The sequence below is a fragment of the Coptis chinensis genome, chromosome 7, assembly GCF_015680905.1.
Source record: "Coptis chinensis isolate HL-2020 chromosome 7, ASM1568090v1, whole genome shotgun sequence".
In the NCBI taxonomy this organism is placed as follows: domain Eukaryota; kingdom Viridiplantae; phylum Streptophyta; class Magnoliopsida; order Ranunculales; family Ranunculaceae; genus Coptis; species Coptis chinensis.
Window position 1 is genome coordinate 25,306,927 of NC_141462.1, and position 71,821 is coordinate 25,378,747.

At 39.1% G+C, this 71,821-nt stretch overlaps 4 protein-coding genes, 1 long non-coding RNA gene and 4 pseudogenes across 7 annotated transcripts; 5 read left to right on the top strand and 4 right to left on the bottom strand.

The window, feature by feature from the left end:
• Nucleotides 1-11,890: 11,890 nt before the first annotated feature.
• On the bottom strand, nt 11,891-12,496 carry LOC147486788 (uncharacterized; annotated as a pseudogene).
• A 6,260-nt stretch (nt 12,497-18,756) lies between these two features.
• LOC147486789 (uncharacterized) lies at nt 18,757-24,412 on the bottom strand (annotated as a pseudogene). Its single transcript, XR_015201617.1, has 11 exons — nt 23,982-24,412; nt 23,801-23,880; nt 23,585-23,631; nt 23,357-23,508; nt 23,220-23,264; nt 22,838-23,112; nt 22,674-22,735; nt 22,455-22,555; nt 21,537-21,591; nt 21,402-21,449; nt 18,757-18,976 (listed from the first exon to the last, which is right to left on the bottom strand). The product of XR_015201617.1 is annotated as an uncharacterized LOC147486789 (transcript).
• Nucleotides 24,413-24,495: 83 nt separating this feature from the next.
• LOC147486790 (Chaperone DnaJ-domain superfamily protein) lies at nt 24,496-29,488 on the bottom strand. Of its 2 annotated transcripts, XM_086571804.1 has the most exons (5): nt 29,039-29,488; nt 27,174-27,345; nt 26,347-26,379; nt 26,099-26,193; nt 24,496-24,932 (listed from the first exon to the last, which is right to left on the bottom strand). In XM_086571804.1, the coding sequence occupies exons 1-5, from the start codon at nt 29,216-29,218 to the stop codon at nt 24,696-24,698; spliced, it is 717 nt and encodes a 238-aa protein (XP_086427930.1). In that variant the 5' UTR covers nt 29,219-29,488; the 3' UTR covers nt 24,496-24,695. The 2 variants fall into 2 exon arrangements, with proteins under 2 accessions (XP_086427930.1, XP_086427931.1); XM_086571805.1 differs by lacking the exon at nt 26,347-26,379 and having other exon boundaries at nt 29,039-29,484.
• Nucleotides 25,211-28,632, top strand: LOC147486791 (uncharacterized). The gene is made up of 2 exons (XR_015201618.1): nt 25,211-25,532; nt 27,995-28,632. It is a non-coding gene; the product is annotated as an uncharacterized LOC147486791 (long non-coding RNA).
• A 2,121-nt stretch (nt 29,489-31,609) lies between the features above and the next one.
• On the top strand, nt 31,610-32,689 carry LOC147486792 (Pathogenesis-related thaumatin superfamily protein). Its single transcript, XM_086571377.1, has one exon. It carries the CDS (start codon nt 31,725-31,727, stop codon nt 32,454-32,456), a length of 732 nt encoding a protein of 243 aa, XP_086427503.1. The 5' UTR covers nt 31,610-31,724; the 3' UTR covers nt 32,457-32,689.
• A 6,740-nt stretch (nt 32,690-39,429) lies between these two features.
• Nucleotides 39,430-42,111, top strand: LOC147486793 (pentatricopeptide repeat-containing protein At4g33170-like). The gene has a single exon (XM_086570823.1). It carries the CDS (start codon nt 39,543-39,545, stop codon nt 41,589-41,591), a length of 2,049 nt encoding a protein of 682 aa, XP_086426949.1. The 5' UTR covers nt 39,430-39,542; the 3' UTR covers nt 41,592-42,111.
• Nucleotides 42,112-42,218: 107 nt separating this feature from the next.
• Nucleotides 42,219-46,013, top strand: FES1C (Fes1C). Its single transcript, XM_086570824.1, has 6 exons — nt 42,219-42,448; nt 42,523-42,665; nt 42,770-42,820; nt 44,713-44,934; nt 45,063-45,165; nt 45,350-46,013. The coding sequence occupies exons 1-6, from the start codon at nt 42,360-42,362 to the stop codon at nt 45,885-45,887; spliced, it is 1,146 nt and encodes a 381-aa protein (XP_086426950.1). The 5' UTR covers nt 42,219-42,359; the 3' UTR covers nt 45,888-46,013.
• A 10,307-nt stretch (nt 46,014-56,320) lies between these two features.
• LOC147486795 (cysteine-rich repeat secretory protein 38 pseudogene) lies at nt 56,321-57,758 on the top strand (annotated as a pseudogene).
• Nucleotides 57,759-65,424: 7,666 nt separating this feature from the next.
• Nucleotides 65,425-68,601, bottom strand: LOC147486796 (uncharacterized; annotated as a pseudogene).
• Nucleotides 68,602-71,821: the final 3,220 nt, after the last annotated feature.

A 71,821-nucleotide genomic window follows, 5' to 3' on the forward strand; every position in this document is an offset into this window, starting at 1 on the left:
TAAAGCCTCCTAAGAATTTGATGTCTCTCTAAATCCCTATTCCTAGATGATTCTCGATCTATGTATACTTGACAATCCAATATGATAATAAATCCATGCAACAATACAACAAATCCATGTAATAGCTCGGTAATCGTTTGTCATTTTCCTATATTTCCAGAGTATACATGCAAAATTAAGTAACAAGTTATGAGAAGAACAAAAGAAAAAAAAAATGTAAACACTGACCATATAATGTCATCATCCCAACACCCAATTCTCCATATATCTTAACATTTACGATAAAAGAAAACATATAGATATAACAAAATTATAAACACTTACCATATAATGTCATCATCCCAACACCCAAATTAATCACCTTGTTAATTTGTGCCTCGACTGACAACCCACCATTAGATCTCTCTAAAATTTTAAAGTGTACACCTACTGTGTGTTATAAAGATACAAATCAAATTTGAGGAAAAGCAGTTTTTCTGGTGTAGTTTTTACTGCGACCAGCCACACTATCGAAAGCCTAGACAACAATCCAGCCGTTGGATCTCTCTGTTACTTGAGTATGTCAGACTATATAGTCTTATACAACTTCAGATTAAATTTGAGGAAAATCCAATACAGATTCTTCCTTCATCTACCCCTAAACTTATGACTACGCAATGCAGTTTTTCTGGCGCAGTTTCTACTGCGACCAGCCACACTATCGAAAGCCTAGAAAACAATCCAACTATTGGATCTGTCTGTGTAACTTGCGTATGTCAAACTACATAGTCTTATACAACTTCAGATTAAATTTGAGGAAAATCTAATACTGATTCAGCCTTCATCTACCACTAAACTTATGACTGCGCAGCACAGTTTTCTAGTGCACTTTCTACTGCGGCCAGCCACACTATCGAAAGCCTAGACAATAATGGAGTACAACGTTATGTTACTTGAAATAATGATTTGCTTTGTAAATGATTTGCTACAACTTATGTTTCTACTACTTAGCAAAATTCAGCGTTATGTTTCTATTAGCAAAATGATTGCTTGCTTTTAATATAGGATGAACCCTCACACTTTTGCTAACATTTGATGTAGGCTTACCCCTAAAAATATACATCCAAAAGTAAGCAAAGCATTCAAGTACCAATACCAATCAGCATGTTCCTAGAAATAAACGTAAAGAATAGAAGTTCAAATATTAATGGGAAGAGTCCAATTTGGATACTCAATTGTAAGAGTTCAACTGCCTAATTCTGTTAAGTACTGTACTATACTTCAAAGTTCATACTAAGGTGTAAATATATATATAACAGAAGTAGTAGAAATATAACGCTGAATTTTGCTAAGTAGTAGAAACATAAGTTGTAGCAAATCATTTACAAAGCAAATCATTGTTTCAAGTAACATAATGTTGTACCCCATTGTCTAGGCTTTCGATAGTGTGGCTGGTCGCAGCGCCAGAAAACTGCGATGCGCAGTCATAAGTTTAGGGGTAGATGAAAGATGAATCAATATTGGATTTTCCTCAAATTTAATCTGAAATTTTATAAGACTATGTAGTCTGACATACGCAAGTTACAGACAGATCCAACGGCTGGATTGTTGTCTAGCCTTTCGATAGTGTGGCTAGTCGCAGTAGAAACTGCGCCAGAAAAACTGCACTGCGCAGTCATAAGTTTAGGGGTAGATGAAGGATGAATCTGTATTGGATTTTCCTCAAATTTAATCTGAAGTTGTATAAAACTATGTAGTCTTACATACGCAAGTTACAGACAAATACAACAGCTGGATTGCTATCTAGGCTTTCGATAGTGTGGCTGGTCGAAGTAGAAACTGCGCCAGAAAAACTGCACTCAGTCATAAGTTTAGGGGTAGATGAAGGATGACTCAGTATTGGATTTTCCTCAAATTTGATCTGTATCTTTATAATACACACTAGGTGTACACTTCAAAATTTCAGAGAGATCTAATGGTGGGTTGTCAGTCAAGGCACAAATTAACAAGTTTGTTAGTATTAGCAAATATTTAAAAAAGGTGTTTAATTTGGGTGTCGGGATGATGACATTATATGGTCAGTGTTTGTACTTTTGTTATATCTATGTTTTCTTTTATCGTAAATGTTAAGATATATGGAGAATTGGGTGTTGGGATGATGACATTGTATGGCCAATGTTTACATTTTTTTTTTTTGTTCTTCTCATAACTTGTTACTTACTTTTGCATATATACTCTAGAAATATTAGGAAAATAACAAACGATTACCGAGCTATTATATGGATTTGTTGTATTGTTGCATGGATTTATTATCATATTGGATTGTCTATTGTATACATAGATCGAGAACCATCGAATACGGATTTAAAGAGACATCAAATTCTTAGGAGGCTACATGGAAAGTGATAACAATTGTCATGACATGCTTAGAATGAATAGGTTTGCATTTCATAGGTTGTGTGCACGATTAAAGGGGAAGGGTTTGCAACCTAGTAGGTGGGTTGATGTAAAAGAGCAAGTGGCTCTATTCCTTCTCATTGTTGGCCATGACACACGTATTAGGCACAATGCATTTGGTGTCATAAGATCTTCTGAAACAGTGCATCGACATTCTCATAATGTCTTGCGAGCCATCCTAAAACTTGGAAAAGAAGTTATGAAGCCTGCACGTGCAAGTTTTTCTCCACAAATGGTCGTAGTGTACACCCAAGACCTTGGGCCATGAGATATTTCAAGGTAAATACTAGTTATGTACATCATAAAGTTTAAGGGCACTCAAATTCTAGAGACCATTCACATTTAAATTTCTTATAGGATTATGTTGGTGCACTAAACGGTTCTTTCATGCCAACAATGGTACCATTACATGACCAACCACGTTACTGCAACCGAAAGGGTGATATTAGACATAACGTTTTGGTTTCTTGCTCTTTTGATATGAAGATAAAATACGTTTTAGCTGGGTGGGGAAGGATAAGTTCATGACAGTAGGATGTTGAGATCCTCTCTAACAAGAGTTAGAGACAAGTTAATTGTTTCAACTGTTTATATATATATATATATAATCAATTTCATGTTCACATATATTTTCCTAAATTCGATTCGTAGGCAAATATTACCTCGGTGATGCGGGTTTCCACACTCTCCTAGTTTTATGACGCCTTATCGTGGGAGTAGATATCATCTGGTTGAATGTCTAGGACGAGAACCAAATAATGATTGGACAAATTTTAGAAATCAGCTTACAACGACAATGTGGAATGAACGCCCCCCGGTAGAAATAATTAGTTTGTCTTTATATGATAATTTTATGATAAATGTTTTTTTATGAAATTTCATCTTTGTGGTATGTTAATATTATTTTTATTATTATTTTGAGTAACTTTATTGGTTTCAAATTTGATCCATTTACTTGTTGGGGCTGGGTAATAATTAATAGGACTAATTTTACATTGTAAATTAGATGAATGCATTTTCGACTATTTTATTAAATTGGTATGGAATCCCAATCTGAATCCGGGCCAGAGTTTTAACAATCCGGTCATCTATTTTGGAATGACCAGATGGACCAGGTGATGTTGAACACATTGCGTGAACAATTGTTGCTTGGTAACAAAGGCCAAGGGGCATGAAAAGTTGTAGCATATACAGCGGTGGTTAACAATGTGTTGCACATATGCAAAATAAAAATGACAAGTATCCATGCCATAAACCATTTGAAGACATTGAAGAAAATTGTGAGCATAGTGTAGGAATTACTAGGTTTGAGTGATTTTGGCTGGGATGATTGTAAGAAAATTGTTACTGCCAATGAGTCTGTTTGGGCTGATGCTTTGAAGGTATTAGTTTTATGAATTACGTGTCATATGTTTTTTCCCAATATACAATAAGAAGTAAACATTTAATACTTGTTATTTCATATTTGACAAGGAATGAAACATTTGAAAAAACTGAAGGCCAAGGGAATTGAGAATTATGCAGAACCTCTTGAAGTGGTAAGGAATGATCAAGCAAATGGTTTGAGAGAGACATACATGTTAGTGAAGATATAGCTGATGAAGATATGCATGTTAATGATAATACGGAAGGCAATGTGAACATGAAGGATGCCGATGATAATGTTAGGGATGAGGACACAGTGCCACCTACTCCTGATTTGTCCTCATCCAACCCAATCTTTGCTTAACCAAATGACAAACTAAAGGGTCGTTGGTCTGTAATTGCAGGGGTTCAACGTGAGATGGTTGGAATGCGTAAGGAAATTGGTCGCATTGCAGATGCTATGGAGTCGACAAATGAAATGAATGATTCTCTCTGGGCTCCTTTAAGGGAAGCTCTAAAAGCCTTTACTGATGTGGATGAAGATATTAAAATTGAAGCTATGGAATGGTTTGCTCAAGATGTTAAGAAGTGGAGAATGTTTCTCAATATGGACGAACATCAACTTAACGTCAATGATAGCTCGTTATGAAGTTTAATTACCACCCGATGCCATATCCATCTCAATTTTAGTTGGCATTTGGTAGAAGCTAAGGAATTACAGTTTAGTAAAATAAAGTAGTGTGGAAAACACTTGTTTCACATTTAGTGATGTATACGTCGGCGGAAGCAACTTCTAATCAATAACACCAATGAATAAAATTGATAAACACCCAAAAACTAGGGTTTCAAAGGGAAAACGAATTTCCTTTAATTTAATCTCTCAATTAAACAATCCAAAAACAACCAACCTAATAATGAAGGCCTAGATGCCTTTATATAATAAACCTTGTTCCTAATTCTATTTAGAGTCCTAATAGGAAACTACTACTAACATAACAAATAAAAATATAAACTAACTCAGCGGAAGGAACTTCGAATCAATAACACCAATGCATAAAATTGATAAACACCCAAAAACTAGGGTTTCAAAGGGAAAACAAATTTCCTTTAATTTAATCTCTCAATTAAACAATCCAAAAACAACCAACCTAACAATGAAGGCCTAGATGCCTTTATATAATAAACCTTGTTCCTAATTCTATTTAGAGTCCTAATAGAAAACTACTACTAACATAACAAATAAAAATAGAAACTAACTAAATAGAACTAATTAATAAACCAAGTACTAAGTATTCCATGCCCATGCATCAATCTCCCCCGCTTGAAAGAATTCGTCCTCGAAATTTGGGTTTGTATCGACTCACAAAGAGAACTTTTGCAAAATCTTGCTGATGACAGCGATTAGAAACCAGTAGTTGTTGGGTATAGGTAACATCATCTAGAAATTGTCTTGTTTTAACATGCTCAGGTGGCCAAAGTTGACTAGCAACGCTAGGGCCAGGGTCATGGGGTGAATATGTGGGTTGTCCAGGGATTTGACATGTTTGTTGGGCCTGCAAATAGTAAGCCCATGGAGGAACTTCAAGCCGAAAGCACGACCGTGAGAATGAACTCTGCCTTTTGTTGAACAGTGTCTCTCTCTGTGAGGATAAAGAACAAAAGCCCGCTTGTTTGGCAGAATATCCGCGAACAACATGTTTGTGTTGATGTTGCCTTTGACTTGGGATCGCCGAAAGCAGGCAAATTACCATTTGAATCAACTAGAGAAAGAGGAGCAATACCTCCCCCTGCTGATGTTGATTAAGAGCATGGCTTAACTTGTGAGGATAGTGTAGGAACCGCTCCATCTCGACCAAGTCGTAAAAGACGGATGAGCATCACCACCCATTGGAGAAGACGCCAACGCCTAGTGGTGGTTTCATCTTTCCATTGATTTGGAAGGGGAGGGCAACACCCACCGATTGATGCTGATAATAGGAACTCTAGATGAGAAGGAGCATGAGGATGGCGGGATTCAACAGGTGTCTCGCATAAACCACTTCGAACCAGAATTTCAGAACTGCGTGGAATTGGGGTTCTTTTTCCTCCTTTGTCAACACCACAGGAGCTTCAACGGTTTGATTGGGTCGATAATTATTAAGTCTTTGAAATAATTGATATACTAATGATGGCTGTTTATTAGTTTGTGTTTTTGCTTTGTTAAACATTATTTAATTATAGGAAATACATATATATATAGGTTGGCTCTTAAGCGGACTAGTTCATGTGGACGTCTATACGGACTTAGCAAAAATCAGAGGGATATCATGTGAGAAAGGAAAGTAAAAACCCCACTCGCGCTCCAAATAAAAAACCAACCAATAAAAAAAACCCATAATATTCTCTCTTCTTTGTAACTCTCCTCTCTCTCATCTCTAATATTCTCTCCTCTCTCACGCTAGCGTGCCTCTCTCTCTCCCACTCTTGAATGTTCTTGTTGAAAATGTTGGTCGTCAATTCTTCATATTCTTTTTCTCTCTCTCTCATACGAAATCCTATTTTTATCCTTTTTATTTCTCTCTCACTTAGAAGAAGAGATGAACATGTCCCACCTACCAGATGAAGCAAACTCCTCTCCCATCTTTTCTCACTCCATCTCTATCATGCTTTTATTTTATTATTATTATTTCCAACAAAACAGAAGAAAAAAAAAATTGAAATTGAAGCCCAAGCTTTTCAATTGTTTTAGTGATTATTGCGAAGAACTTGCTATCGCATAGATTTTCACAAGCGAGTTCTTCTTATCCTCTAATCTGGATAGTTTTAATCCATATTCAATTTCACTTCGAGTTTGTAATGATATAAGCCATAAGGTGCAAAACTTACAACCAGTAAGTATTATACTACATACTACCAGATTTCAAATGGGCGGTATGAAGTGCAAACTTGTTACAAATAAACTAAGAATTTCTATCCCTCTTCCCTCCCAAGCTAAAAAAAGGACCCATTTACAAAATTTACCTGTGAACCTACTGACATTGTTCTACTTTTGGGGGCTGTTTTTAATTCATTTGGAACAAAAGAACTTCATTATTTTCCGTGATGATTTGATGCCAATTAATTGATCTTCTTGAATATTTTAACTGAATGAAAATCTACTACGTTTTTTTTTTTTTAGTTTTTAAGGAGAATTGGAAGCAATGACAACATAATAAGTGGGGTTTGAGAGAGAGAGAAGGATGATTTAAATTTGGATCTGGTTCTAGATTGACTCTTTTTTTTGTGAAGGTTCTAGGTTGACTTGAACTGATTCAGTAGTGTACAAAAATGACAAACGGAGATATGAGAACTCTTGATAACTTTTTAATGGAAAAATTGCTCTTTATCATTTTATCAATGGGTTTATGTCTTACCAGAAAGAGGAGAGACAGTATGAGAGAGAAATAGAATAGAAGAGAGAGAAAACACGTGAGGTTATTAAGTATTAAGAAGTGTTGGAGTCCCACTTTTCTATCTTATTGGAAGAATACGTGACTTTCTATTTTTCTCTCTTGGTCCGTCTACGGACGTCCGTCAGAGAGCCTAGCTGTATATATATATATATATATATATATTGGTGTTAATACTTATTTAGACAGGTATGCCAACTTTCCAACCACGTTGTTATGTTATGTGGACAGCTGAAATAGACTCCGTTTCGGTGGACACATTGAGAGAGTTGGAAGACGATATAAGTAGAAGGGGTTTTAGAATTATTTCTTTTCGTATTGCCAATAAAGTGAGTTGCATATATATGCGGTGTTAATGTCTCAGGTCACAGTTGTCAATTTGGGTTTTGTTCTGAATGTTCTCTCCTTGTGAGAGTTGCTCTCTTTATATAAAAACTGTCGAGCTAATTACAAGGCTGAAAATCAGCCATTACATCGGATTATGTAAGGTAAGAATAAATGCCTATCAATTATGTCTATATACAATATACTCTTCTATATATAGCTAGACTAAATAAGATAGAATATATGCTGCCTTAATAAACTAGCCATCACATATCTAGCTATCAATTCTGCTAACATCCCCCCTCAAATTGATGCTGGGCGATCGAGAAGCAACAATTTGTCAACCATGAACTGATGGCGAGGACGAGAGAGAGCCTTGGTGAAGACATCAGCAGTTTGGTGTTCATTGGAAATGTGTGGAAGAGTAATCTCCTTGTGAGTAAATGCTTCACGAATGGAATGACAATCCACTTCAATATGTTTGGTGCGCTCATGAAAAACGGGTTGGCAAAGAATATGAATAGCACCGGTATTATCGCGATGAAGAGGGGTAGGAGTAAGCTATGGAACACTAAGTTCGCCTAATAACCCTCTAAGCCATACAATTTCAGAACAAAGCGCATCGCATAGCTCGATATTCAGACTCGATGGATGACTTCGGACATGAGCCCCGCTTCTTACTCTTCCAAGAAATGAGGACATTGCCAAGAAACATACACTAACCCATAATGTAACGACGAAAGTATCCGCACACAACCAGCCCGGCATCACTAAAAACCTTCCAATTGTAAAGAATTTCCTAAAGGAAAAAAGCAAGCCGCCACCAGATGTCCCTTTGAGATATCGAAGAAGACGGACGGACGCCCGCCAAATGTGTCCGACACGGTGCCGCGATAAATTGACCGACTTCGCTAAAACAAAGAAACGAGATATAAGGTCGAAAGTAATGGTCAAATAATTCAAACCGCCCACCACCGACGGTACATCGAAGGATCGATAAGAGATCACCACCACCGATGTAGCTTCAAATTGACCTCCATAGGTGTAAGAACCGAATTATCGCCTTGAAGGCCTAAAAGAAAGAAGTTCTTGGGTATACTTATGCTGATGTAAGAGTGTGCCATTCGACAATGTTGAACCTCAAGGCCAAGAAAATACTGCAAGGGACCAAGATCTTTCATATGAAACGAAGATTTGAGGCGCATTGGAGCCGCTTCAATTAATTGAGATCGATCCAAGAATCACAATATCATCGACATACACAAGAAGTATAACAATCCCAAGGGTACTCTTTGCGAAAGAAGAGAGAGGAGTCATATTGACTCGAAGTAAATGTGAAATCCAAGAGAGTAGTACTGAAACTTCTCAAACCAAGCCCGCGTGCCCGCTTCAAACCATACGAGGGACCGCCTGGCGACAAACCTCAAATGTAAGAGTAAGGAAACAAGCCGGAGGAGGTGACATAAATATTTCTTCCTTTAGATCACCATGTAAAAATGCATTCTTCACATCCATCCGACGGCGACCATCCTTTCAAAACAAAGAATGGCCATAATCGCGGACAAAGAGTCATTTTGGCCACGGGGAGCAAATGTTTCCTCATAATCCAGCCCATACTCCCGCCGATTCCCGAAAGTGCCACCGACGACGAGCTTTATATCTTTCGATAGAGCCATCAGATATAGCTTGATGTCAGTAGACCCATTTGCACCCAATAAGCTTAACTCCAAGAGGACAAGGGGACGATGTCCCAAGTGTGATTGTCTTGAAGAGCCCGGTTCGTCTGCGATAGCTTAGGCCAACACTCTTGAGTGGAAGCCTAAGAATAAGACTTAGGCACGTATAGTATCAAGAGTAGCCCGAAGAGCAAAAGAAAAGAAACCATACCAATCCGGGGCTAGGAAACCCGAAAGTAGACCGGGCGGGGTTGAGGCAACACACAGGATCAAGTGGAGGTTCGAGGAAGGAAGAGGGCAGAGGGCGACGTCGCTGCCGTTGATACACAATACCTGGCTTAAAACGAGAAGGAGTACTAGGCACATCATCAAAATCAGGAAGGGAAATAAAGGAAGAAACAAGATTAGTACGAGACATAAAGAAATATTGATGTTCAAAAAAAATCACGTTTCAAGAAATACGAAGCTTGTTAGCATCCGCATCATAACACACAAACCCTTTATGAGAGTTATTATAGCCAAGAAAAGCACACTGAACTGATTGAGCAGCAAGCTTGTGACGTTCAATGGGAGGTGTTTCAGCAAGATATGCCAAAACACACCAGTTGAAGGTTGGAAGTAATGTTTTTTTGGAGATGGTGAAGGAGATGGTGGTTGGGGAAAGATGAGACTGGACTTCGGTTTTGAAGTTGCCTAAGTACCCAAATGTATTGCTTGGGATCAAGTCTCGATCGTGTAGTTCTGGAAAAATGACGAAGGTTCGATTTTATAGGTAGGATTGGTAATAGTTACTTCCTCGTTCTCCAATATTTCAATCGTGGGATGAAGTTAGAGAACTGGCGGGAAAACTGTCCAATCATGGGATGAAGTTGAGAGTCAAGCGGGGACAACCGTCACCGATGGGATGAAGTTGAGAGGGCGGGAGAGAGCCGTCGGCTTCGTGGGATGAAGTCAGTGAACCGGGCGGAGAACTGTCAGCTTCGTGGGATGAAGTTGAGAACCGGGACATCCGGCACCGTGGGATGAAGTTGGAGAACTAGCGGAGAACTGTCGGCTACCGTGGGATGAAGTTGAGAACTGGCGGATAACCGTTCGTGGGATGAAGTTGTGAACCGGCGGCGAGAACTGGCCCAATCATGGGATGAAGTTGGAGAGCTGGCGGGACAACTGTCAGCTCGTGGGATGAAGTTGAGAGCCGGGGGAGAGCTGTCGGCTCGTGGGATGAAATTGGTGAACCGGCGGAGAACTGGCCACCGTGGGATGAAGTTGGAGAATCATGGACATCCGTCACCGTGGGATGAAGTTGGAGAACCGGGGGAGAACCGTCCGTCGTGGGATGAAGTTGGAGAACTGGCGGGACATCTGTCAGCTCGTGGGATGAAGTTAGTTGGTGGAAGTTGTTTCTTGAATGTGGACGAAGTTGTGTAGGTATGTAGGCTTTGAGCATGGGCTCTGAAAGCGCTTTTTGTAGATAAGCTCGAGCATGTGCTCGAAATGAGAGTTTTTGTAGCATGGACTCGAAAAAGGCTTTATATTGAATTGGGCTTTTATTGGGCCACATTTGTAGGGGCCGGAACATCGCCCTCTTTTTGTTACATGGGCAAAGCCTGTGTGGCAAAAAAGTAATTTATTATTATTATTATTATTATTTTTTTTTTTTTTTTTTTGTACTTGGTAGGTATGTAAATTATTATATTAACGGGTAAAATATAATTGATGGGGCAATATCTTGAAGGGTTCGATATAAGTGTATCGAAGGTCAAAGCTGAGTTTTATATAGTCTATGAATAGTTAAATATAGTGGGTAAGAACAATTAAAAGCAAAAGGGTCGGCAGTTTAAGCAATTAGTTAGTGCATGTCAGTTTGGTAAATAGGGTAGTTTGGCTTGGATGGTTGGGCCTTTAAATAACAAAAGCTAAGAAATAGATCGGCTACATTTAAACATGATTGCTTTAAATATGGGAAGGAGACGTTGGCTGTATCACCAAGTTTGTTTGAAGATTGGAAAGGTAAACTCACTAGAGGTAAATTTGAAGTTTGAAGATTGGCAATAATGGAACGGGAATGTTGAAGATTGTCTCTGTTGAAGTTTGTTCTTAAAATTTTTGGTACACTTAGAATAATGCATTCACCAAGTTTATTCTAAGTTAGAAGATCGGCTTTTCTTATCAAAGGATCGGCAAAAGAACTGCAACAGTATACAGCGGCAATGCAAAGGGATTGACAACTCATTCAGCGGCAATTCATTTAGCGGCTATTCAAAGTATCGAGTGGCATCGGCAGTTCAAAGAATCGGCATCGGCAATTCATAGGATCGGCAATCAAAGGATCATCGATAAGTGCGGCAAATCAACTTCATATGTTAGAAAACACAGTGGCAATTCAATTAGCGGCAAATCAAGTAGATCCAACGGCAAATTTAACTTCATAAATATTGATTAGAGGCATTTCAATTCGAAGGGATTATGACAATTTGCATACTCTTCTCAACAAGCCCATTTATTATGATCGGCAGAGTGTTGCGTAGGATCAGGAGAACCATGAAAATTATTGCAACTGTGCGACAACAGAGAAGGCTTATTGTCGTGTGCATTGGGTACTCTTCATAGTCGGGATCAAAAAAATTGCGATAAGTTGAAACCATTGCTATAAATCGAGGATTATGCAGATGTGGCAAGTTGAATGTTAAAACCCTGCCTTATCGCTTGCAAAGAAAGTGCTCGGAGTACTCCTTCAACTAAGTCCACTGGAAAATCAGCTCTGAGTTCAAGGGGCAACTGAGGTAGGACATGCCGAAGATCACAATCTGCACCTTTCAAAAAAAAATCAACAGCAGCTCGTCTGCTTTCTTCTTATACTTTTGGCTGATAGCCGTCAGCAGAGGTTTTAGGAAGTAGCAGTAAGTTTGCCTGTGATAATGATAGCATGGCCATCAAATGCAAAACTTACAACATTTCGTACCAAGCATTAGATAAGACCGTTTCCTCTGCCTCATCCTCCTGATTAACCCAAACAAATTGCAATTTGTGCTATAACAAGCTTCCTTCTTTAACTAAACCCAATAGAACTGGTAAGTAATCTTCAAGAGCCTGCTGAGGATCAGCTAGTGATGAGCCTCCATGTTGTGTAGCTGTTTTCCTCCTTGGTTTTGTTGTTGCTGGTGCTTCTTGGCCAACCAGGACAACTATTCTAGTTCTAAGAGCAGAGAGGTGTTCCACTAAATTCTTAGACAAGTTATCACCAAGTGGCTGAGAGAGATCAACGGATTAGGGATCCTAAGTCACACGGCAATCTCCCCAAAACAGTTCGAATGGGCAACCATAAATTTTGTCAGTGTTTGAGGTAAAAGCAAAAGAAAAGGAAAAAATCTTTTGCTTCAAACCCGCACGATGACAATAATGCAATTTCATGGAGCTGACATTGGGGGTTTACACTGAACATGGAGCAAGTAATCTTTTCATGGATCAAATCAACATTCTCTAAACTACTTTGATATTGGAACCAACATTCCACAACATCTCTTTCAGCTGTGAGCTCATGATCACGGCTTGCAATGAGGAAATGTTGTGGGCTCACTTCAAAATAATGGGATAGATATCCAACTCTATCACCTCAATCTCATTGACTACATCGCTTCCACAATTTTCAGAGGTGACCGACACCGATTTTCAAGATAATGGTATAAGATTTCCAGAGGGCAAATAAAGCAGCGGTAAGTCAAGTACAGCCAGCGGCAAATTTAACTATAGCCAACGGCAAATCGAGTAGCGGCCATTCATGCAAATCTAATGGTGGTAATTCAAAGTGATCGGGGCAGAAGTGGTTTCCAAAATCCGTTAGGAATTGGGTATTCACATTAGATCATTATCTTTGATCGACAAACAAGGCCATAAAGTAGGTCGGGTTTTTGAATGCGTTGTTGGTCGGCAACTTGAAGCGGTCAGTCAATTTTTGAATAAATTTGGTCCGAGTTTAACAATACTAATTGGATGTGGAGAAGGTATTTGATATAGAAGGCGGTTCAAATTGTTACATATACTAGATCAGGCTTGCCTCCAAGACCAGCTTCTTGTTACATATATTAGATCAGGCGGCTCAAATTGTTACATATATTAGATGAATATCATGAAAAGGTGGATTATTTTAGGGTTGGGTGTGAAGAGAATGATGATATGATTGAGAAGCATGCAGTTGAAACTAAGAAATCTGGGCCGTTGTTGCGTGAAGCATCGGCAAGTGCTGGACTTTGGAAATCGAGAGATTCTGATAAACGGGAAAAATTGTAACAGCTATTAGATTATTATACTATGTGTTATAGGAAGTTAGAAGATGTATCACCGTTGGATCTAAAAGGTGTTCCAGTTCCATTGGAGGATAACATTATGCCGCAACTTCTTGAGTGAAGTTTTTGTTTTTTATTGTTAGGATGATGTGAGGTTAGGTTACGGTTTTTTATTTCTCGATTATGTTTATTTTTTCCACTGTATTCATGAAATTTGGATTTTATTTGTTTTTGTTTTATTAGATTGGTAATCATAGATCGAAATATAAGGGGTCGGTCAAAAGATATAAGTGTCTGGTAATCTGGCCTTGAGGTAGATCAGCAAAAGAGATATAAGAATTAAAGATAACGTAATTGGGTGTCGCCGCCCCCATAATATAATAATAACTTAATTAAATTTGAGGTGTCGCCGCTCCCAAAGTGTAATGATAACATAATGAAATTTGGGGTGTCGCCGCCCCCATAGTGTAATGATAACGTAATGAAATTTAGGGGGTAGCCACCCCCAAGATAACGTAATGAAATTTGGGGTGTCGCCACCCCCATAGTGTAATGATAACGTAATGAAATTTGGGGGGTTGCCACCCCCAAGATAACGTAATGAAATTTGGGGTGTCGCCGCCCCCATAGTGTAATGATAACGTAATGAATTTTGGGGGGTCGCCGCCCCCAAGATAACGTAATGAAATTTGGGGTGTCGCCACCCCCATAGTGTAATGATAACATAATGAAATCTGGGGTGTCGCCGCCCCCATAGTGTAATGATAACGTAATGAAATCTGGGGTGTCGCCGCCCCCATAGTGTAAAGATAACGTAATAAATTTTGGGGGGTCGCCGCCCCCATAGTGTAATGATAACATAATGAAATCTGGGGTGTCGCCGCCCCCATAGTGTAATGATAACGTAATTAAATTTGGGGTGTCGCCGCCCCCATAGTGTAATGATAACGTAATGAATTTTGGGGGGTCGCCGCCCCCAAGATAACGTAATGAAATTTGGTGTCGCCGCCCCCATAGTGTAATGATAACGTAATGAAATCTGAGGTGTCGCCGCCCCCATAGTGTAATGATAACGTAATTAAATTTGGGGTGTCGCTGCCCCCATAGTGTAATGATAACGTAATAAAATTTGGAGTATTGCCGCCCCCAAAGTGTAATGATAACGTAATGAAATTTGGGGTATCGCTGCCCCCAAAGTGTAATGATAATATAATGATTTAATTTAATGGTTAAAATGTATGAATATAATGAAATGTTATGAATGCTAATTTAAATGTATGCATGTATGTATGAATGACAAATGAATTATAAATGTAAAAGATATTTAAGACGCCCCATGTATGAATGGAAGGTCTTTTATTTGATGACAAAGTGATACTTTTTTTTTATTGCAAGATTTTTTTTTTTTTTTTTTGTAGTGAATCAATATGACTTTGAGGCAGAATGATTGTAAGTATCAGCAATTGGTAAAGCGCTTCTTGTCGTATGGCTGATCCATTCTTCAGGGAGACAACAAATAGAAAGTTATCGACATCATCATATGGACATATCAGCATGTCGATGAGCCCTAAGGTTTGGGCTACTATCAACTTTGTGAGTTCCATTATAAGGTCAAACACTCTATGTTATATGTCGATCCCTTCTTTAGTGAGGCAACAACTAGAAAGTTATCGACATCATCATATGGACATATCAGCATGTCGATCAACCCTAAGATTTGGGCTACTATCGACTGTGCGAGTTCCATTATGAGGTCAAACACTCCTTGTTATATGTCGATCCCTTCTTTAGTGAGGCAACAAATAGAAAGTTATCGACATCATCATATGGACATATCAACATGTCGATCAGCCCTAAGATTTGGGCTACTATCGACTGTGCGAGTTCCATTATGAGGTCAAACACTCCTTGTTATATGTCGATCCCTTCTTTAGTGAGGCAACAAATAGAAAGTTATCAACATTATCATATGGACATATCAACATGTCGATCAGCCCTAAGGTTTGGGCTACTATCGACTGTGCGAGTTCCATGACAAGTCAACCACTCCTTGTTATATGTCGATCCATTCTTCAGTGAGGCAACAACTAGAAGGGTTATCGACCATCATATGGACAGATCAGCATGTTGATAAGCCCTAAGGTTTAGGCTACTATCAACTGTGCGAGTTCCATGACAAGTCAACCACTCCTTGTTATATGCCAATCCATTCTTTAGTGAGGCAACAAATAGAAGGGTTATCGACCATCATATGGACAGATCAGCATGTTGATGAGCCCTAAGGTTTGGGCTACTATCAACTGTGCGAGTTCCATGACAAGTCAACCACTCCTTGTTATATGCCGATCCATTCTTTAGTGAGCCTACAATTAGAACGCTATCGACATCATCATATAGAACAGATCAGCCACGTCGATGAGCCCTAAGGTTTGGGCTACTATCAACTGTGCGAGTTCCATGACGAGGTCAACTATTGTCCTTGTTGTATACCAATTTCTCGTAGTTATATCTTGATGATCGAGCTAAATATGAAATGATGGCAAACAGATCGGAATTGTTGAACTAGTGTACTGGTCATCAAATTGAATCTTTTTGCTTGATGCCCAAATTGAAAGAGCTTTTAGAAATAAAATTCTTGGAGCGCCAAAATTGAAAAAAAAAAAAAATTGATAGATTTTTTTTTTTTTTTTTTTTTTTTCTTACCGATCATTTGGATCAGCAAAATATTCTCTGAAACATTTGGTCGGCAAGTTTTTATTTTATTTTATTTTTTTTAAGGTAAGTAAAATTAGATATTGCAAATTGGCAATGGAAAAGACCGAGCCAATTATGAAGATTGGTTCTTTCTTCGCTTCGCCTAGGGTGAACATTTTGAGTATATGGGATCTTAGGTTAGGATCCAATCACTTTTTTTTGTAGTCCTCGTAAGTGAGTCACCATCTACATAACTACTATTGTCAACCCACCATGTAATGTGAAACAAACATGCATTGAACCGTGAAAATGATTGGTCGATAATGAGCTCGAGGGTCGGGACCACGACTTGGAGAGGGACCTTTTAAAGAGGTTGGACTACTAAAGCATGGTAAGTGATACATACAGATAATTTCTTCTAGGAAAGAGCCGATCTCTTATAGCCTTTTTGGCTAGGATTGGCTACACTAACATTATTTTTTCATATCTTCGATGAGTTGTCTACCCTCCATGAGTGGTCGACATTAAAGTTAGCGTAAGAGTTTTTGAACTCACCACGATCACACTTGAAACTATCGTCTTCATATTGTAGTTTTGTTTGCTTCCTTTAATCGCATCGATTCTTTTGGTGCATGAGGAAGTGCTTTGATTCTCAGAAGTTACTTCACCGACAACTATACATGTATATGTTTCTTCAATTTTCGGAGACGACGGTCGACTTGAGTTATTAGATCTGCAATATGAATACTCACTCTCCCAGTCGCAGATGGCTGAGAACCATCAAACTTGGAAAGGGAATTCTCATTCGGCAGAAGTTAAGTGTTGAACTTGAGCAGCAAGAAAAGAGCCTTCACAGTTGTTTGTTCTTTATGAAGCTATTGACACAACTTTTTTGTGGTTGAGGGTATCCCCACAGACGGCGCCAAATATGTTTCAACAAGATATGCCAAAACACACCAGTTGAAGGTTGGAAGTAATGTTTTTTTGGAGATGGTGAAGGAGATGGTGGTTGGGGAAAGATAAGACTGGACTTCGGTTTTGAAGTTGCCTACATACCCAAATGTATTGCTTGGGATCAAGTCTCGATCGCGTAGTTCTGGAAAAATGACAAAGGTTCGATTTTATAGGTAGGATTGGTGATAGTTACTTCCTCGTTCTCCAATATTCCAATCGTGGGATGAAGTTGGAGAACTGGCGGGAGAACTGTCTAATCATGGGATGAAGTTGGAGAGCTGGCGGGACAACTGTCAGCTCGTGGGATGAAGTTGGAGAGCTGGCGGGAGAGCTCTTAGCTCGTGGGATGAAGTTGGTGAACTGGCGGGAGAACTGTCAGCTCGTGGGATGAAGTTGAGAACTGGGCGGAGAACTCGTCACCGTGGGATGAAGTTGAGAACTGGGCGGACAACCGTCACCGTGGGATGAAGTTGGTGAATCGGGTGAACCGGCCATCTCTCGGGGATGAAGTTGAGAACTCAAGGGAGAACTGGCCCAATCATGGGATGAAGTTGGAGAGCTGGCGGGACAATTGTCACTCGTGGGATGAAGTTGAGAGCCGGCGGGAGAGCCGCCACCGTGGGATGAAGTTGTGAAATGGCGGAGAACTGGCCGGGCTGTGGGATGAAGTTGAGAATCAAGCGGGATATCCGTCACTCGTGAGATGAAATTGAGAACCCGGCGGAGAACTGCCGTCGTGGGATGAAGTTGAGAACCGCGGGACATCCGCCACCGTGGGATGAAGTTAGTTGGTGGAAGTTGTTTCTTGAATGTGGACGAAGTTGTGTAGGTATGTAAGCTTTGAGCATGGGCTCTGAGCGTGGGCTTTTTGTAGATAGCTCTGAGCGTGGATTTTTTTGTAGCATGGACTCGAACGTAGGCTTTATATTGAATTGGGCTTTTATTGGGCCACATTTGTGGGGGCCGGAACAGGAAGTAAGTGAACAAAACAAACACAACCAAAAACATGCAAAGAATTATAATCAGGAGGAACACCAAACAAACGAGAATATGGGGAATCAAGATGCAAGGTAGGAGAAGGCAAACGATTAATCAAATATACAGCCGTAGATAATGCTTCTACCCAAAATCTCGGAGGGACAGAAGATTCAAGCATCAATGTACGAACAACATCTAAAAGATGTCTATTCTTACGCTCGGCAACACCATTCTGTTGAGGGGTGTAAGGACACGAACGCTGAGAGAGAATACCCTTCTGTTGGAGAAAAGATTGAAAGGCATGAAACATGTATTCTCCCCCAAAATCTGAGCGTAAGATCTTAATACAGGTAGAAAATTGGGTTTCTACATAGGCAACAAAGGTTTTGAAGGTTGAAAACACATCAAATTTAGAACGAAGAAAATAGACCCACGTGAAACGACTGTAATCGTCAATAAATGTCACAAAATACCTGTATTGAGCATGAGAAAGAACAGGACTCATACCCCAAACATCAGAATGAATAATTTCAAAACATGTAGAAGCACGACTACCCTGCGAGGGGAAAGGTAAAGATTTGCTCTTTCCAAGTTTACAAGGAGCACAATCAAAAGACAAGGAAGAAAACTCATTTGTATTACTCAAATAACCATGTTTCATAAGATGTGTCAAAATTACAGAGTTGGGATGACCCAATTTCTTATGCCAATAATGGCTATTATTATTAGCAATAGCAGAACAACCAACAGAAATTGAACGAAGAACGGAAAACGACTGAAAAGGAAAAAGGCGTCCCACTTTAGGCCCTTTCGCTATCTCCTGTCCCAACGCTTGATCCTGCACACGACAACCAAAACGATCAAAATGAACAAAACAATTTTCTTCTACTAATTGTCCAACAGAAATGAGATTGGCAGATAAATCAGGAGACACGAAAACATTAGTAAAGGAAGACCCCAGATTTTCAACTGGTGTAGTTCTTGCCATGAAAGCGAACAATAGAATTTTCCATTTCTCCAGACATAATAACCATCAAGAATTCGTCACAACCAAAAATGCTCCAAGAAACCAAGAATTCGTCACAACTAGAATACTCTAAGAAACCAAGAATTCAGCCAAGCCGAGAGAAAAACCACGAAAAATAATTTGTGGCTCTGATACCATGTCAATTTGCGTTTTGTTCTGAATGTTCTCTCCTTGTGAGAGTTGCTCTCTTTATATAAAAACTGTCGAGCTAATTACAAGGCTGAAAATCAGCCATTACATCGGACTATGTAAGGTAAGAATAAATGCCTATCAATTATGTCTATATACAATATACTCTTCTATATATAGCTAGACTAAATAAGATAGAATATATGCTGCCTTAATAAACTAGCCAGCACATATCCAGCTATCAATTCTGCTAACAACAGTATTACAGGTCGGTTCGTTAATGGAAAAAGATGAAAGAGGATGTACAAAAATTGATGTCAATTATAGGGTTTGCATGGGATGATGAAGCAAATCAGGTACAAGCTGAGGAAGCTATTTGGGGCTCTTAATCAACAATGCCTGTACTACCAAATTATATATACAAATATTCCATATACATGCCATTTTAGTTAATACACATATAATTTACACATTTTGTAAATTTGACTGGAGAGAAGGCACTTGCTACGATATAAGGGAAGATCACTTCCCCTGTACCAACGCTTTGCTGAATTTTTTAACGATCAAAATAATGAATGAGAGTGAACCCTCTATTGAAAACCAATTATCTGAGGAGATTGGAGATCAAGTGCAACCTAACAATTTTTTAAATTTTTTTAGTTGATTTTTGAATTTCAATAAGTTTTTTTTTTTTTGAATTTCAATAAGTTTTTATGTACTTCTATCTTAAGTACGTAAAAATTATATAATAGGACATTTGTTTCTTATTTTTATGCTACAACTATTTTTAAATAAATTAATGTTCTATAATTTTGACAATGCCCATTTTATATGGTAGCTTAGATAAATTAGATTGACGATGTATAATATGGATGTATAATATATTGTAGGGCTATCAATGGATCGGTTTGGGTCGGGTTTTGGAAAATCCGAACCTGAACCGATAAGAAAATTGGGAACCCGAAACCGAACCGATAAGATATATTGCAAACCAAACCCGAACCGAAAACTACAAAATTAATTAAATCTTAAATTAAATTAATTAATTTTAACCACACAATTGATAAACATATACAAAATTTATCATAAATATTACTAATATGCTATCTTATCGGTTTGGGTTTATATCGGTTCGGTGGAGGGCAAACCCAAAACCAAACCAATATCTTATCGGTTCGGTTCGGTTTCGGTTTCGGTTTTGTGGAGGGCAAACCAAATTATCAAAATCCAAACCGTTTTTTATCAGTTTGGTTCGGGTCGGCTATCGGGTTATAAAAATCTATTGACAGCCCCTAATATGTTGCAATGTATAAAATTTGATCTTCACATTTATTGTGTTTTGGAATGACTATTATTTTGGTTTTGTGAAATACTTAAGCAAAAAAATTAACAAAAATAGTATGGTAAATTGATGTGAGAATTCTTAGTAGCCAAACAACATGTGGAAAATTGACAGTGAGAATTATCAAGAATTCTCACAATTTGCCAAACAACCATAATTCTCGCATAATCATGAGAATCGGATTCCATTAGAATTCTAACTCTCACGAGAATTCCAATTCTCGTTTCCAAACACATTCTTAGAGTATTGCAGCAAGCCATTGGTTGGTAAACATATTAGACTTGACTGGTGCTGGTGAATCACATGACTAAATTTTGTACTTTGATAGCAGCAGGTAAGTTTCTTATGATATTGCATCATATTTTACAGTCACTTGGTATGGCAACCACATTAAGTACGTATTAATAAAACATATCAGATCCTAAGCCGTCAAAACACAATTAAGTTCCTCTTTTGCCCAGTTGCTAAACTTGCTTTTATACACGCCACAGCCTAAAAATCAGTGTAAAATGGAGAAGAGCTCCATATTTTGACAGTATCAGCAAGTATATTATCTCTTAAGCTTCATGCAGAGAGTTACAGAATTAGCCGAAAATCAAGCATGTTTATAATGTGAAATAACTATCAGGCACTAAGACACCAATAATTGGGGAGTAAAGGTGTGCTGACTCTGAAAAGACGAACTCTACAAAGCTACAATGACAATTTATGCAATGCACCCAAAATGTATAATAAGTATAGAACACTTGTTATGAGAAAGCATACCTCTTGCAAGTGCCACTATGTCACTTCTTTCAACCTTTGATTCTGCACCTGAAAAATCAAATCAAAAACTTAAAACATATCGCTGAAATAGAAATGACAAGGTATAGAACCAGCCCAAAGAGTAAGATATTCAACCTTCAGTTTCCATGGGTGGAGCTTTTAGCATATCTAAAGCCCTTCTATATAGATCCTGAAAATAACAAGTTTGGAAACCATTAATAACCATAATGCATTGCGGAGGCCACATTTGGAAAGGGGAAAAAGAAGAGCATGGACTAAGTGATCAATTAGAAGTAAATTAAGGACGTCACATTGGTATGCTACAAGATTTAAAACAATACAGTCAGTTACAAAACTAGGAATATGGTGTAAACTACGAGCTAAACTAACATCCCAGTCCCTTTCTTAATGTTGTTCATGTACAACTTGAAGAATAATCGCTACACTCAACAGTACACAAGTGTGTTACCATTCTCTTCCTTACTTTCTAATTCATTTTCAACATCTCATTTCTAACCAAGGAACTAAGAACGTATACTGACATTATTCATTACAGTCTAACATCAATCCAGATTTGAGAAAGCTAAATGTCATTCAATCCAGATCAATTTAATACATCTTCTTCAGACATATTTTATTTAAGACTACACATGAAGAATGAGTACAATCATGAATGTTTGTCATAATAGTATCCTCAACGACCAGCACACAATTATACCAATATTCTATAGTGGATTTGGGAATTCTGGGGTAAAAAACAGTGTCATGCAACGATGTCCGATATACACGGATATATCAGATACATTGGAAATATATATATCCAAAACAGGGTACTATTGATTTTCATATCCACTAAAAAATTTCAATTATTTCTGTGTTTTTAATTTTACATTGGTCTCTATATATAGTCCGATACTTCAAATTAAAATGTCGATATGTATGGGTAACTCAGGGAGTCAGGGGTCTAATATTAAAGGTCGATACCTATATTTATGCCTTGCTTAGAACTGTGTTATAAACTGTCACAGACAACCAAAACAAGATTCAACCAACCTCTTCAATTAATAGAGAACTCGAGCACTCCAGCTTTGCTTTTGATCGGTACAGGAGACATATGCATGTTAGAATGACCCCCACCTTTGGATGATGTGAACCTAATGCAAAGCACGATATCCTCTAACAAGTTTTACGGTCCAAAGATAATCAAAGGAAATTAAATGGACATACTTAATCAAACTTTGAATTAAAATAAACCAAATTAAACGAACATACCAAAATCCTATTCAGCTTTGGTCAGTGCCCTTGTCAATATCTCCTCCGCGTCACTGAAGTTCCTGAATGAACAGAAAGGTGAGAAGTGAGAATTCCTAGCAACGGAAATAACAACTAGATATGAAGGTCACCACTAAAAGAATTATAACTAAGCACAAGCATACCCGGAATGAGCTTCAAGTTGTCCTAAAGCACATGTGGTTCCCAAGCAAACTTCCACTGGGACCATATTACAAGCGGCTAAACCAAAAAGATCAACATAACAATCAGGCTTTGACATTGCTTCAATTGCCTTCAGATAACATTCCTTTGCCGATGTAAAGTTCCCTGTCGCATGTAAGAACTCCCCAAGCGAGAGCAAAACGTTTCCTGTGAACAACTCTGGAAAACAAATGGAAGATGTGCCAGCTAGCTCAGTTGGTAAGTTTGTGGGTGGGTGCTGTTCCAACAGAGCTAGGTTCAAAATCAACTAGAACTAGAATGAATCTTATCTACAAAAAAAACAGAATTTGAAAGAAGTCTTGTAAGGTCAAGAAAAACAATTACCATATTAAGATTTTTGCTCCTGAATTTCTTCAAAGCACTTTCCAGCTGTATCAAAAAATCATATTAACGTTCAGCAATATATACAAACATAACATCAACACTACAAACTTAACCAAAGAAACTGGCACGATATAAACATTTCCCTGGCCCTTTTCAACGCCCCCAAGAAGAAGCTCAACTAAACCTCTAGCAGCATTGGCTCGACCCTGATTCTTAATGCTTCCAATAAATTAAAACTTTGTTTCGATAACTCTGAGATTGAATCTGCAAGCAATAATGCAGCGCCATCCTACATATAATGTACAAGAGTCAACAAATAAGCTGATACCCATTTAAAAAAGAACAACCGACAGCGACATCAAAACCTGCCCCATTTCTAGGTTGAGTCCAATCAAACTTTCAACAGCAGCAACTGCAACAATCACAATATATACTCAGCACCCGTTGCTTCAATCAAATTAAAAGAACCAATCAGGTGATTAAATTTTTTATCACAATTCACGTCTAAGACCCAAATAAGAGTTTTAAACCAATAAACAAAAGAAAATATACTACGTGCCCATTTTTTAAAATAAGCAAACCTCGAACACCCACATCCATATGAGAATAAGTCAGTTCTCAAACCGCCTCCAGTTTCTCCATAGCTTCACTAAAATCTCCTCTACACCAAGAAAACAAAACTTAATAAAGACCAAGATCATCACTTCACTTAAACAAAAGAAAGAAAAAAACATACAAAATAAAAATAATAAAAAAAGCCACCTATCAGCTAATAAAGTTGCTAGAGCAAGCGAAACAACCCCTTTAGTGTTGTCATTTTTAGCAGAAGAAAGGCATTGTTCTAATGCTAAAAGACATTGTGCATGAGAATTTTGTTTTATAGCAAAACCAACAGCATAATCAATCATCTGTTTAGCAACTGGGTCGATTTTTTGAGCTTCATATGAATATTCGTAGGGGTTCCCTAAATGTATATTGTGATGAGCATAGCCGGTAGAGAAGGGTTGATGACAAGTTAGACGAACGTGGGTGCTGGATTTTAATACTGCAGCTAGTTTTGCATGTTTTTGTGCTACTCGAAGCATTGTGACAGAATGTATGACGTTGTGGTCAAGCCTCTCTTTTTTTTTTCTCTCTAAAATTGATAAACCTCAGACCGGCGAGAGGGTTTAAGCAAGTTTGAGAACGGTGTACAATTGTAATACGTATTTGGGCTTTTAAAGTGGACACATCCATTTTCCGAAGATCCAACCAATAGTGTACGGTTATCATCATCTGGTCAAATACAACATTGATTAGCAACTTTTTTTTGTTTTGATTTACATATATAATTAACAGTTAACAATTCACAAGGGGAAAAAACTCAAAACCCACTGTGGTCATGCCCCTAGGCGGTAAATGATCATGCACAACAAAATTTAAAAGAACGATGATTTCGAACTGTAGAAGCTGGCAGTTGGAAGCAGTACTCAGTATTTAAATCCCCAGTTCTCGTTTCAATTGAGCAAGTGTTTCTTCAATTTCATCAATGTTATCTTCAATGCTGCTGTCTTTGGCAATGTCATTTTGAAGCTCAGCTTCAGTTTGCTCTGATCTGGATTTCTCGTATGAATTTCTCTTAAAAGGGTCTGGATTGTTGTTTTCTGTCTCAGTGTCTGAATCAGTGATGTTCAATTCTTTCTCCAGAAATTCGACAAATTCTTCACCAATGTCCTGTAAAAATGGCGAAAATAAATTGACTGATCATTCAAAAGAAACTGTGGGTGGATTTATGGTAGAATAGAGATGAGTGTTGAAAAATTAAAGCTTACTTTCACATCAACTGTCATAGCCTACTTTTATTTAATTTGATATAGTAAGCACTGCTGTATATAGCTAGCCTAAACTATCAAGACATAGATGTATACCATTTTTATGCTGTTGTACTTATTTTCCTTGTTAGTCCCCGAGCAGCCCAAACAACAGACGAGTTAAAAACAAGTAACCTGCTCAAAAAGGAGTTCTGATGAAGTGTGAACTATATCCTCAGTAATACCAAACAGTACTAAAGTACCAGAACTCTTTAATGTCCCATCTGTACCCAAGGTGATAGTTAATAAAGAATCTGACATCCTCTTCTATATAGTATATAGTGAAGTACAAAATTATATGCTGTCCCCTCTGTACTTCATAAATGAAAGATGAAAAGATGTGAACTCCCTTATAACAAGGGCTCTGATCTTCCAATCCAACCTTTCATGCTGTAATGTTGGGAAGGCCTGAAGCACTTCTCCAACTCCAAGGATTCATAACTTTCAACTATCGAGCTATCAGGTAGTTCTTCCTTCCCCTCTATTTTTTCTTTTCTCTTTTATTTTTTCTGTTTGACTATATGTTCAGGCATATCTATTCGGTAATTTTACTGTATGAGTGTATGAGTGTCATAACCATGTTGTCTAGTGAATATACTGGGGACAACAATCACACACAGGTATCTGGGATTCTGGGAACATAGCATCTCATTCTCTCGTACATTCATACTCAGCATTCTATTTTCTCAACTCACAGGTTTACTTATTTCTTTCCTTGGTACTACTCACTAGAAATATTTGGAAGCTATATTGCAACAAAAGTTACTGTATAAAAGTGTGGAATCTTAAATGTTACATTACATGCAAAGCAAGTTTTTATATTTATCATAGCTTATTAAAAGATATTGAGATGTATTAGCTTAGAAAAATGATGCCAAGTATCTAAAAATTAGAGTTTCTAAGTATGCTCTGCACTTTCTTTTCACTGACTCGTACTTAAAAATTAAAGCAACACAGAAATTCGTTTCTTATTTTGTTAGGAGGTCAGTTAATATTATGATTTACTTTATGAATATAATAATGTCTCACCGCCAATTCCTCCCACAAGCTCTTTGGCTTCCCTTGTGAACCAGCACTTGCTTCCCAATTCTTGAATTCTGCTTGGATGTCTCTAAAGAAGTCCTCTGCAATAACACCAAAAATAAAGATTCAACCCCACCATAAAGTAGGCACACAAATACTGTGCATCGGAAGATCTTAACTTAACAGGAGGAACACATATTCTGTAATCACAGGAAGTCACCGGAATAAATAAATTAATAAATAAATAAGTCTACCTATTGTTATTTGAACATCCCTCAAAAAATAACCTGCAGAATAAACCGGTTATGTATAAGAACGAAAAGAAGTCTGAGCTTTGAGGATAAAGGTGAAAGAGGTCAAATATCAATACCAATGACCAGAGATTGCCATATTGGACATTTCGTCCTGACACCATAAGAACATTAGTTTTTTATGTCATGGGTTGCCATTGTAGCGAGTTCCTATGATACCAAAAAACTTATCTTGTGGTGTCAAAAAGAAGGAACAGATGCCAATCTCTGGTCCTTGTCAGATGATCCACAACAAAATAATTGTTTAATAGTTAACAGCGTTATAGCAGAGTGCCAAAATTCACACGCAAGACTACACAAAAAATATGGGTCATGCCATCCTACTAGGAACTATCGAATGTCATAAACCACCTGCTTAATGGGAAAAAAAATTATATAGCCTAATCTGACGACATTGACAAGGATGACCAGTATAGGTCACTTAATATTTACAACTCCATGCATCTCTTTGAATGACGGATCCAGCTAATGGCTGGTTCCACTTTAAGCAAAATCCCAGTATGTTGTTGATGGACCAATGCTAGGTCACTGGGGAAAACCTACTAAGGGAGTTGCCACTAAAGCCTAATTTATTAGTATCTTGGGCTCGAAGCACAAAAAAGGTTCACTATACCAACCTCCTGGAGGGTTGGTAAGAGTTCCAATAAAATGTACTTAAGTTTGTGAATGATCAAGAAGCCAAAAGTAAAATCAACATGTAGTTTCACAGTTCACTTAATACAAATCATGATTGTTCTAAGAGTCAATGAGTTTCAGAGGGACGTAAGTACCAAATCCATAGAAGTCTTCTTCGTCCTGTGTCTTCCTGCTTTGACTTCTTTCACCCGTTGTATAGGAATAATCAGATGTTCGACCACCAAAATCATATTTGCGCCGAGTTTCTGAGTTCAACAATAAATTGTATGCATGCTTAATGCGCATAAATTTCTCCTGGGCATCAGCCTGTGCATACAATGAAACAAATTAGTTTTTGGAAGAAAAAAAAGAGTCTCGCCAGTTCTTTTCATTGAACACTTTGTTGTCAGTAAATAATACAATAAACATAACTTAAAAGAACTACAAGGAATGCTTATTTTTTTAATTTGTCAACCTTATTATTGCATTCTAACATTTCATGAAATGAATTTAGTTAATTTTAATTGACAAATGTAACTTTAACAAGTTTTTTAGTAGCTTGAAGGTTTAATTGTGGTGTGAGTACAATTTTATCGTTTTTAACATTATTTATTTATTTATTTATTATGTTAAATAAATATTCAAATGTACGACATAGTACTCGGATCTCAAGCTTGGCCCTCAAGCCCCGGCCCTTCGAGAGGGTTGAGGGGCGGGTAAGAGCTTTGAGATTTAAGCATTGGCCCAGACTGACCCAGCCCTCAAAGCATGAGGGCTTCATTGTTTGAGGGCCGGCATTTGACACCCCTAGGTATCAGCAGAGACGCTAGATTCCAAAATCAATCATTTGGACAGCCAACAGTTATGGCATGTAAACACTTAAAGACTTCAAGTATATTCCATGTATCAAGTGCACAATCGAAGATAAAAGTATAGCAATCATTTATAGTAATGGTTCTATCTCATTAATTTTCAGATATGGGTCGAAAAGACATTGGTTGGAAACATGGGACACCTCTAGGTAAAGGGTTTGAATGCAATTATTGCGGTAAGACCGTACTAAGTGGAGGAGCAACTCGGCTTAAGCAGCATCTGTCTGGAAGTTCGTCTGTCGTAACTGCTTGTGAACAGGTACCTTACTGCGTAAAACAAGAAATGCTTAAACACTTACCTGAAGGGTCAATATCACATGAGAGAATCAGAAGACAAAGACAGGCACAACAGCCACAGGTTGAACAACAAGAAGGAGATGCTGAGGAGGATGAGGAGGATACTGAATTAAGGTTACAACAAGACATAGAGGAGGCAATGAGGCGATCGAAAGAGGATCCAGAATACAAAGAGAACGAGGAAATCCAGACTGCCATTCGGGAATCACAAAGGCTTAGCTCTCAATTTTCAACAGGAGCATCTTCTAGTCGAGCAGTGCAATCAATAGTGGTCATTGAAGATAGTGATGAGGAGATAGACCAAATGTTCGACTTCAGTGAGAAAGACTTGTAGGTATACTATATCTTTTGCCAGGTGTTCTAGTATTTACGTAATGTAGACTTGTGTAATGTTTGCTTTGTAGTACTCTATATGCTATGTCAACATATAAGATGTTCTAACACCTTATATTGGTGTTTTCCACTTTTGTGGTTTCAATGTGATGTAGTAGTTGCGAGTTTATTTGTTTAATTTGTGTTGGAAGATGACCCTGGTTTCCCCTTGTAATTTCATCCACTGTTCTCCTTTCCATAGGAACTTCAACTCCTTCCAAAATTCCTTTATCCATGTTCACTACAATCTTGCCTAAGATTTTAATTGTCAGAAACCAAGGGAACTAACATAACATAGACCACATCCTTAAAATGCCTCTATTGTTCTTAATTCATGCACAATGTTGTAAAATTAAACTGAACATGCTCAATATATAATTTCCAAACCAAGGAGCCAATACATTATCAAAATAAACAAATGGCATCCAAGTCACGAAAACAAACAAAAAATAAAATAAAGGAGGGGGTATGTGAAGTACCTCTTTATTAACATCAGGGTGTAATTTAAGAGCAAGTTTTCTATAAGCTCTTTTGATTTCATCAGAACTAGAAGAAGGGGAAACACCCAATACTTCATATGGTGACTCTCTTCGACTTGCTCTCAAAACGGTTCTCTTCTTACACCTTCTTCTCCAAAGGGTCAAAACGACGACTCCCATAGCCAAATTTACGAGTGCGTATTGATATTTTTGACAAGCAAAGATGACAATGATTATTAGAAGATGGTGTAAAGAAGAAGAGAAGTGAGGGCGTTGTTTTTAATGTTGGTGGTGGTAAAGAGAGAGAGATTCCATGCATATTCGTGTCAAGGAATCTTTATTATTTCATCTCATGTCTAACAAGGTACGCAATCTAAATTTTCAATGTACTTTTTGTTATCAGAGTTTCTTAATAAGCCCAGTTTCAATTCGTGTGTGGCCTGTGTTTGTCTGGCCAGCATCGGGTTCGAATGCCAGTAATCTTGATTTTTAACAAAAAGGGCCAGGGCCAAAAGTTTACTATGGGGCTTTAGACTTTAGTAATGCCGCCAATCCTTATAGCATTCCCAATGTAAGCCACTCTTATTCATCTCTACGGCAGTCTCTACTTTAAATTCTCTTTTCTTTATCGACTTTTGGTTTTATCGAAACACTACTTTTAAAGGATATTGCCATCGGACTCAATACCGCCAAAGATTCCCAATGTAAGCCACTCTTATTCATCTCTACGGCAGTCTCTACTTCTTCTCTTTTCTATCGTTTTGGTGAAAAGCAAAATGAGATTGCCCAATACAAAGATGACTTTTTATTCTCGAACGGAATGTTTGATTCCGTTTGAATGTAAAAATCGAAAAAGCGCTCCGAACATTCCGTCTGAAATTAAAAAAAAAATCGAAAAAAACACGCGAGATGGAATGAAACATTCCGTCCGGAAAAAAAACCGATTTTTTTAAAACACGTACACGAGACGGAATAAAACATCTTATCCAAAGTTTCCAACTCAGTTACTATCTCGTTGAAAGTTTCATTCTCGTTTTGACTTGGGAAAATAGTCACCTTGATATTACCTTTGCATTGGGCAAATTTTTTTGACCATTTGGAAATGAATATTGTCATATCCCCTTGATATTCATCTGCATTGGGAGTGCTCTTAATATACATTTTGGACCGAATTATGTGTCAATTGGTGTTTAGATTTCAGACTGGTATAGTCATATGGTGTGCAATGTAGAGTACTAGAGACCAGTGTAGTCAAGGCGCAAATAGGCGCGCGCCTAAGACGCAAGGTGCACTTTAGTGCCTCGCCTTGACCAAGGCGCGAGAAGTAACATAAGGCGTGCGTTTTTTGTGCATTTTTTGTCGAGGCGCAAGGCGCACAAGGCGTGCCTTATCAACTTTTACATTTTTTTTACAATTTTTGCTATACGTGACACATTTACACTCGATCCAATTGTTGCATGATATAAGAAATTGTACAAATTTAATAAGTTTCATTGTGGAGTACATTTTAAACTTAATTTTGACTAATTTTTGTTAAGTTGTATGGATTGAGAGAAGACACAAAGATAGATTAAATTTTAAATGAAGTTTTACGGGATTCTAAAATTTGAATAACGTGTTCTATTTTATGAAGAACTCATTTGGCTCAATTCGATCCGTTCATTATTTTAGTTTATTGAAGTTGAGTTAGATTGTATTAAGAGATACGAGTTTTATTTTGCTTTTTACCTATTGCTTAAGATTTTTCTTTTAAATGACTACAATGGTTTTATGTTTACAATCACATAAAATTAATTTTAAAATTTGGCTAAGCAAATTAGTGATAATTTATGTCATATTTAATATTTATTTTATTTTTTATTTGATATATCTATTTTTTTATTACTGCGCGCCTCATTTCAATCAGGCCCGCGCCACGTCTCGTGGCTTGCGCTTTAAGCACAAGAGAGTGTTGCGCCTTAGGTGGGCTTTATCGCATTTACTACACTGGTGGAGACTAGTAGAGTCTTTGCAAGCCAAACCCAGTTCCGTTTAAAAAGAGATGCGCTCAAAATATAAGGAATAAAGATAAAGTAAAAGCCATGTGAAGCAAAGTGCAAAACAGTAAAAGGAGTTGTGAATTTGTATACTAAAAGGCAATAACCCAAGCGCTTTGTGATGCACGTATGACGTATCACACTTTCTTCCCACTAATTGTCTACTTCTGATTATATATATGATTTTATGTTCAAGGACCCGCTTCTTTTAGATATATATCTATGTAACTTGTTTCACAAAGAACTCCCTATATGGTCTGTTTTCATCTTAACTAGAATTGCTTTAAAATTTCAAGAATACGGTTCATTATCAGGATTCAAGGTTTATTAAAAAAAATTGTTGGATAAATAAGTTTACCACGTAATGTGTAAAAAGGAGAACCTACGATCCAAGTTTCATGAGTACTAAAGAATTCGGATCCGAAATCAAAAGACTCAAAAGCGAAAGTGAACTTAAGAAAGAAAGCAAGTGCAAGGAACACCGTTTAATCCGGATATCTTCTTTCTTAAACAAACCGTTTTTACTACGAAGCAGTTTTTTAAACGATCACTTGAAACTATGAAAGTATATGTAAACCAACTTCCACATATCAACTTCTCTCCTCTATTTCTTTCACACAAACAACTGCCAAAGTTCAAAAATTCAAACAATGAGACCAACGTTTTCACATCTCCTCTTCCTTCTCAGCGCACTTTTTTTGGGTGCAGATGGTACTCAACTCATAATTGTAAACAATTGCAATGAGAGCATATGGCCTGGAATACTTGGTAGTGCAGGGCATCCATCTCCTTTAGATGGTGGTTTTCATCTTAACAACAATGAGGAAGTAGTCATTGATGTTCCTGAAAAATGGTCAGGAAGGATATGGGGAAGGCAAGGTTGTTGTTTTGATCAAAATGGCAAAGGTACATGCGACACAGGGGATTGTGCAGGCTTACTAACTTGTAGGGGCACAGGCGGTGCACCACCGGCAACAGTTGTTGAAATGACTCTAGGATCAACAAATTCTCCCCTACATTACTATGATGTAAGTTTGGTTGATGGATTTAATCTTCCAGTTTCTATGTTGCCCGTTGGAGGGGGTGTAGGATGTGGCATTGCGGCTTGTGAAGTTGACTTGAATATATGTTGCCCTTCGGCCTTGGAAGTGAAGAGAGGTGACAAGGTTGTGGGATGCAAGAGTGCTTGCTTGGCAACGAATTCGGACAAGTATTGTTGTACTGGGGAATATGCAAATCCGTCAACTTGTAAGCCTACAATTTTTGCGCACCTCTTTAAGGCCATATGTCCTCGGGCTTATAGTTATGCCTACGACGACTCGTCTAGCCTTCACACATGCAGAGCAAATCGTTATGTCATTACATTCTGCCCTCCAAAGTAAGGAATGATTGAAGGAGGTACAGTGCAGTGTGGGCTAAGAAATTGTCTTACTCTAAGCTAGATGATTGATATATGCACTTTCTTGTTATTGTTGTACCAGTACTAAATTAACTGGTGTAATTTTACTGTATCAGAATTTAATTCGTCGTTTGTTTTGTATGTTTTTTACTTTTAGCTTCTCTCAAAATCAGTTTGGCTTCTTAGTGAGATACTGAGATGGATAATGTCACTTTATAATTTGGGAGTTTTCGAGTAGTAACGTGAGACTAGGAGGTAAAGTCTGTAAAGAGAAACTTTAACAATCGATGATACACAGGTGACAGGTTTCCCTAGAAAATTACTTGTTAGTTGGACATTTGGAATGTTTTTGTTTGGTCCTGTATTGGGCACTCATGAAATTGCATTTTGCAGCCTCCGGCTCAAGCCCAACAACTAAGTCCAATATAAATAGCCCAATACCCCCCTCAACGCATACCGGTTACAAGTTTTGTAACCACTTGTATTGGTATCATCTCTCTCGCGAGTTTGAGTTTGGCATCCAAAGAAATTTGAGTTTGCATCCAAAGAAATTTCGATTTTGACTGTCCAATCTAACCAATGTTAATACAAATTTTGAGTTCGAGTTTGGGTGGAAGATTGGGTTGATTAAACTTGATGACTTCAAACTCAACACAAAGTGTTTTTTTGGATGACTTCAACCAAAATATTACAAACATGATGACTTCAAATTCAATACAAACTTGATGAGTTCGAGTTTGGGTGGAAGATTGGGTTGATTAAACTTGATGACTTTAAACTTTATGTTTTTTTGGAGTTAAGATGGAAGATTGGGTTGATTAAACTTGAGTTCGAGTTTGCCCAAGCTTGATGAAGTCGTTTCGAGTTTGAGTTCGAATTTGGGTTGATTAAGTGGAAGTTGATTTTTAAAATGAACTTCATGACAAACAAACCGAATTTTTTAAGTCCAAACAACCCAACCATGTCGCCCAAGAGAGTCTCCAAATGACCCAGCCATGTCGTCCTGGAGACTGCCCAAACGACTCATCAATATCGTCTGGCTTAAAACCCAAGAGCTTTGTCTCAAACGACACGCACAGACTGCTTAAGTGTACACTGAAATGACATAACGAGACCGTTTGAGTGTACACTCAAACGACATGGCAAGACCATTTGAGAACGATATGGCGAGACCGTTCGAGTGTACACTCAAACGACATGGCGAGACTGTTTGAGTATATACTCAAACGACCCCATGGTTTCAATATGGAGAGACCGGTTGGACTTGGGCTTAGGCTGAAAGCAATTTTTTTTAGGAAATGACAAACTTGTAATATTCCTATTTTTTTTTTAAGGATGCCCAATGCAATTTGATGAGTGCCCAATTAATTGATTAAATCACCTTTTGTTTTTACTACTACTGGGGTGCTAGTACGTATTCGTAGAAGTAAAACGTGTGTAATGGGGTTGAACCATGAACATTTTGTGATGTCAAAAGGAATAGTTGAAATAGTACAAGTTTGCCATTTCTTCAACCTTTTAAAAAAAGCCAAAGAAATAGAGAAGATATTTTAAATGGGCAATTTTAAACTATGATGAAATTGAAGCAAGAGAAGACACAAAAAAAGTTATTTTTGAAGCAAGAAAAACTCCATATTAGAGAGGAGGAAAATGAGACTATGTTGTTGGCAATGCCACTCGACAAAGTCAATCCTCGTTTGCGAAGGATTTTAGAGCTAAAACAATAAGCAATTGTAGCTAAATATGAAAAAAAAAAAAAAAAAAAAAAAAAAAAAAAAATCAAGTACTACAAATGAAGCTTCCGACGACGAAGGAGCCAATGATGAAGAAAATTATTATTGGCTTGATAACTAGAGTAACTCTAGTAGTATGTAATAAGGGTGATATGTAATAGTTGTCTTTTATTTATTTATTTTTATTTTATGTTTTTGCAATCATGTATTAGTTGTCGTTTTATTAATAAAAATTGTAATTCATTTGCTAAATCAAATTGATCAAAATAAGTAAATTATAACTTATCAAAATGATCAAATGAACGACATGGCGAGACTGTTTGAGTATACACTCAAATGACCCCATGGTTTCAATATGGAGAGACCGGTTGGACTTGGGCTTAGGCTGAAAGCAATTTTTTTTAGGAAATGACAAACTTGTAATATTTATATTTTTTTTTAAGGATGCCCAATGCAATTTGATGAGTGCCCAATTAATTGATTAAATCACCTTTTGTTTTTACTACTACTGGGGTGCTAGTACGTATTCGTAGAAGTAAAACGTGTGTAATGGGGTTGAACCATGAACATTTTGTGATGTCAAAAGGAATAGTTGAAATAGTACAAGTTTGCCATTTCTTCAAGCTTTTAAAAAAAGCCAAAGAAATAGAGAAGATATTTTAAATGGGCAATTTTAAACTATGATGAAATTGAAGCAAGAGAAGACACAAAAAAAGTTATTTTTGAAGCAAGAAAAACTCCATATTAGAGAGGAGGAAAATGAGATTATGTTGTTGGCAATGTCACTCGACAAAGTCAATCCTCGTTTGCGAAGGATTTTAGAGCTAAAACAATAAGCAATTGTAGCTAAATATGGAAAAAAAAAAAAAAAAAAAAAATGCTGGATCAAGTACTACAAATGAAGCTTCCGACGACGAAGGAGCCAATGATGAAGAAAATTATTATTGGCTTGATAACTAGAGTAACTCTAGTAGTATGTAATAAGGGTGATATGTAATAGTTGTCTTTTATTTATTTATTTTTATTTTATGTTTTTGCAATCATGTATTAGTTGTCGTTTTATTAATAAAAATTGTAATTCATTTGCTAAATCAAATTGATCAAAGTAAGTAAATTATAACTTATCAAAATGATCAAATGAACAATTCTAAATCACACAAAATAATAATAATCGTCATACAACAACAAACTTAATATTATAAATCATTAAGTCCTCACTTGTCGTACACATGGACATACGCCTCCCCTGCCGTGAACTCCTCCTCGACTGTCCTTCTACTGAACTCTCCGTCTGTCCATGTGATGAACTCACCCTTGTGCGATGAATCTGAGGTTGTAACTCATCAACCTGGCGTTGCAAATCGTCATAATCCACTTGAGCCTAGGAAATTTATCTCTCTCAACACTATAGGCGAATACCAAGGTGCGCAAGCCATCATTTACACGAAAGCATGTCTTATATCTCATGCGTAGCTCATCCTGAAATAATTATTCATTAATAATTTATGACATTTTCATAATAAACCAAAACTAATAAAAATAATTACCAGAGGTAGATGTCCAAGGTCAGGCTCTAATTGTACGACGCAAGTGTCATCAATAGAAGAAATGGGATGGTAAATCGTCTGGCCACTCGGATCACTCAAACTGAAAATCCAAGGCCACTCTGACTGAGGGGGATCTGGCGCTAGAACAAATGTGTGTACAGGTCCATGCTGAAACGTCGGCTGTGACGGCTGGCCAATATAAAATTCATGTCTGACACCCATTATGTTAACCGTATGAATGTTGCCTGTACGACCCACAGCTTGGAGCAAATGACCAATAGATACCTTAAACCAATAACGGTAATACTGCTCATAAGTCTGCAATATAACTAGGTCAGAAGCTACTAGCCAACTCCAATGCACGTTTCTCTCGATGACTTGCTGTAAGGTCATGTCCTTAGCCTCTGATACATGGGTAGGCAGATCAGGGGGGATACCAAAGCATGGTGTAAGCTATCTGTAACATATATCCCCTAAATACCACTCTATATCACTCCCACAAGTGAATACCATCCTCCTATGAGAAATGAACAATGCGTATCTACCGTCATTCGCGCCGATGTGCACAGATGTCCGCCAAGGCCTCCAAACAATAGAAGCCTGTGTGCTAAGCTCGATTTGGGTTCGGACAGAAGTTATGTTATGACTGATCTCACTGGTTAGATGAGCTCGACGAGGTCCGTGCGAAGCCCTGAGCCTAGGCCTCTCATCGGTGTACTCTGTGAGGATAGGATTTGCAGCACGAAAATACCCATAAAACCATACCTCTAAGAGAATGACAAACCCTCCCATCTGGGGACTACTAACAACACCAGTCTGCCGAGAAGCTCTATCTAAACAACGCAACAAATTACAATATATGGCTCCACCAAAATCAATACCGCCCAACTCATGCAAGTGCTCAAAGTTGGTTAGATACCCCAAGTTAATCGTGGAATGGCCATAAGGAAGAAACAAGATGCCCATCAAATACATACAGAAAGCTCTTACATACTCATCAACATGTGCTTGACCATCATCAGAATCAAGTGACAAATAATTTATTAAAAACTGCAATCCATCATCATTAGTCAACGGTGTAATGTATGCAGCTTTGATACCATAAATCCTAACACCATCACTATCATATGACTCCTCGGTCAGACAAGGGAAGAAAGTCATCATTTGGGCACAACTCTGGAATTCAGTGCTACATCTCAACGGCTGACCTAATCCTATAGTCAAACTAGATATCATACAAAAATCTAGTGGAGTGAAGCCCAACTCTCCCTGAGGGAAGTGAAAAGTATGTATGCTATCCTACCATCTCTCAACTAAACCATTGATAACTCCCTGAATGTCAGTCTTATTGTAAGGTATGTCAACTAGATGGCCAAAGGGAGTCGCTAGAATTGCATCTCTAACATGGTCAAGTGCACCAACTTTTTTAATATCATCCCACCACGTCTTAAGCGCACATGGAGTGCACTGAACCTGAAACATAACACATCTCTGATGTACTCAAAATGAAACTAAAATTAAAAAATTAAAAATTAAAATGTATGTATTTAACTACTAAAATTAACTACTACTACTGCTAATATATGAAATTAAAATACATATTTGTTGTTCAAGAACAACTCTTGAGACATGCCTATCATGAAACCTCATAGACACCGGTCTAAGATGGCTGAAATCCATAGCCTCAGTAGGAAATTCAAAATCGACTTGCTGATACTGAAGCAGCAAAGGATCGTCAAGCTCAGCTCCTTGATTTCCATCTCAAGAAGTGCTTGGTTCATCATCTAGATCACCCATGAGATTGCTCCAAACTAGTGCACTATTACCATTGTTTTCATCTTCCTTACCGTCACTACTCCATCTTGTTTGGTTATTATAGACGTATTCGTTGTCGGAATCCATTTTTTTTGTTAGAACTAGAGAAACTAGGTTGAAAAAAAAGGTGTGAAATGACAAAAATCCGACTGTCGCGCGACATTTAAACATGCATAACACGCAACATTAGTACTGGCGCGCGACAGTACCAATGGCGCGCGACATTACTAATGGCGCGCGTGGTGGGTGCTACAATCAATTTTGCGGTCGATATTTGCGACCACCTAGAATTGGTCAAAATTTGCGACAAGATTTTCTAAAAATTTTCTTCAAATTTGAAGAGTATACTACCACCACCTAGAGATGCTCTAACGATTCTAATATATGCATCAAAGGGTACACTAATAAGTGTGATGATTTATTGCCCCCAAAACTCCAAAAGGTACTAATAAGTTATTAACTCTTTAATATATGCGTCAAAATAATATGTCCCTCGAAGATTTTCCTTCAATTTATGATAATGGCAATTAATATCATCACCTTCGTATGAAAGAAAAATATCATGAGTTTGGTATATTAATATTGATGATCTGATCGAGACAAGTATAACATGATTAACCATACACTATTTGTTTTCAAGAATCATACATTTCTAACCCCATTTAACCCCATTTAGTGTAAGTACCCTCCGTTCTACATTTCATGTCACTACAGCACACGTGTCCATAAACCAGGTCGTATCTCCATAAGCTCGTACCACATTGCCATGCGTCGTCAGAACGACTTCGGCCGAGTCGCCCCAAATCTCGATTCTGACCATATATGGAAACAAATCAGCCAAATAATCCACGAGCTCGGTCCAATGCACCAATCAAGGAGACATTAACTTTGTAACATCAGGAGTAATGACGAATTATCAAAATAGCACATAATGTAGATCTACACTTGACAAACGGCCTAGAGCAAATATGGAAGGTCAACTCAAATATCTATAAGTAGAGAGAGATGAACTACGTAAGACTTGATTCAAGTTTACCCCTAGAAACTTGATACGTAGGCAATTCTTGTCCCAAGAAGAGTACAACCATTCCCTATCAAACAGAACATCAGGTCGTTCACCCCAAAATACCAAACCTCTAGACCTGTTAAAGGCAATAAATTCAATGTTTTTGCTCTTTTTGTTTTTTTTGAAGTATGAGTCCATCTTACTAAGTATCACTTCTACATACAATATCTAATCAAAATTTACTAGTTACATTATGAGATATTAAGGGAAATTGAAAAAAATATTGAGTAGTTTGAGGTAGCTCTAAGTCTCGGGCGACTAAACTAAATGGGATCAAATAGATAGATTTTATCGATTTCTCCACTCACAAATGTAGAACACGACACGAACTTGTGAAAGAAAGAAAAGGTATGACACTATCACAATTCCAAATGGACTGGGGGAAAATACCACCAATAACCTGTCTACGACGATTTGTAAAACCACAATACAATGTTTAGAGTATACAACATCAATATGAAGATCTGAGTTTAGGAAAAACCAACGTTCTAATACACTCCTTTGACTTCGTAATACATGATGTTGAGAATTATATACAAAAAAACTCTCAAGGAGACAAATTAATATTAGTATCAAGAGCCTAACCTTTTTGTGCATGGTTTTGTAATTTGTACAAAAATCATTACTCGTTTTGAAATGCTTATGTTTGGTTGCGATTTCTTTCTGTTTGGAATAATTAAAACATTTAAGATTTCCTTCTCGCCACGGTGAAGATTATAGACTATGTGCTCTGGGTTAAAGTACCTGACCCCTTCCCGTTAGCAATGAAATATTGTCATGATAATCAATCAATCGGCAATTTTAGTTTAGCACGCTGAAGTAAACTATATCACGAAATAGTGTCGATATGCTGGTACATTCCGAATTATGAGGCAGAGTTTGAGATGCTGATTCATACTGATTGAACAATGGACTCACTCTCTTACTCTTCTTCCCTTGGGGTCCAAGTTATTAGTGCTCTTCATATCAATACGAATTCTACTCGCACCTCTCGTAGCCTGTACAGAAAAAACAGTTTTCCTTCAAAACCGGTCGCTGCAAGAAATGCTACTCAATTCTTTGATGAAAGCTCTCATCCAAAATCCATTTCTACAAACAAACTTGACATTGAAGAATCTGAACTGGCTTGCAATGGGAATATTAATGTCAAGGGAATACCGGATAAGCTTTGTTTGATTGAGGATTTAAGTCATATTAGTCGAGTAGGAAATATAGTTCTTGGTCAAGGTTATCATGGTTTAATTATCAAGAATGGATTGATTTATGATAAGTATGTGGTGACTAGTCTCATGAGTATGTATGCGAAATGTGGGGATGTTGAAAGTGCGAAAGAGTTGTTTTGTGGATTGCGTGGTTCAGATATTGTCACGTATAATAGTTTGATATCTGGCTATGCAAGTAATGGGAATCTTAGTCAAGCTTTGGAGCTGTTTGTGCAAGCTCATAGTTTGGGGATTATGCCGAATGGCTACACGTTTTCCATTGTACTTGGTATTTGTGGGAATGTTCTTTGTATTAAAGAGGGAATGCAGCTTCATGGACAAGTTTTGAAATTGCAGAATTTGGAGAACACTGTAGTCGGTAATGCTCTTTTGACAATGTATTGCAAGTTTGGGATGATGGAAGAGGTCGAGGTTTTGTTTGAACAACTCCCTAATAAGAACCATATTTCGTGGACAGCGATTATAACTGGATTTTACCATGCAGAATGCTTTGAAAAGGCTTTGAAACAGTTTAAACTGATGAGACAGAGTGAAATAGTGCCTAATGAAAACACATACGCCATTACCTTAGCATGTTGTGGTGGAACGGAAGTTCTTGAATATGGTAAGATGTATCATGCTCAAGTTATTACGAATGGTATGTATTCAGGCATTTTTGTAGGGACTGCAATAGTTGATATGTATTCAGGGTATGGGCAAATGACTGATTGTAAAAAACTTATTGAAGAAATGGGGGTCGTGACATCTGAGGTGTCATGGAATGCGCTATTAACGGGATATGTTCGTAGTGACCAGTATGAGGAAGCAATGGAAGCTTTGTGTACAATGGTCTGGGATGGCTTCACGTGTGATCATTTTACATACTCTAATATCTTGAAAAGTTGTTCTTCCTTAGCTTCCCTTGGAAGTGGTGAGCAGATACACTCTCACTTAATCAAAAGAAACTATATATCAAACATTCATGTGGGAAGTTCTTTATTGGAAATGTATGCAAAGTGTGGTTGCTTAGCAGAAGCTGAGTGCATCTTCAATGATATGCCAGGGCGAGATGTGGTTTCTTGTAACTCTATGATCAAAGCATACGCATTACATGGTTATCCAGAGAAAGCTCTGTTCCTATATAGAAATATGATTGAAGAAGGAATAAGACCAAGTAGTGCTACTTTTCTTGCTATTCTCTCTGCTTGTAGCCATTCTGGATTAGTTCAAGAAGGTCAGGAATGCTTCAGATCCATGGTTCAAGATTTCAGTATTACTCCAGAAGAGAGACACTATTGCTGTATCGTCGACTTACTCGGTCGTGCTGGCCAACGTGAGGATGCAAGGGATTTTATAAACAACTTGCCTATTGAGCCCAATGCATCAGTATACAGACCATTACTTGCAGCTTGCCGGTGCCAGGATGACCTTCAAATGGCAGAGTTTGTAGCTGGGCGTATCTTAGATATTGACCCGACTGATCCAACTGTTTATGTCACCCTCTCAAACATGTATGCTGATGTTGGGAGATGGGGTGATGTTGAGAGACAAAGAAAGTTAATGGAATTCAATGAGGTGAAGAAAGAACCAGGTTGTAGCCGGATAGAAGTGAATAAGAAGCTATACAAGTTTTACTCCAAAGACAGGACACACAATGAAGTGCCTATAATATACGAGACATTAGAGGTATTAGTGAGGGAAATGAAGAATTTGGGATGCATTCCTTATATAGATTTTGTTATTTACAATGAGTAGGAGAGTCTGATGGAAGAAAAGTTTTTATGCCCTATGCTCTGACGCCCAAGAACTGTGCAAATGTTCAAGATCTCGAGGGTCTGTCTGCCAGAGTTTCACTTTGCGACTAAGTGGTAGATCGCCAATACTCTAAAGGTTCTAGGGGAGTGGGGGTGGAATTCTATGAAGATTAGGTAGATGCACAAGGTTAGAACGTAGATGAGACACCTAAAACTGGGGAGGTTTAGTCTCAAAACTCCCCCCTCAGCAAATTCGCACAGCTGGACAAGCTCTCTGCAACTACACCTAGTGTGGCAGTGTAGCACTGTAAATCCCAATAGTCCCCTTCTCACCTGCAAGCTCTTGTAACCCAAGGTCTAATACCATGTTAAATAAACTGATATTGTTGGCAAGAATGGATCACTATCGATCCAATCAAAGAGGATTGGGTTATCATCCCATTGCTCACTGATCACCGTTGGGTATGGTTTTGTTATCAATCATGATATCGGATCCCAGTTCGCAAGGACCTCCTTGAGCTGGAAGGAATAATGCAAATTAAACCAATAAAAAACAAAACAGTAATCTAAATTATACGTATCCCGAGGAGCTAAAAATAGCACCCCATATAACAAGTGCATTGGGCTTATGTTTTTTAAGCAAACGGTTGAACCTTGGAGAAAGTTCCTGATACATCTAGTTTTTCTTTTTCATTATAAAACACTTGCTTCTCTTCTCTTTCATATCATTCCCAATATTTTTCACTAACAAAAAAAAGAAAAGAAAATAATGGCTCAAGAAGGACCAGACTGGAACGGTTTATTAAAATGGAGTTTAGCTCATTCAGATGGTACTACTAAACCCCCTCAAAATCTCAGGTAACAAACCCACCTTTTAACTAATTATTAACATATTCCCATGTTAGAAAAATTCATTTTTATTTTGTTTGCAGTGAGGAAGAGAGAAGGTGGTTTATGGAAGCTATGCAATCACAAGCTGTTGATGTTATCAAACGTATGAAAGAGATTACTCTTGTTATGCAAACTCCTGACAAGGTTTTGGAGGAACAAGGTGTTACATCTCAAGATATTGAAGGTATTAAATAACCCGAATTAAATTCTATCGATTTGTTATCTGTTTATAAAAAAATTTGTTAATAATAATCAAATTTATCCTTGTTTTTGTTTGTTGATTTTCAGAGCTGTTGGATGAGCTGCAAGAGCATGTGGAGTCTATTGACATGGCTAATGGTAACATTTCTATTTTTATTCAAGTTACTGCTTTTTATAAAAGTCTGGGATGTATAAGTTTCAATGAGTAGTACGCAAATTGAACTGCGATGAGACTTTTGAAGACATTGGTTTTTGTTTCTAAATTTTCTGTATAAAGTGGTGTTAATACCTTCTTTGTCTATACTGAATAATAAACCAACATATTGTTCAAATATTAAGGGGAAAAATGGAAAACCAAGAGTTGTTTGACAAGTTAGACGAGCTTATAGTTTAAACTTTGAAGTCTTGCACACAGTTGAAACGGAGCATTTTCTATTATGAGTGGAATGACTGTGGACTCTAAGTCGCTTTATTGGGATATATTAAGCTTTTATGTTCATTCTGGTTAAGAGATGGAAGGAGTTGGTTATTGTTTTTCAAAAAAAAAATCGGGCTTATGTGCTCATGGCATCTTCTCGGGAATCTAGGTTGAAAAATTCGAGTTATAGAACATACTTTAGTCCTAGCAGAAGAAACCCGAATATAAAGAATGATAACCCTTGTTTGTTGTTACAAGCCTCATCTCTTGAGTAGGATTGTTACTAGAATCAACCCTTAAAATCCACACTTTAAACCCACTCCTTGGTGATTGGAGAAAATAGAGAGTAAAATCTTTGAGATAGTTTTCATTCTTTTTCTTAGTGTGTTTATAATACCTACGTAAGATATTTAAAACAAAGAACAAAGCTAGAAAATGGTTAACTCCCACTACTCTTGCACAACAAGAGACTTAAGATAGATTATATTCTATCTAGTAGGATAACCCATAGTGCATAATATCCTACGATCCAAGGAGTAGTTTATATTGGAGATGGACCCTTGATCCATGTGGGCAGATTTAAGTGATCTGACCGACTTACAAAAGGAACCACATCTTTTCTCCTCGTCAGGTGATTACTATGGGGTTTGCTTCTATATGCGACTTGTGGCTTGAATGGACGATTTGATGGTCTGGCATCATTAGGCTTTCCTTCAGAGTACAAAATTTTTAGAGAGTTTAGAGATTTCCGGTTTGGACAACATTTTGAAGGTTCAGCATCACAAGGGGGTGTCACATTCAATAGTAAAGCTTTCCTCTACAGATGGTCCAAAGTTGTTAGAGAGTTAGAAATAACCAATTGGGAGAAGGAGCCATCTGTTGTAGTTGGACATTCGGTGAGAGAAATTTTACTTGGTTGTTGTGTTCCTTTTCAGTTGAAGGTTTTATTGGCCTGCACTGTGTATTTAATGAGCAACAATATTTTCTCTCTGGACAAATTCATCAAAATGTGTGTGTGTGTGTGTTTTTTTTTTTTTTTTTTGGGATGGGTGGGTGTTAATCTGTATTTGGTGCCCCGAGTTGTTGGCTGCACTTTTCCCTCAATCTGTGCCTGTTGTACTATTTCTTCTGGGGTGAGAGAGAGAAAGTGTTATAGCCATTGGACATAGTTGTTTTAATCCTCGTAAGTGTGTCCACTGGCCCATGTTTCTTGGAAAGTGTAGTGCCACACGCTACATTGTACTAAGGACCAAATCAGGTCGATACTATGTTTGTTAAGACTGAACATCTTGACGACTTCTTTCCTATGTGGTAGTGTTGCATCTTCTTGGAACTGAGTTTTAGCAGAAGCCAGCTTATTTTTCTTGTCCATATTCAGTCTCTTTTTTTTTTTTTTTTGTTCAATAAAATTTTGATATTGCACATTATCTCATGACACTTTTGAGTATTCTAAAGTAAATTTGGAAGAAAATAAAATACACGCATTGGTAACATAACTATTCGTTTTGTTTATGGTACTATTATCTACTTCAGTCGTAAATCACCATTCTTGGCTGCTTATAGTCAATTGTCCATGGATTTTGCTTATTTATTTATTTGTTGTATTTTGTAGACTTGAACTCCATTGGGGGTTTAGTCCCTCTCATTGGTTACCTGAAAAACTCCCATGCTGGCATTCGAGCAAAGGCAGCAGAGGTTGTAACTACAATTGTTCAGAACAATCCCAAGAGTCAAAAACTTGTGATGGAAGCAAATGGGCTAGAACCCCTCCTCAGTAATTTCTCCTCAGACCCTGATGTAACCGTCAGAACCAAGGCGCTTGGTGCAATATCCTGTAAGCAACCTCATTTAAAATTTTTAAGACTGCAATAGTTGCTGATCTGAAAGAGTCTCTTCATGTTGGGCATGTAATATCTGGTCAGGCGAGGTTTTGATCATTTGCTTGTTGATGATAAATTACAGCTCTTATTCGCCAAAACAAGCCAGGTCTTGCTGCTTTTCGTCTGGCAAACGGCTATGCACCATTGAAGGACGCATTGAGTTCGGAGAGCATCAGGTTCCAAAGGTATGCTGATGAAAAACATTTTCATTTAGATTAGTTTCTTTTTTGTGGCTCCATGTAGGTAAGAAGATAGTGTGTGATTGCAGAACGTTGCTTTATTTATGTGTGGCAGCAGCCATATTGTATTGTATACCTTCAAATTCTCAGCTGAATGATATATATACTATTCTTGTAAACCATATACCAGGAAGGCTCTCAACTTGGTTCAGTACCTCCTTCAAGAAAATAGTTCAGACTGTAATATAGTCAGAGAGTTGGGGTTGACTCGCATTATGATGCATCTAGCATCAAGTGAGGATGCAGAGGTCCGCGAAGCTGCACTGAGAGGCCTATTCGAAGTTGCTCGAGACAGTAAAAGTGGTGATAGTAATTTGGCTAAAGATGGTGAAAAACTGAAACAAATTCTTCAAGAACGAATTAAAAGTATCATTGACATGGCTCCGGATGATCTTGGGGCAGCTAAGGAGGAGAGGCTTCTTGTGGATTCCCTTTGGAATGCATGTTTTAATGAGCCATCGTCTTTGCGGGAGAAGGGTCTGCTGGTTGTACCAGGTGATGATGCACCTGCACCTGACGTTGCGAGCAAGCTCTTCGAGCCACCTCTAAGATCTCAGGCAGCACAGTTGGCAGCTGCATCAAAAGATTCTAGTGCTGCTGAAGAAAAACGGGCCCCGTTGTTGTTGGGATTAGGATCTCCCAGCTCCGGTGGTGATCGACAGACATGAAATACTGTGAATTAGTTTTCTTTTTTATATTAGAAATCTTTCTCTATCTTGCTTATCGAGTTGAATTTCCTTTTGTTTGCATTATCCTGTTATATCTGATGCTCTTAATTTTGTGCGTTGGGATTATCTCATCTGTGTAAACTAGTAAGCAAAGCTAAGATGGTAGAAAATTAAAATTAGTTTAAAGAGCACATTGATACCATTTGCGCCCGTTTCGAGCATTAGTGCAGAGAGATATTATGGTCTACGCGTAGAACTTGATGTGGGGCATTTTGTTCAAGCTAAGCTTGACTGCAGTTTGGCCCCAACCAGGTGAGACTCGAAGTGCTTACGAAGTTCGGGTCTACTAGGGCAGTCCTTAATTTAGGACGGGGTTGGTGAAGGGGACTACGGGAGGGACTTTTATCCCAACGAATTGCTCTTGCAGGACAATTGAATAATTCAACTTTCTACGCTTGGACTCTTTTTCCCTGTTTTCAGAGTCAATCTAGAGTCTAGAATCTAGTGTTAAATAACAACTGAATGGATCACTAAATCATTATATTAGATGTAGTTATATCTGCACAACCGAATCAAATCAAACAGGTAATTTGTTCTTGAAGATTCAGCACCAAGCTATTTGTTGATCTGCTCAACAGACGCCAGTAGAAGGGCTGAAGGGGGACTATGACAAAGTAAGAAATATTTATAAGCTGATCACATTCATTTGAAGTAAAACCAAGAAAACGTAAAGCTCTTTCTCTCTGATCTTCAGCAATGTCTTCAATGAACTTAGTTCCTCGCTATGTGCTCTCCTTCAGTCTTCCTTTGCATGGTGTCATTGGTGTCGACCCGCTTTTAAATATTTGTTCCAATTCTCTCAACTTCACCTCAGGCAGTCCTTATAGTAGCAACTTGAATACGGTGTTGAATCTTTTTTTTTTTTTTTTTCGCTAATCAAATACAGTGTTGAATCAACTCAACATCAAAGTTCCTCTCACTGGTTTTGGACCAAGTTCAGTTGGCTATTCACTAAAAGGGTGTTTTGGTTTTCCTTTAGAGATAGTGAATAGAGGGGAATGGGTTGAGGTTTTCTGGAGAGACCGAGTTCGCTGGTGAGCGAGCTGCCTACGTATACTCTCTTGGTATTTCAGGGGAGAGAGAAATCAGGTCTCACGTAGTTCAAGTAGGTGGTATTTATAGGCTTGTGGAAGTGTCAATCCTAGAGACACGTGTGTCTCTTGCACACGTGTAAGGTGGAGATTGTGAATGAGTGTTGGGCTGGTTTTAGTATAAGTCATGTGCTGATTGGGAGTTGGCGCGGTAGTCCCTATTTTCCGGTGGTGGGAAGTACAAGTAAGATTTTGGTAATGATTACACCTGGTGGTGACTTTATCCGGTATGCTCGTCTCCGGTCGTTTGTTAAATCTTGAGACATCCTTGATCGACCTTAAACGTACCACCTACATGAAAGGAGCTGCTCACAGATCGGTCTTGGAGGTCGATGTCTTGGGTTCGCCTATGCTGCGCGCGTATGTCTTCACAAGGGAGCTGCTCACAGATCAGTCTTGGAGGTCGATGTCTTGAGTTCGCTTATGCTTCACGTGTGTGTGATATTCTTAATGAGGATATTACTCCCCTACACATCCCCCTCTCAGTAGATTGTTTATGTCCCTGGAAACGATCTGCTGAGAGAAAAACGGAAGAACGTGTGGAGCATGTGCGAGCTGTGGTGGACGATCCAACTGGGATGCCGTCAATTTTGAATCATGTGGCATGATGATTTGGCAGGAAAGGGAATGTAGTCCGTGATTGGCACGTGACCGAATCGTAGCAGTTGGTAAAGAGACGTGTCGCCGCGTTATTCGGAACTCTTGAAAAGACAGGTCCTTGGAACACGTGTGCGGGCTAGGGCATAGGATGTAATCATAACTTCTTGGTAACTGAACGGGCGGTTTGTACAAAATCAAATTTGGGACAATCAAAAAGGTATTTCCTGTTTTCTTCTTCTGCAAAAACGCAAGCTAGGGTTCCTCAGGTGAGTGCTTCATTCATCGCTACCTTTTCATTTTCAATTTGCTTTCCTCTCGTTCAAGTGCGATTTGTTAAGTAGGTAGGTCAGTGTTAGGTTGTAGGGTTTAAGCTTGAGTAATTGATAAAAAGGAAACATTATAATGTCTGATTCTGATGATACTCGATCGGAAGAGGTTCGTGAGGTTTCATTAAGTTGTGGAGAGTATGAGGATGATAATGAAGAATCGTTGAGTGTTGGCATTCAGACTGAGTTGGATGAGGAAGTTAGGGTAGATGAGGGTAATATTCGATCTGGGTCAGAAGGTGGCGTGGCCAGTACGTCAGGTCGAGGGAGATGTCGTCATCAAGTGAGTTGCCCCCTAGGACGGTGGATCGTTGTGTGGCGAGTTCGTTCCCCGAACTGAGGGCAGCATATGGGATCAACGTTCCCGATCTAGAGATACACGAACCACGGTTGAGTGAAAATGTACGTAGTGAAGAGTACAACCCGCCGAATGGGGTAATCATCTGTGAGGGCCAGCTAAGACCGCATATGCAAATACCGTTCTCGAAACTGGTGTGTGACTTCTTGGCTCACTGTTGGAAGTCTCCTTGTCAGTTTGTTGGTAACACCTGGCGATTGTTTAAGGGGTTCGACCTGTTGAATGCGAGTGGGAAATACGACATAGGGGTATCCGACATAGTTGAGCATTATGTTGTGAGGCGATCTGGTAATTTGAACTTTAGTTTGCAAACGATGACGACGCGTTCTGCTGTGATCTACGGTGTAAGCAACAAAGCCTAGACAAAGAGGCTGTTGCTGCTAGTTGGCAACTACTGTGCGAACGGATGTAGGTTGCAAACTAGGATTTGTAACATATCCGGTGGGTAGGAATATTTTTCTTTTGTCGCTTTACTTAACAATTGACAGTTATTCTAACAGGCCCATGTTTTTGCTTTGTCTGTAGATTTTTCTGTGAAGACGCGAACTGATCGTGGGGAGATAGAGAGGTTCGCGCGGCTGACTCGAGTAGAAAAACAAGCGAAGTTGCTCGAGGTTGCTCATTTCTTTGTGGAAAGGGGTGGGCCTGCGATCCGGGAAAAAAGAAAAGCTCAAAAGGATCGAGCTCGAGGTCATACAAGGCGAGAGGTGATGGAGACGCGTACGAGTGACTTGGTAACGCGGGAAGATAGGAATCGGGCTCGTGGCGGAGGCGACGACATTTGGAGGTGGTGCCGCGCAGGGTCAGTGGGTCAAGCTCCCGACTGGCGGGGTGTCGATCGATGCTCTGTAGAGTTGGAGACGGTGGTCTTCAACCCTCGCGGCAAGCAGCAGGAGAAGAAGACGACGACGGACGCCCGAGCAAGACGTTGCCTGTTAAAGTAGCCGCACGCCTGGGGAGAGCTCCAGCGCAGGGGGCGGTTCTGATGGTGGTTCGGCTGGTGCTACGGCTGCTCACCGGAGTCGAACGCGACCGGAGCAGGTCATGGACTTGGCCACTTTTGGGGCGGGTCCAGTCGATCTCGGCCGGGTGTGAACCCAAATCCGGGCGAAAGCAAAGGCCCCCCGCAGCGAGTGGAAAAAGTCGTTATGGTTCTTTGATGACTTAGAGTCACGGTTGTGTATTTGGATGACAATGTGGTGCAACAAACCGCGGAAGCCGGGTGATTGTAGCTTCAAGTCGAAAGGTAAGGTCGGGCCGTCGCTAGAACAGATAGCTCGACCGCAATGCGAAGGGAGTTGGATGAGAGAGGGTCGGCTGATAACCCGGCTTAATGGAAGTCGCGCAATGTCTGGTACGTGGGTTTGTCGTCTTTTGATGCATTTGTTCACCTATGCACGCTGTTGTGACTTGGTTATTAACATATGTGTGTAATTGCAACTGGTAAGTGGGTTTCAGAAGTTGAAGGAGATTGCTTTCGGTTCGGCGATAGAGAAGCTGTGGTGAAGCTGTCCGACGAGCTGAAAAATGTTCAGGAGGCCGCGAAGATGGAGCGTGAGGAGCTGGAAGACCTGAAGAAAGCACATCAAGCTCGAAGTTGGCCAAGATCTTTGAAAGATACCGGGCGTAAGAGTCGAGGCAAAAACTACAGGGAGTTGAAGAGAATGTTCTGGCAGCGACTGTGGAAATTGGTATGCTGAACGAGTATACCTTACACTGCAAGAAGGTTGCTCAGGACGCTACAAAGGCTTATGACGTTCTGGATGCTGACTTTGTGGAGCTGGAAGCGGACTATAATGCTTTGAAAGAGGAACATGCACGCTATATGTCTCGCCCCGCAGTGGAACAGGTGCAGGGAGATGTCGGTAGTGTGCTCGCTTCTTCAGTGATCGTTCCAGAAGCCGTGATGCCGCGAGCTGAAGTTGTTGCCTCTGATGTGCTTATGAGTTTGGATTTAGATGGAGTGTCTATTGTGGTTGACGGGAGGGATGCTGAAATTGATGAGTCGCTCGCGCCTGGAGAGTTAACTGTTGTGCCTAGAGATGGCGAGTTGTAAATTTGTTTTGTTATGCTTCCAGCTTATAAGCTGTGATACAATAGAGCTGGTTTCTTGGGGTAACCTGGGCAGTTCGTCTTTCTTGTGTTTATGTGCTATTACTTTGAACGAGCTGGTATCCCGTACTGGCTTGGGGTAACCATGTGATGACGAATATTGTTTAGCCGGGTTGGATTTCCTGAGTAGTCTCAGCAACTCGGCTAAAGAACGAATGGTAGTTCAGGTCTGTTGGAACAGGTCGTTGTTTGCTTATATGCTATGCTTGTTGTTTGTTTCCCAACTGTGTGGGTGTGTCGCTTGCTTGATTGTGTTTACGAATGTGATACTGCTATAACTATGCATGGCAGTTGTACTGCGGTGATACTTGCCTTGCAAATGACCGTAAGTTTGTATGTATGAAGCCCCGTTGGTAACCTTTCCTTCACCGTTTGGTGTCGCCGTAATGATGCCACCGGATTCGGGTTCTCGCATACATAGAAGCAGGGATCGAATGGTGTTGTGTTCGATCTGCAAAACGAAAAGATTCCCTCATGTGTGTGACACGTGTAGGAAAACGAGCGGTCCAAAAAACATAATGATGGCGGGTAGGTGGTGTTTGGCGTCTCAAGGTAATTATGAAGCGCTTAGGGAAAAGACGTTACATATTAAATAAACTGTTCGTAGAATACCAAAAGGTATTTTCTTGGCTTCTTGTCTTAGCTCTTCTCTGCCCTAGCGCTCTGCCCCATCGCTGTGCACTACCTTCGTCGCTGCTTCTACAGGTACGTTTATTTTCATTTGTGAATGCTACTCCGTTGAGAAGGACTTGGTGTATAACTGTAGCTCATGCAATAGTATCTCTGTTCATAGGTTTGACCATGGCAAGGTGTCGCCCATATGTGAGAGGAGAAGAGAGTATGAGGGAGATGTCGCCTCTGATAATGGAGGAGATGGAATTCGATCCTCATGTGCATGGTGATCGTGGTAAGAGGAAGGCTACTGCTGTAGGAGCCAAGGGTCACAAATGACCTAGGAGAGCTGGCCGTCTGGCTGGCGGCATTGTGTTCAGGTCGCCACAGCGGGTAGGCGAAACTGCTCGTCATGCTGCAGAGCGTAGCGACCTGAGGCAAGGTCGCCAAGTCGCTGGTGAGAGTTCGTCCCCGCGATGTGGGGATGTGGGGAGTGAATTCTACTACCTGGGGAAGACGGGGAAGAAGCGTATGGTTAAACGCTCGGACTATAGCTTCCACTCGGCACCCATAGCGACTAGCGTTCTGAAGGGGATCGTGTTGGATGGTGACAAGGCAGAGGTGAAAGATGAGGACATGGAGACGCTGTTGGGGACGATGGATATGGCCGCTTGTTTGGCGAGTTCCTGACACGCTAAGTTGTTGTGTATGTTTCCAGGGCAATCTGGCTCTGTAACTTTGTTCGTGTAGTTTCTTGCAGGGTATGATAAATTAAAAGATGCTGTGCAAAACACCGAGATTGATGATAACCCTCACGTCGAGCTGGGGTGTATGCGAGCTGTATGGGGGGCTGACAAGAGGAAGCTAGAAGTGATGACCACCAAGTGCCAGAATGTTGCTGCCGAGAATGTTGCATTAGTGACTGATATGACCGAAAGCTAGAGGGAATTAGGGCGAAGACCGCTTATGCTAAAAATGTCAAAAGGTGGCGCGCAGAAAGCAATGGAGGCGATACCAAAAGCCCGTGGTCGCATATGCCGCCTGACGAAAGTATGACGCCTCAAGAAAGCGAGCATTAATCGCAGCGAGGAACATGGACAAGGTATGCGCGTGATGTTTGATGATCTGATCTGCGCAACAATCGCTTTTACTAGCGCGGCACCAGAAGATAAGCATGTCTTGACTGATATTTGATGATGTGATCTACCTTTGCCTATGTCAGCGAAAATTTGTAAGTGTTGTTTACGTTCTCCTCTCTTATATGAGAGTTAACAATAGAGCTGTGTCTTCAGGCCTGCCTGAGCAGTTCGCCATTTTGGTACAGAGAACTGGTTTCCACGGAAGTGGCAGTTCGATGCTATGTTAATTTTGTAATAGACACCGATCTAGATTTTCTGGGTAATCCCAGCAGATCGGTGGATGTAATTGTTGTGGCTGTGGTCAAGTATTGTTACTGGTTGTGCTCAGAATGCATGTTTTTGCTTAATTGTTTATAGCTAGCATCCTGCTTATTAGGCATGTGGCTTGAAATAACTGAGGAGCTTGAGACTTAGATTAGAAACATGATTTGCCTGTGAGTAGCGCGTTCTTCCTTGTTTAGCATGTTATAAGAGAAGAAACGTTAGGAGTATGCTTGATAATTTGAGTCTAGAATTAAGAGTTCTCCACTAAGTGCATTGCTCTGAGCTTAGAAGTAAAACTCAAAGGAAATGCTCTGTTCAGGCAGAGCGTGTGGGCTTATAGAAGCGTGACGCTCATGGAGAGCGTTCTCGAAGGTCGACTCTAGGAGTATAGGTTTTTCGACGAACGAGGTTCGGGGAGGTTGTAGAGCCTGCAAGCTCTAGAGAGCTATCTGCCCATGGAGAGCATTCTCGTTTGGTCGATCCTAGAAATATAGGTCCTCGATGTGATAAGAATTGGAGAGGCTGTGGAGCCTGTAAGCTCCAGAGAGCTGTCTGCTCACGGAGAGCGTTCTCGTTTCGATCCTAGAAATATAGGTCCTCGACGTGACAAGAATTGGAGAGGCTGTGGAGTCTGTAAGCTCCAGAGAGCTGTCTGCTCACGGAGAGCGTTCTCGTTTGGTCGATCTTAGAAATATAGGTCCTCGACGTGACAAGAATTGGAGAGGCTGTGGAGCCTGTAAACTCCAGAGAGCTGTCTGCTCACGGAGAGCGTTCTCGTTTGGTAAATCCTAGAAATCTAGGTCCTCGACGTGACAAGAATTGGAGAGGCTGTGGAGCTTGTAAGCTCCAGAGAGCTGTCTGCTCATGGAGAGCGTTCTCGTTTATGATAGCGTATGGCTCGCTGAGTGTGTTGGATCAGGTAAGTATACTGGTCGTGCTTCTGATGCGAACTGTATGACTTTTTGATGCAAGTAAATGGAATACCTTGTACTAGGTAACATAAGAAATTTAACCTTGAACTTACAGTTCATGAAAAACGGAATATACAACAACAATGGTTTTATTGATAAAATCTTTTCAGCAGATAAGTATTCCAAGGGCGAGGTAACAATTTCCCCTATTGGGTTTTTATCCAGTATGCTCCGTTGCCTACAACACGTTCTACGATGTATGGGCCTTCCCATGTAGGTGCGAATTTGGAGTCGTCTTGCATCTTTTTTAGCACTAGATCGCCAGGCTGGAAAGAGCGAGGATGCACTCGTTTATTGTAGGAGTTCTTCAGAGTTTGCTGATAAGATGCGACTCTGATGGCGGCTAAGTCACGCCGTTCTTCAAACAAATCGACCTCTCGTGCTAAAACATAATCATTGTGTCCTGTCTCGACGAGCTCGGACCGAAGTCAGTAGTATTTGGATCGGCACCGGTGGGAATGACGGCTTCCGTACCATGACACAAGGAGAATGGAGATTCACCTGTACTTGACCGAGCTGTGGTGCGATGAGCCCACAAAATGTTTTCCAACTGATTTGGCCATTGGCTCTTGTTCCTTTCAATCTTTTTCTTCAAATTTTCTAAGATGGCCTTGTTGCTGGCTTCTGCTTGACCATTACTCTGTGCGTATTGTGGAGTAGAAAATGCATGAATTATCTTCCACTTAGCTAGAAATTCTTTAACTGTTCTGCCTTTGAATTAGGGTCCATTGTCCATCACTATTGTATGTGGCAACCCAAATCTGGTGATGATGTGAGTCCAGATGAAGTTTCTGACATGTGATTCTTTAACATGTGCTAAAGGAATGGCCTCGACCCACTTAGTGAAATAGTCTGTTGTAGCTAAGACGAATCGAAAACCAGTGCTCTTCTGTGAGACGAATGGTCCCATGATGTCCATGCCCCACATGTGAAATGGCCATGGGCTCGCTATATTAATCAGTTCGTGAGCGGGCTGGATGATGTTGTGGCCAAATGTTTGACATTTTACGCACTTGAGGACGTATGCTTTGGCATCGATCTGCATACGGGGCCAAAAGTATCCTTGGGAAATAGCCTTGTGGGCTAAAGAGCGACCTCCGGCATGGTTTCCGCATTCTCCTTCATGGATTTTCACAAAAATCAATTGGCCCTGCTTTGGAGTAATGCATCGCAAGTGTGGGCCACCAGTAGATTTCCTGAATAACTTATTGTGCAATAAGCAATAACGACGTGCTTGATATGGGATTTGCCTGGCTTTGGCACGTTCTGCAGGGAGCGTGCCATGGTGGATGTAGTCCATGATGGGCTGCATCCATGTCTGACTCAACTGAACTTCGGAGAGAGGGAATAGATCGGTTATAACTAGGGCATGCTCGACCTGGTACGCAGGTCGGTCGACTACTTCAATGAGGAGTTGTCTTGGAACACAACTCGGTGTTTGAGTGGCTAAGTAAGCTAAACTATTTGCATGACGGTTCTCATCATGCAAAAAATGATGTATGGTAGCTTTCTTAAAAGAAGGCAATAAATGATGAATGACCTGAAGATATTTCGAAAAGTTACCTTCATGGGTAGTGTACTCTTTTGCAATATGGCGAACGACCAGTTGCGAGTCTCTAAAGACTTGAAGTTCTTGCACACCGAGCTGTAGCGCCATACGAAGTCCCATGATCAACGCTTCGTACTCCGCCTCGTTGTTGGAAGATGCGAAGTCGAGTCGAACTGACTTTTCGACCATAGTTCCATCGGGTGACACTAAGACGACCCCGATGCCACTCTCTCCAGGGTTGCTGGAGCCATCTACAAAGAGAGACCAGATTGATTTGATATATTCCTTTGCTTCAGCGAGGTGGAGATCGACTGCGTACTCGGCGAGCCATGAGTTTATGGCGCAAATCACCGTCAGGAATATTGGTGTACTGTTTAATATGACCAGCTTCCACGAGGTACTGGAGATAGTGCTTAAGCCCCCAGCACGCATTGGTTTCATGGCATTGTGCTTTGTGGAATGCGTAGTAGGGATTGGAAGGTCGATTTATTGGCTGCCTCACATTTGGTAGGAAGTATGAGGTGCGCTGGATCTTGTCCAGTATGTAACTGGGGGAGCGTGTCAAGACAGCGAACTCTCGGCTGTTGTCCTGGCGGGTACCTGCCTTTGGTGCCAGCGACCTGGATCGCTTTTTGTCACGTGGGGTTTGATCAGAGATCGCTGCCACCTCCTGGTCCTCGGCTAAACCACTGGACTTCAAACTTTCTTGCAACTTGATATACTTGTCGACTCGAGCATACAGTTCGGACAGCGTTTCTGGGCGTTCTTTCATCAGTGATCTGGAGAGGTCAGTATTACGCATTCGATAGGCGTTAGAAAATGCCAGTGTGGCAAAAGACTCTTTCAGTCTGCTTTCCATACACAACAATTCAGCCTTGAACCGTCCTAAGAATTGGCGAATAGTTTCATCTTCCCTGAATAAGAGTTGGAACAGCGAATCGAGATCCGCTTTCTTTCTGTTGTTGCCGCACGATTGACTAGCAAACGGTCGCGAAGTCGCTCAAAAGTTTTAATAGAATCAGGTTCAAGGGAGAAGAACCAATCAAGTGCGCCATCTTTGAGACTGGTTGGAAATAATCGACAGTGAAGGTGATCAAACTCAGGAGAACTGTAGAGTGCCAGACTTTGAATGTATCGAGCCACATGCTGACCGGGGCATGTGCTGCCATCATACATTGGGAAACGTGGCTGGATAAAATCTTGAGGAGAGGGTTTATTGAGGACCTCGGCACTGAACGGAGACGCGCGGTATGTCTTGAGCATCTTTTGAACAATCTGGGTCGCATCCTTTCTTACTGCACTCTGGCCTATCCTATGGGATAATTCGTTAACCTGTTGATTAACTTCGTTGATGCCGTTCTCAGCAACGTTACCGACGGGTTGCTGTTGGTAAGCATCCACTTGTGCTCAGAAAGCAAAGATTTTCTTGCCCGAAAGAAGGAAATGCTCGCTTGTTAAACCTAGCTGGTTTGCGAGGTTTTGAACTTGAGCTTCGAGGCTGACCATGCTTCGTGGGCTTGAGAATTGTTGGTTTTTGAGTTGGGTTAAAGTGATTTCTCAAGTAATCGAAACCACAGACGGCCAATGTAAAGGGTGTTTTGGTTTTCCTTTAGAGATAGTGAAGAGAGGGGAATGGGTTGAGGTTTTACGAGAGACCGAAGTTCGGCCGGTGAAGCGAAGCCGCCTCACGATCCTCTCTTGGTTTTCGGGGAGAGGAATCAGTCTCACGTAGTTCAAGTAGGTGGTATTTATAGGCTTGTGGAAGTGTCAATCCTAGAGACACGCGGTGTCTCTTGCACACGTGTAAGGTGGAGATTGTGAATGAGTGTTGGGCTGGTTTTAGTATAAGTCGTGTGCTGATTGGGAGTTGGCGCGGTAGTCCCTATTTCCCGGTGGTGGGAAGTACAAGTAAGATTTTGGTAATGATTACACCTGGTGGTGACTTTATTTGAGTTAAATCTCGCCTCTCGCCGTTTGTTCAGATCTTGAGACATCCTTGATCGACCTTAAACGTACCACCTACATGAAAGGAGCTGCTCACAGATCGGTCTTGGAGGTCGATGTCTTGGGTTCGCCTATGCTGCGCGCGTATGTCTTCACAAGGGAGCTGCTCACAGATCGGTCTTGGAGGTCGATGTCTTGAGTTCGCTTATGCTTCACGCGTGTGTGATATTCCTTAATGAGGATATTACTCCCCTACAGTTGTAGCCAAGATACTGAGAATGGGCTTGCATTATGTTGAGGCGATATATCAAGTGCAAATTGCAATTCTTGTATCAATACCGCAAGTGCAGAGATTCAACTACGCTGTCCAAATCACAAAGGAGCTATCATATGGTATGACGATTGCTTATTGAAATATTCAAATGTTAACTTCTTTGGTACAATCAATTATCAGAACAAGTTCTACTTGTACAATTTCCAAAATATGAGTGATATTGTATCATTTAATCGAAAGGCAAAGAAGTTCTTAGGCAAACTATTCAACAAAGCTTCTGGAAGTTCCAAGTTGTTTGCAACCGGTAAGACAAGTCTTGGAGAGCTAGAGAAAACGAATGGCAATTCTCAGAAACTGTATGCTCTTGTTAGTGTACCAAGGATCTGTCCAACATTCAGTGTAAGACATGTTTGGAGGATGTGATAAATGATCTTCCAAGCTGCTGTGATGGGAAAAGAGGAGGAAGGGCTGTTGGTGGAAGTTGTAACTTCAGATATTTCGTATTCTTTTGTAAATTATTAGTGCTTGGGATTGTTGCATTGGATTTGTATTCTTATGGATAAATTAATGAATAATGTACATCATTTTCTGTCTAATGATTATACATTTATACTCATATTTACATATTTACATTTTTGTTAATCTATGCTATGATGTCTTCTTTACTTCCAGAAATTGTGATGATCGTACCGTTGCTCCAAATTCAACATGACATTCTCAAAATCATAGTTCAAAGTTTCGATTTAAATTGTTTAGTCCCACATTAGATATGTTAAGCCACGCTATAAAAATATGTAAGTCACGTCGATCTTGGGGCCTTTCCAATTGATTTTAAGTATCATGAGTTTAGTAGGGTGATTTATATATTGAGTTGTATTAAGACAAGTATAGCATGATTAACCATACACTATTTGTTTTCAAGAATCATACATTTTGAACCACATTTAGTTTCTACTGCTTCTGTTAAAGTTAATAAATTCGACATTCTTGTTCATTAGTATAAGTCCAATATGAACTGTAGTAATCAAGAGAAACTAACTAAGATTAATAAGAATGAAGAACTAAAGATGAAAAGTAAAGACCGAATCAAACTAAAAAGGAGTTTTGTTATTGAAGAACACTATCGGTTATAGTGTTCTCTCTCTTGTTATAGTTTTACAGATTTTGTGTAATGATTTTGGAATGAATGACTTTTTTCCTTTCTAGTCTTTATATAGTGTTGTCCTTATCACTTTGTCCAATCAGCTTAAGCCACGTGTCCCTTCTCTTCCTCTTCCTCTTCCTCCTTTTCCCGCTTAAACCTACAACATACAAACTATAATGCGAAATATTGATAATTATGTCGATATTTCTTATTAACCATGATATTTGGGCTGGAATATCGGGTTGACGATATTTGCCCACGACATCTCCCCCTCTCGAAACTTTCAAATTTCGACCACGAAAAATTTGAATGCTTCAAGAATTAATCAACCAAAAATGAAATTTTTTAAAATTTAAAATTTCAAAATATCAAGCGGCTACACCTAGAAAACTGAACTAAAATCAAGAAATATCAACTATAAAAAGCTTCAATCGCTTTCTCTCTCTTCACTTATTCACAAAAAAGCTTGAGACACTCCAACCCCACCACCATTATCAACCTAAAAAGCTTCAACTTGGCTTTTTTCAATGTCTTCATCACCAAATCTCTCTACACATTTGTCAGGTTAGTTAACATAAACATTGAATATGCTATTTTCTGGAAAAAAAAACTTTATCGCTATCTTTAATTTCTTGAAGAAAAACCCCTGTTTTCCTTTATATATTACTAGAATTTAGGGTTAGGCTTTTGAGTTTGAATGTGTTATTTGTGTGTCCCTATACTAACTAGACCTTGAATTATAATCTTTGACAGTATGGCTAGGAGAAAAACTTGTGTTAACTTTATACGCACTCTCTTGAAACAATCCTGGCTTCGACGTCAAGAACGTATGCGTTCGAGACACAGTTCTTCACCTCGAACCCCGACATTATCATCTAGAACCCTCGATACGAGCTTAATAAATAATATATTATATATTTATACTAGATATAGCAATAGTGGCTCAGATAAAGGATATAATTACAATAAAACATTTATTGTTTATAGTGATATCGACATGTCGAACGAAAGTATTGAATCTGCAACTCGAAACAACTCATCCTCTTCAGCTTCGTCATCGCAAAGGACTGAGACTGACAAACCAGAATGGTGTGCCACGTATCTGGCTAATGGCCTAGCCTGCCATCCCTTTGAAATCGTGGAATCCAAATCTGATTGCGAAGTTATGGACGATCATAGCATATGGAGTAGTGGTTTGAACCCTTGTTTTCCAAAAAGACCCAACTTAGACATAGTTAAAGTTGGCTACCAAATATTGATAAGTGCTCAAAAAGTGCAATTTAACTCTCGATTATGCCTCTTGTTTAGCCATCTTAGAGGACTAATAGTGTTTGTAAGTTATGTTTTATGATTCTACAGGTGAAAAAGAGAGTTTTGTGGAATATTAGAGAAAAAAGGGTAAAACGGAGCAATTCAGAGCATTAAGGATCGCATGGGAAGCTCGTGGACAATCATGGAGAAGGCCAAGGAATTGAAGCTATTAAAGATGCGACTTGGACCTATTTTAAAGCCTATTTGGAAGTCCAATGCCAAAAGATTTGTTGCTTGGACCAAATCCCGCAAAAGAGGATAGAAGGATAGAGCAAAAGAGGGAAAATAGACTTCCGCGTCTGGGATGCATGGATCGTGCATCTAGACGCATTGCTCACGTCTGAGACGCATGGATCATGCGTCCAGATGCATGAAACGACACTGTATCCACTTCCTTCTTAGTTTTAGAGACGAAGTTGGACTCTGAAAGAAGTTGATTTGTATTAGGAAACAAATGGCGGTTTGGAATGCTTCTATAACTCATTGTAACCCCTATAAATAGAGGACCTAAATGCCTCATGTAATTTGCCAATTCACTTATATTCTTGTCTCCAGAACTTGAGGCAGAGAGAGATTAATAATAAAATATTCGGTTTTAACTAGCCGAGTCTTAATAAATTAGTCTTTTCTAGTACGTCTTATGTTCTTCGACTCTTCTTTTTCTCGTTCTTCGTGTTCTTCCTTCTATATGGAAGGCTAATCTTCTCCTTCAAGGGAGGAGATGAAGCCAGTGCTTAAGGTTTAATGATTATTCTGGTTCATGGTGTTCTTCAATCAGGTTAGTTCTTTATGTTTTTAGTTATTAGTTCCATTGTCCACACCAGGAGATGGAAGTATAGAATAGAGTTTATGTTTTGCAATATTAATATCATGCTAGTGTTCTTTACTTTTCTTCTAGTTGTATAGTTCTTTAGAGTTAGGGAAGTATTCTTTGTGTTGCCTTAGAAGGGGTAGCTTAGGGAGTGGCTGCCTAGGGGAAGTATTCTTTGTGTTTGTCTTAAGTGGTGATTCATTGAATGGCCGCCTTATTAGGAAGTACTCATTGATGTTACTCTCGGTAATACATCGAATGGCTGCCCGAGCTTACATGAAAGGAGATAAGATATTAATAGCATAAACATAGGAACAACCTTAAGTAGAATTAATTATTAACGATGTTTCGTCCAAGAGGGCATCGACACTTGCTCGATTGCCTAATTATAGTCTACTTGTAAGAACAACCATGAAGCAGAAGGTCATAGATCAAAAGTATTGGTGGATTTTAATCTCTTGAATTCCCTCTCTTATAAATTCTCAATAGTTTAGTTAATTTAGTTTAGTTTAGCATTAGAATCTAAAATCTCTACAATTATAGTTTTTAATCCCTCAAACCCCTTTTCCAGTCCTGTCCTTCACATAACATACACTTAAAAGTGAAACGATACCCTACTAATTCTTTACTTATTGAGGAATAATTAGGTTTTGATACGCTTCTATTTTGTTCAATGACCATCATCCATCTACATCATCTATCTACATCATCCATATACTATCTCATCTACACATAAAAGGAGCGCGTGTCAAATGGTGTCGCTGCCAGTTTAAGTTGTTTATGTTTAACGTTTTCTTTCAAGATTAGAACTTTGGATATTGTGGTAATTTTATCTGCATCATCCACCCTTTTGAGAAAGAGAGAAGCTTGAAGGACATCTCGAAGACAAGATCTACCATCCAGGTTAATCGAATCTTCATTCTTTTTATTTCATTCTTAGTATAGTTGCATCATAGTTTAGTATTACTGCTTTATAATATAATTGCATTTAGGACCTTTTCAACAATTGAAGTTGTAAGCCAACACAGTGAAACATCAAACTCTAGTGTTTCTTGTCTGAATCTTGACAAATGGACTATCATCTGTAGGCTGTGGTACTTAAGCAATCCAAGTGATTCACCATAACCCTAGAAGAGACAGCTTTAGATAACGGGCGAGATACTAGCTGCAAAGCCCAATCCGATTGAAGGAAAGTAGTTTTATATTTTAGTATAATTTAGAATAGTTGCATATTATTCAAGCATTGTAGGATAGTTTTTCATTATTTTCGCATAGCATTTTCTAGTGTATGCCTCGTCGTCCATATTATCGTCCAGTAAGAACACAACAGTGGACAATGTTTAACAACCGACTCACAAAAATACTAGACGAGATTGATACAATGGCCGCACGCAATGACGGAGGTGTTTTGGACACCAATAATCCTGAAGCTATCCCACCCATGCAAGCACAACAGAGAAAGAAGTTGAGTGATTTCTATTTGCCAATCATTGGAGACCCACCCAACAGTAATGTTTTTCTAGAGACAGAAGCTAACCAGTTTGAACTTAGAGCATCAGTAATCTCTATGCTTCAAAAGTTCAATGGTTCAGACAATGTTCAGCCTTATGTTCACATGAACAAATTTCTATCACTCCTCAGAACTTTCAAGAACCAGAATATCAGGGATGAGAGTATCAAGTTAATTCTTTTTCCACTCTTACTCAAAGGGCATCCGAATGGTTAACTGCATAGCCGATCAATTCAATCAACAACTGGGAGAAGTTGAGAACAAAGTTTATGAACAAGTTCTAGCCACCCCAGAAGATAGATGCCATGCAACAAGCCATCAACAATTTCAAAGGGAAGGTGACTGAAGAATATCATCAAAGCTGGGATAAATTTAATAATCTGCTAGTCTCATGTCCACATCATGGTTATGATAAGAGCACACTGACTCATTTTTTCTTTCGAGGACTTTCTACTATGAACAAGCAGATGATACAGTCAATGCATCAAAGTAAGTTTACATCATTGGATGGGGAGGAAGCCAACAACTTTCTCGAGAATTTAGCTGAAGACACTCAACAATGGAGTATTAGCAACGAGGACATAGCTAGAGTGGAGGGGGTGCCAAAGCAATTTGGCAACCAAATTCAAGAAGACCCAAATCAAGTAATGCAATCAATTATGGCAAGCCTATCAACAAGACTTGAAATTCTGAACAAGAAGTTTGATCAGTTCTCCATGAATCTTCCAAAAGTAAACAATTTCCAAGCTAAACCTCAGCCATCCAAGCCTTGTTATGCCATTTGTGAGCTATATTCTGATGAAGGTCACACCACTAAAGAGTGTTCGTACTATCTGGATAATAATGTAGAGGAATGTAGTATCAACTCTTTAGGAAGAAATAACCAGTTCAATCAGGGACATAATTATTGGAAGCCACAAAATACAAATTAGAGGAATTTTCCTCCAGGATTCCAAAATCAGTCAAATCAGTTCCAGAATAACTAGTATCAGTACTAAGACCGCCAGCAACCATACAGAAATTAACAGTCATACCAGAACCAGCAATACCAAGCCAACACAAACATAGAGTTAGTACCAGATCTTATGAGTGGATATATTGCCCCTACGCCTTAGTTGAGCAAAGTAGTTATCCCACATCTGGAAGAAACTATCACCACCATTGTCAATAAGCTGAAACAGACAAATCAAAGAACCCATAAGTTGGAGAATAACTTTAGTGTCATTCAAGGTCAGATAGGGCAAATTGCTGCTGCCTTGACAGAAAGATCGAAAGGAGCATTACCAAGCCAGCCGGAGCCAAATCCGAAAGGAAGAGGTGTCCTGTAGGTGGATAACCTGGAGATTACTCATGACCAAGTTAATTCTGTCACCACTTTGAGGTTAGGCAAGAAAGTTGATAACAAGATTGTCTATGAACCAGGAAAAGATTCTACGGAACCTAAGGAAACTTATGTCCCCACCATCCCACCCAGTTTTAACATTCCAGATATATCTAGTGTTGTGCCACCTGCTGAAGAAACTATTGCAAAAGAAGTTGAAGGAACTACTGTGGAAGTAATTAAAAAGAAGCCATCACGAGTGACTCCACCTGTCACTCCACTATCTGTTACCAAGCCAACTGAAGCTGAATGAAGAGAACCAATATTGAAGAATCCGCCAACACCATTTCCTTCGAAACTAGTGAATACTAGAAAAGATGACTAGTACAAGGAGATTTGCGATGTATTTCAGAATTTGCATATTAATATCCCATTTCTGACCGCCATCAAGCAAGTTCCCTCGTATGCCAAGTTCGTGAAAGATCTAGTGAAGAAGAAGACCAACATTCCGAAAAAAACTTTTATCGCTCAAAGATGTTCATCGTACCTTTAGAATCTAGCGGTTGTGAACCTGAAAGATCATGGAAGTCCAATTGTTACATGCAGAATTGGAGATTCTTTGGAAGAGCAAGCTTTATTAGATAGTGTGAATCTTCTACCATATTTCGTCTATGAGAAGTTAGGCTTGAAGGATCTTAAACCGACTGATGTTACTTTACAGTTTGCAGATAGATCAGTAAAGATACCTAAAAGAATCATTGAAGACGTCATAGTCAAGATCGAAGATTTCTATTATCCGGTTGATTTCATAGTACTCAACATAGAACCTACATCTGGTAGGCACTAATCATTCTAGGCAGACCATTCTTGGCCACTGCAAATGCACCCATCAACTGTCAAAACGGTAATATGACGTTATCCTTTGGTAATATGAGAGTCGAGACCATTATTTTCCATATGTTACAGCAACCACATGAGGTGTGTGCTATGAACAAGGTATGCATGATTGAAGTGTTAGCACATGATTATCATATCCTGCTGACGAGTTATTGAAAGCTCTGACAGACTCAGACTGTGAGGAACTTAGTGTCGAGGCAATCAATGCGATTTTGGATTCATCACCTGTCATGGATGACAGCAAGTTTAAAGAAAAGTTTGAATCGCCTATTCCTGATGGACCATCTAAAGAGCTTAAGGAGCCTCCTAAGCTAGAATTGAAACCTTTGCCGTCTACACTCAAGTATGTTTTCTTGGGAGATTTGGGAACCTACCCAGTAGTCATTGCATTAGATTTGACTGAGGAGCGGGGAATCGGGTTAGTAGCACTTTTAAAGGAACACAAGTCAGCTATAGGTTGGACAATTGATGATATCAAGGGGATCAGCCCTATGATAGTTCAACATAGGATTCATTTGGAAGAGGATTCCAAGACTTCTAAGCAACCACAGAGGAGGCTTAATCCGAAGATGAAGGAAGTAGTCCGAGAAGAGGTCGTTAAACTCCTTGATGTTGGCATTATCTACCCTATTTCTAATAGTCAATAGGTTAGTCCAGTATTATCTACCCTATTATCTACCCTATTTCTGATAGTCTTATAAGCAGTCCTATAAGCCCAAAGGGAATCATTAAGACGTTGAGACCAATCCTTACGGTCAGGTCGTACCGTCTTTTCTAAAATCCGTTTAATTTCCCTATTAGATACTTCAACTTGGCCACTAGTTTGAGGATGGTAAGGGGTAGCAAGTTTATGAGTAATAGAGTACTTTTTCATTAAAGATTCAAACGCACGATTTGTAAAATGAGTACCATTATCACTTATAATTGCACGAGGAGTACCAAAACGAGAAAATATATTATATTTCAAAAAGTTAACTACAACCTTGTGATCATTTGTTTTACATGGAACTGCCTCAACCCACTTAGAAACATAATCTACTGCGATGAGGATATAAAGATAACCAAAGGAAGGAGGAAAAGGACCCATGAAGTCTATACCTCATACATCAAAAAGCTCAACAACCAAAATAGGGGAAAGAGGCATCATGTTCTTATGGGAAATATTACCCGTACGCTGGCATCGATCACATCCTAAACAAAACTCATGTGCATCTCTAAAGAGAGTAGGCCAATAAAAACCACACTACAAAACCTTAGCAGTCGTCTTCTTAGGAACAAAGTGACCACCACATGCATGGTCATGGCAAAAGGAGAGAATACTATGAAACTCACTCTCCGGAACACATCTCCTAATAATCTGATCAGGGCATGACTTAAACAAGTATGGGTTATCCCAGAAAAAATACTTAACCTCAGCAAGAAACTTAGATTTATCTTGTTTTCTCCAATGAGAAGGAAACTGACCTATAACAAGATAATTAACAATATCTGCATACCAAGGCAACTGGGAGACACCAAAAAGTTGCTCATCAGGGAAGGACTCATTCAAAGGCAAAAGACTAGTAGAAGACTCTACTATAAGCCTAGACAAGTGGTTAGCGACCACGTTCTCTGTACCCTTTTTATCCCTAATCTCAATGTCAAACTCTTGTAATAAGAGGACCCAATGAATAAGATCGCGCTTTAGCATCCTTTTTAGAAAGAAGATACTTCAAAGCCGAATGATCAGTAAACACGACAACCTTAGACCCTATGAGATAAGACCTAAACTTGTCTAAAGCAAACACAACAGCTAACAACTCCTTCTCGGTTGTAGTGTAATTCATTTGGGCATCATTAAGAGTTTGACTTGCATAATAAATTACATGGGGCAATTTATCAAACCGTTGACCTAAAACAACCCCAATAGCATAATCTGACGCATCACACATTAACTCAAAAGGCACACTCCAATTAGGTGGTTGTATGATAGGAGTGGTAGTCAATAAATGCTTAAGCTTCTCAAAAGCTTTCAAACAATCATCATCAAAGACAAAATCGACGTCCTTACCAAGTAAATTGCATTAGGGGCGAGAAATCTTGCTAAAGTCCTTAATGAATCGCCTATAAAATCCAGCATGACCTAAAAAAGTCCTAATATCTTTCACAGTCTTAGGTGGTGGAAGACTAGAAATGACATCAGTCTTAGCCTTATCGACCTCAATTCCTTTAGTAGAAACAATATGACCAAGAACAATACCCTGTTGAACCATAAAATGACACTTCTCCCAATTCAACACCAGATTCTTCTCCTTGCACCTAATTAACACTAATTCCAAATGGTGCAAACCCTCATCAAAAGAATCACCAAATACAGAGAAGTCATCCATAAACACCTCAAGAAACCTCTCTACCATGTCAGAAAAAATGCTAAGCATGCATCTCTGGAAGGTACCAGGTGCATTACATAACCCAAATGGCATACGATGGTAGGCAAAAGTTCCAAAAGGACAAGTAAATGTAGTATTTTCTTGATCCTCAGGTGTAATACATATTTGATAATAACCGAAATAACCATCGAGAAAACAATAATACTTATGACCGGCTAACCGTTCAAGCATTTGGTCAATAAAAGGAAGAGGAAAGTGGTCTTTCCTAGTGGCTAGATTCAACTTACGATAGTCAATGCAAAAACGCCACCCAGTAGTTATACGGGTAGGAACTAACTCGCCATTCACATTCTTAACTACCGTAATACCAGACTTCTTAGGGACAGCCTAAACTGGACTCAGCCATTGACTATCAGAGATGGGATAAATGATACCCGCATCTAACGACTTGAGAACCTCGGCTCTCACTACTTCTCTCATGTTAGGATTAAGCCGTCTCTGGAATTCACGGGTTGGTTTAACATTCTCCTCTAGATGAATATGATGCATACAATCAGTGGGGCTTATCCCGTTAATATCAGCAATAGTCCACCCTAAAGCTGTTTTATGGTCTCTAAGAACCCTAAGCAATTTACTCTCTTGTTCACTATCAAGATTAGAAGCAATAATAACAGGCAAGGTCTCATCAGGCCCCAAGAAGACATACTTAAGAGTATCAGGTAATGGTTTCAACTCGAGTTTAGGAGGACTCTCTATGGAAGAAACTGGTTTAGACTCAGAAGGAGAAAGAGGTTCTACCTTGGTTTTCCACTTATTAGTATCTAAGATCGGGGTAGCATCAAGCAAAGCATTAACTTCACAAATAGAACTATCCACATCAAAATCACCGCCAAAATGAGCTAAACAAGACTCACGAGGGTCATCGGAATAACTCTCTAAGAAAGTCTTATGGACCATAGACTCAATAAGATTAACTTCCCAAAAATATCAGGCTCAGGGGGTTGTTGACCCACATTAAACACGTTAAGCTCGGTAGTCATATTACCAAAAGAAAGCTTCAACACTCCATTACGGTAGTTAATGATAGCATTAGATGTGGCCAAGAATGGACGACCTAAGATAACAGGAATGTGGTGCTTAGGGTCCTGAACAGGTTGTGTATCTAGAACAATAAAATCAACAGGGAAATAAAACTTGTCAACCTGAATCAAAACATCCTCAATAATACCCCGTGGAACTCTCACAGACCTATCCGCCAATTAAAGAGTAATGGTGGTGGGTTTTAACTTACTAAGACCAAGCTGTAAATAAACCGAATAGGGCAACAAACTAACACTAGCCCCTAAATCTAGCAATGCTTTCTCAATCATATGATCACCAATTACGCAAGAAATAGTAGGGCATCCAGGATCTCTAAACTTAGGCGGGGTTCGGTTTTGGATAATGGAGCTCACTTGCTCGGTAAGGAAAGCTTTCTTGTGCACATTCAACTTACGTTTCCGTGTGCACAAATCCTTAAGAAACTTGGCATAAGAAGGAACTTGTTTTATGGCATCAAGTAATGGAATGTTGATTTGAACTTGTTTAAACAGCTCCATCATCTCACTCAAATTAGAACCTTTCTTAGCCTGATCTAACCGTTAGGGAAAAGGAGCTTTTGGTATATAAGAAGGTATAGGACTAGTCTGCACAGGAGTAGGAGGTTCTAAGCTCTCCTTGGAAGTATTATGACTAGTAGTCCCACTTACGTCATTCTCCTCCCCTTCAATCTCTATAGGATCAGATCCGACCTCACCATCCTTAGGTACCTCAACCCTATTATCAACCTGTTTACCACTCCTAAGAACAGTAATAGACTTGGCTTGCTCTTGGTGGTTCCCTTGGTTCAAGTTAGAACCTATTTCAAATTGTCCCCTAGGATTAGCTACTGGTTGGCTAGGAAACTTACCCTTGTCCCTCTCATTCAAAGTATTAGCAATTTGACCAATTTGAACTTCCAACTTCCTAAGGTCTTGAGCATTCTCTTGAGTAGCCGTTTGACTGGTTTGCATAAACCGATCGGTCGCGCTCCTTGTTCCAGTGACTTAGCACGGGTCGCTTTTGGTCCGGTCTGGGCTGGTCGGCTTCGTGTTCTAGACTATAGAGCAGAGTGCGCTCCTTATAAGCGCCGGTCGCTTCAGTAATAATTTTGTCGCGGAATTTTTCAACGCTGAAACGGATAACCACAGTATGAATCAAACAAGGGTGGGTGGGTTTAATGGGACTTAAAAATGACTAATTCTACTATGAAAACAATGCTAAAGTGCACTAAGATGGCAGCGGCGCCATTTGATAACAATAAAAATGATAGTTTACCTACGAAATGAACGATGAAACTCAAAACGTAAGTAAACTAAAACTAATTTACGTGTCTATGTTTATCAAAGTTTCTACTCTCAATTTTATCGAAATAGCGTGGAGTAACAAATTCGTTCCACTCCTAGTTCTCTAGCATGGAATGTTTTCTAGTCTAATTAATCGGTCTTAAGTCTAATGAGAGCTTTACGAAGGGGAATTATACTACGATGCAACTACCCACAAGATACAAACTATAATTGATTCAACTATGGAAATACTACGTTGATTCTATAATAAGGAATTAGGGGGGATTGATTCCACCTTAACTCAACTTAACTCACTAACGACGAATCGTCGTAATCCGAATTGAACTGCTATGCAGAACAATTGGTTCTTCCTAATCCCTAATTACACATGACATTTCTACCAAAACGTAACTAGCATGTGAACGATTAAACCAATTGTCATGGCGAATTAATCGTTTCTAGAGTGGAATAGAAATTATAACGACTCTACGATAATCGGAATCAAGCTTTCATCAAGGCTTCTCAACCCCCTCTAATGGAGGTTTAGCCGAGAATCATTCCGCAATCATTTCCATATGAATCTAAACTAAACATAATATCAAGTTTCGAAATTTACTAATCTAAATTAAACAATAATTAAAATCTAATTAACAACTAAGAAATGGTAACCAACAATAATTAAAACTAGATCTAATAGATTGAAATAACAAAAATTGAAATGACAAGAATAATAACTATTTTATTTATCTAATGAATGATATTCAATGATTCAAGAAATTAATCTAAAACAAGAAATAAAATTCTAAAACTAAGTTCTAAAACCCATTAATGGAGGCTAACTAATCTAATTCTAATCTAGGTCTAACTATCTACCATTAACAAAGAGTGAAGCTTTGGTTTTTATACTTTTAGATCCAAAAATCGTGCATGGGATTGGAGCCATGTTTTGAGCCAGAGAATCAGGCCCAAAACCCAATTCTTTCAGTTCAAAAAGGCCTCTTCAGCTGCAGTTGTCTTCAACAGATTTTTCGTCCACTTCTGCTCCTCTGATTGGGTCAAGGCTTAGACCATTGGAAAGCTCTTTCCGATCCGGTCGTTTTGACATAAGGTAGGTCCCATTCCGAGGTCTAAGTCCAAAGATACGGCCTTCGGAAGTTCTCACGACTTGTGTCTTTCATTTTACGCCCGGCGTCGACTTTTCAGCTTTTGACCGGGCTTTAGAAAGGCTTTGTCTTCTTGAATCTTGGCCTTTAATCACGGAACTCCTTAGTAACCGACCTTTGCTCCTTTATCTCGTTAAGTGGCACATTTCTGCACATAATGGACTTTGAAGCCTGAAATGCATAAAAACACGTAATCAGTGTTAACTCTTAATTATTACTCACATAATTGGTCTAAAAGTATGACTGTTACAGGGTTAAAACTACAGTTTTGGGCTCTTATCAAACCACCCCCAAACAGCATTTTGCTTGTCCTCAAGCAAAGATGAGAAATTAGAATAAGTGACCAAAAATGGAGTTCTATCTACTCGTTTTCACTGAAAAGGATTGCATTGACCATATACAACAAGGCCTTAAACCACTAGGAATTCCCTAGTGGACGAGTTATAGCCTCGTGAGAGTTTTCCAGTGAAGGTACTCACAAACTTCAACTATACTACAACGACTAAGAAATAAAACTATTGTTTCCTTATTTATGTCTCAATTATCTATACATCTTACTAGCAATGAATACAGAATAATCATGTCGAAACCTAAGCTAATATATGCATAATAATCAATCATCTACGAATAAACATATATACAATGAGTAATGCTATGAAATGCAATGAATGTGTCCGTTTCTGAAACTTTGGAATAAGCGTCCTTAAGTAGGTTCTCACATAAAAGTCAAGACAAAAATCACTCTGATTTTTCCACTCAAGTTTTTGCTACTCCAATTAATGCGGTGGGCATACTTTACCTTACAATCTCAATGACACACAAGGAAGCCGGAGTTGATCAAACACATCTGCCACTTACTATCACACTAACCTATTCCTAATTGAGCTAGAGGTCTTTATTAGGTGTTTCGGGGATTAGGAGATGGTTTAAGAAGGAAGAAAATGGATATTCAAAAAGGACAAGTCTGAGATAAAAGAGTCTTCATATTATGTAACTAGAGAAAACCTTGTTATTTACTTTTGCTTCTACACTTTGTTTCCATCCTTAGCCATATTTTTTTTTCTTTGGCTTTTGACTCCTTTTATTCTATTTTTTGGAGTTTTTATTTTATTTCTATTTTTATTTTTCTTTTCTTTGGATGGAAACTTCTTTTCTTTATTTTCTGAAGCAACTAACTAATTTTTGTTTACACAGGTTTTTCTCTTCTTCTTTCTTCCTCATTCTATTATCAGACTTATTCTAAATTGGGTAGGTTGATTTGATTTGATTTGATTTGATTTGATTTGATTTGATTTGATTTTTTTTTTTTTTTTTTTTTTGTTTGTTTTTTTTTTTTTTTTGTAAAGGAAAGGATTTGTGGTTTATGAAAGGCTAAAGAAAGGCTCGAGGGGTGACTAGCGAAAAAATAATTCATAGGTTTGAATTTGGCTATATCGATCCAAAGAGGCCTAAATTCTCGCTTAGGATATGGTATAGTGGTCAAGCAAGTGGACGGTGATTTCTCTATTCGAATATACTTCTCCCTTGTGTCATTTCTCAAATCTTTCACTCATATAAGGCTTTATGCTATATTGTCACAGATTTGTAGAATAAGTACTCTAGCCTAGATTTCCAGCCCGACCGCCAAACAATCATAGATACTCATGTAATATATTTATAGATAGATGCAAAGATTATTACCTACATATTAACCTAAGTTTCTAAAAACTATTCTAATGCAAAAGCTACGTGAGACTTCTAGATTA

Coding starts and splice junctions, on each gene's coding strand:
- LOC147486790 (XM_086571804.1), bottom strand. CDS start 29,218: ATGGGAGTCGTCGTTTTGACCCTTTGGAGAAGAAGGTGTAAGAAGAGA. Junction 27,346..29,038: donor ACCCTGATGTTAATAAAGAG/GTACTTCACATA, acceptor TTGTATGCACAG/GCTGATGCCCAGGAGAAATT. Junction 24,933..26,098: donor GCTTGTGGGAGGAATTGGCG/GTGAGACATTAT, acceptor CCATTTTTACAG/GACATTGGTGAAGAATTTGT.
- LOC147486792 (XM_086571377.1), top strand. CDS start 31,725: ATGAGACCAACGTTTTCACATCTCCTCTTCCTTCTCAGCGCACTTTTT.
- LOC147486793 (XM_086570823.1), top strand. CDS start 39,543: ATGGACTCACTCTCTTACTCTTCTTCCCTTGGGGTCCAAGTTATTAGT.
- FES1C (XM_086570824.1), top strand. CDS start 42,360: ATGGCTCAAGAAGGACCAGACTGGAACGGTTTATTAAAATGGAGTTTA. Junction 42,821..44,712: donor GTCTATTGACATGGCTAATG/GTAACATTTCTA, acceptor TGTATTTTGTAG/ACTTGAACTCCATTGGGGGT. Junction 44,935..45,062: donor GGCGCTTGGTGCAATATCCT/GTAAGCAACCTC, acceptor GATAAATTACAG/CTCTTATTCGCCAAAACAAG.